At 33.4% G+C, this 72089-nt stretch overlaps 2 protein-coding genes across 2 annotated transcripts; both read right to left on the minus strand.

Annotated features, from left to right (window-relative positions):
• Positions 1-34810: 34810 nt before the first annotated feature.
• On the minus strand, positions 34811-37708 carry LOC147389122 (shikimate O-hydroxycinnamoyltransferase-like). The gene is made up of 3 exons (XM_086419231.1): positions 37541-37708; positions 35967-36387; positions 34811-35870 (listed from the first exon to the last, which is right to left on the minus strand). Exons 2-3 carry the CDS (start codon positions 36372-36374, stop codon positions 34983-34985), a joined length of 1296 nt encoding a protein of 431 aa, XP_086275357.1. The 5' UTR covers positions 36375-36387; positions 37541-37708; the 3' UTR covers positions 34811-34982.
• A 10633-nt stretch (positions 37709-48341) lies between these two features.
• LOC147389123 (Low temperature and salt responsive protein family) lies at positions 48342-48966 on the minus strand. The gene is made up of 2 exons (XM_086418754.1): positions 48796-48966; positions 48342-48670 (listed from the first exon to the last, which is right to left on the minus strand). Exons 1-2 carry the CDS (start codon positions 48883-48885, stop codon positions 48539-48541), a joined length of 222 nt encoding a protein of 73 aa, XP_086274880.1. The 5' UTR covers positions 48886-48966; the 3' UTR covers positions 48342-48538.
• Between the last annotated feature and the right edge of the window lie 23123 nt (positions 48967-72089).

A 72089-nucleotide genomic window follows, 5' to 3' on the forward strand; every position in this document is an offset into this window, starting at 1 on the left:
AAAACGATCCAGGACTTTGATAAATAGTAGAATAATCAATCGAAGTCCCAGATTGGGCTCTGCTCCCATGACGGACAAGACTTAGATAAATAATAAAAAAATCGATCGAAATCCTAAATCAGACTTGGATCCTAAAACGATCCAAGACATTGATAAATGATCGAATATCTGATCAAAGTGCCAGATCAAGCTTGGCTCCCATGATGGGCCAAGGCTTAGATAAATAATAGAGGAACCAATCAAAATCCCAGATCGGGATCGAAGCCTAAAATGATCAAAGACTTTGATAGATAATTCGACCGAAATCTCAGATTGGGCTTGAATCCCATAATGATTCAAAACTTTGATAAATAGTAGAATAACCAATCGAAGTCCCAAATCAGGCTTGAATCCCACAAACAGTGCCAAATTGTAGATGCAAATTTTCGCTCTACCTTGCGATTCATGATGCAACCTTGTGATCCCCTCTTCTCGTTCTCCTAGGTGTACTTGCAACAACCCCACTCGACGTCCAAGTCAGAGATTTAGTATAAAAAAATAGTAAAGTTTGGAGGGGGGGAACTCATACCTTTTAGTTCTTTTATCCATCTATATATAGAAAAGAAATCCTAGGTTCCCTTTAGATCCCATTACCAATTTTACCCTTCTCCAACTTAGAAGGAGATTCTGGGACATATCTAGTAAAAAAATTCAGTACTCTCCGCCGAGCTTACCCTTGTATATCCATACCAAACTCAAATCCCTAGGTGCCACGTGTAGCCCCTTGATTCCTAGCGAGAAATATCCTCCACAATTTCTAACCATTGGATTTAAGTAAGTTTTTTAATTAAGCTTTATGGGTCTGTTCATAAAGCCAATGAGAGAAGAACTGCTTTAAATAACTGCCACTAATCATCATTAAAGCTGATTTTTTAGATGGGTTGGGAAAACTTTCAAGGATTTGTGGTCCCAAAAGTTGTAAATCATGATTTGTAATGGAGCCATAGAGCTGTTTAGCAACCCACCTGTAAGTCTGCAAGGATACAGTCTTTAATTACTTTGGGATGAGTCCACTCTTTACTTTGCAAGAATAAACCAGAACATATGATTATTTTTAATTTTTTATAAGCAAGGAAATTCAGAACATGTGATATGTGAAGCAATCAAATCCACTTTGTCATCAAAATTGCATATTTTCATTAAGATAATATTTTGCAACTTTTTTACAAAACTCTAATTTTTTTTTTTTTTATGATTTTATTCCCTCTCACTCATTCCTTTCCCACTCTGTCAGCCATAAACAATCAAAGAGACCCCACACTTTTATACTTGAATGACGATCAAATACTTCATGGTATTGAGTAGCTACCCAACTCTGGTTTGATAAGAGCGTCTATGTGCATCCATTCTTGCAGCACACATTAAATTGGGACTCTTGGATTGACTGAGAATTAGAGTTCTAGAGATATAGGGACTTGCTATATATTTCTTTTAGAGTTTGAAGCAATAACTCAACCTAAATAAAAAAGAGGTTGAAGACATATGAGAGATGTACAAAATTTCTCAAGATTTGTCAAGGCTCTCCTGACTAAGCTTATCTGGTATTCTTTGTGTTTCTATTTTGTACCTTGAGGGATATAAGGCGTATGTGGATATCATAGTAATCACTCTAGTAGCATTGATGTGGACGAGTTTTTGAGACTAGGCTTGCCTGGTATTCTTTTTCTTTCTATTTATTACCTTAAGTGATGTAAGGCATAAGTGGATATGATAGTGATCACTCTAGTAGCATTGGTGCGTGACAAGTTTTTGAGTCTTTCTTCTTTTAGTGATCAGTAACAATGTGACATGACTCCGGTTCTACTATTCTGTTGTGCATAATAGGTATAACTCAATTTACAACGTCGTTAACCCGTAAATGATTGACTCACCTTTACCTGAGGTGCGCCCCAATGAGCAGATATGCGATTTGTAGAATTCAAATATTTGATCATAAGCTTTTGAAAAGACCCATGGATTTCTCAAAAATAAAAAAATAAAAAAAGAACCAGGGATTGGTTCAAAGCCGTTTGAGAAAATTTGGTCGAATCCAATAGCTAAAAATAAAATCACAAATCATTCATTCAAGCTTTCTGTTGTATAGGACCACTGAAGAATGGACTAAACATTAATAGGTTAAGGTGCCTAAGATAGATTGTGTCATGTTTTACATGGTTTGAAATCTCTTTCGAGACCAAATGACTCGCTCAAGTCATCTCGATATCATTGATGAGCGAACAGATATTCAATGTAAATTATCCTGCATGATGTCTTGCTTGACAACCAAGACGACTAATGCGATATTTTAAAAATATCAGCAGATTCACTCAAATTTGAATATATATTGTCTAAATAAAAATATGATCTTCTGATTGATCTACTAATCCATCTTATTTTATAAAAAAAATTAACATTATAATTATTGACACAAATATATTTTCTTAATAAAAATTGCATGCCGAGTAAAATGATTTATCTCGTCTGTGACAATATGATTCAGATGAGTCAACTATCAGTTTATTTATCTTCTTGAAACACATCATGCCTTTCTTCATCCAACTCCAACATTCTTGCCCCATCAAAGCATCAAACCTGCCCTATAAAATCCCCCTGATCATGTTTAAAACATCACCAGAGCTACCTTCTTTTTTTTTTTTGGCTAAGCAATCCCCATAGCCATCTTTGTCCTTCCTGTACCTAAAAGAAATGAAGACAAAGCTGCTTGTCTTGTTGTTCTTCATCCTATGCACTCCAGCTCTTTCAAAGTTGTCCTTTGAAAGTCCCTTCACCTGCAAATCCGGAGGTTTCAAGCTGCCTAAACACCTTCTAGAAGGAAAACAACTTAAGGGTGGGTTCTTCTTTATCTCTGCATTCTACATATCATAGAAAATTTAAATCACCCATACATTCTTAATTAGTTAACCTATGTTTCTTTTCTTCCTTACAATCGTGATCATGTTTTTAAAAATCATTCGAGGTCTAGATGACTTGCCCAAATCATCTGGGTATCATTTGTGAATGAAACAACATGCCAAAACTGGTATTTAGTTTCTTATTCTTATCAATCTTTTTTTTTTTTTTTTCTGTTCACAGATATGAAATGGGCTTAAAATCATCTGAACCAAGATGACTCACCCGGGTCATCTTGTAATCGTTCGTGATGCAAAACCTGAATTTAAAATCATGATTTTGATAAATATCTTGAGTCTAGTAGATTACTGATCACTAGGCATAGACTGAACACTAGGTATATATAGTTCACTGGAAAAGTATTCATCCATCAATATTTTGGGATGTATATACATACTGTAATTTATAGGCTAATGGTAAGTGAAATAAAATAGTGAAACTAGGGTTTCAGGTTCTAGAGCCGTGAGAGAGATATAGGAAGATGCCAGGATGTAATTTCTTCATAAAAGTTTGTGAATCTCTCTCATCTAATCCATAGACAACATAGGTACTACCGAAACATGTTAATCATACATGTTCTCTTAATTTTCATTATCTTTCAATTTTTTTCTTCTGAGGGCTAACGTACACACTTATGGAATTTTACAGATTTGAATAAGATGATTCCAGTAAATGAAGAATGTGGAGATTATGAAGAACTCAAGCATGTGAGGAGAGGGAAAAAAGGGAAAGGAGGTTCTGGTGGAGACGTTGGCAAACGCCCTCAAAATAAGGACAACAGTGGTGCATCCTCTTTACTTACTCTACCTTCTTCACTCATTTCATTTACAATGGTGCAAGTTAGCATTGGGTTACTCCTTGCTTTTCTCTACTTAATTAATGCTTGGGCTGACTACCGATAATAAAAAGTTTGAGAGCAACTTTTGGTAGTTAAATCCTAATGTTGGTATTGTAATTAATCAATTATCAATCAACTTTTGTAGTTAAAATCTGGTTTGATTGTGCCAGAGTTTTATAAACTGGTAAGGTTTGTGGATATTATCATGTTAATACTATTTTTACAGTTCAAAATCTTCATCATCTATATGGAAAAAGAGGTTATATGGACAGCAAGACAGTATGGAGCCTAAATAGTTGTACCTCATTTGGGCCAAGTGCATGGCACATTGGTCCAAATGACATATCATCCCTCTAGGGTTCATGGTTTAGATTAGATTTAAAATAAATTAAAAATAAATAAATAATGAAATTGGCTTTTCTTAATGATAAAAAGGCTTCAAATTAGAAGACCATTGAACTCCTGAATTTAACATGTGTATACCAACAATGAAAAAATGTCATTATTTTTTATTCTTTATCGAGTTCTTAAATTTTGTTTGCTCTATATGGATGTTTATGTGTGAAACATTCTTTGCTAATTTAATGTTTATTACAACTTTACATTTATGCTTCTTCATTAGATTATTACAATGGTCCTCGTAGTTCTTCCCAGTTAGGGGAAGTAAGGGTTTGGCATTGCACGTCATGATCAAGTAATGACACTTTTGTAAGCCTATTTTAACGTTTCTTTTTTTTTTTTTTTTCGGTTTGATTGGTAAGCTGGGTTGAGGGACCCCTATTAAACATTAAACACTACTAACAATTGTAATCGAGGAGAAGGAGCCGTCAATATTGATTTTCATTGTTCCCTCTTCTGAGGGATGATCATCCATTTCTGCTCACTTAAAGGTGTCTCTCAAGCTTTCCCCCACTTTTTTAATGACCTTCACTTTCAGCATTGCAATCGCCTCAGATGGCAGCATATGCAGATTTGGAAGTAAACTAAGTGACCCAACCAATCTATCATGCATAAGACTCTTTGAGATAGCTTATTTGTTAATAAGATCCATAATAGCTACCATATACATTCATTGTAGTATTGGAATCCAATGTCCTCCATGAATTCTCTCCAACGAACTCACTTCAGCATTTTGCTAGGTTGCGATCAAACTGATTCCAACTCGATTTCCATCTCTCAAAAGTATAGATGTGCGTTCTATCCATGGGCTTCTCCCTATGAGGGTAGAATCACCCTTACCCACTAAGATCCAAGTGAACTTCATTGTAAATTCCATAGCTTTTAGAATGCCTCTCCAAACCCAAGAGGCATTTTGGGGAGCTCGACAATGTCATAAATCCCCATCTCCAACATCTCTCTTTCACATCCACTGTGCCCACAAAAATTTATTTTCTACTGACATTCCAAAATATTTTTTCCATGCCCGCCATATTACTATCCCTCATTTAGATTTTAGGGTTCTTATTTGGGTTGTTCACCACTGTCTCTTTCAAGCAAAAATAATAAATAAATAAATAAACAACAACAGTTGAAGTCACTACCATCGGCACCATCAATAGAATATTCCCTGTACACCAAGGTTCCATCAACTCTCTCTCTCTCTCTCGCTTTCTATGTCAAACTTTCAAAGATTGATGCGCCATTTCAAAACTTTTTTGGAGTGTGGAGATAGAACACAAACTGAAGAAACAATGACTGCTTAGGTCGTCCTCTTTTTTATTTTTTTTCTTCTTGTTTTTAGGAGTCTGAGATTTTCGATCGTCGTCTTTTTCCCCAGATTTGTAGAGCCCAACCCAGCTCCTCTTTCTAATTCTTTCAGATTGTACGTTGTGAGAGACCCCAAACCCTCTTTTTAATTATTTTTTTTCAAAACTCAACCCCCCCTCCTTATGATCGGCTACTACCTCTTTTATGACGACCCTTATGAGAGACCAAGTTCTACTCTCTCTCTCTCCTTTTAAGTTTGATCTCCTATGATTTCCCCCTAAAATCTCTCACTGTTTTTTATCTTCTTTTTTCTTTTTTTTCAAACTCCTCCATCGTTTGATTCTGAAAGAGAACGATCTCAATCCCCAAAACTGCAAATTTAATCGGATAGGATCGGTGAAGTATTGGATTATATAAATATTTAATCAGATCGGATTAGGTTACAAATTTTACTAATCCTATCGGATCTGGATTATAAAATAAAAAATTTGGATTGGTATCCGTTTGATATTGATCCAGTACCGATCTGATCCATTTCCAACCCTAGCCAAGACCACAAAGCAATAGGAAAGCAAACATTATTGAACTAAATGAGTAGGGCAGTCTAAAGATAGACCACTCCACATGTTGTTCAGAAAAGATTAAATTTTTCTAGAACAATTAATTGAATATTGAACAATGCAGACCAATAAATTTGAAAACTGAAAACAGGCTTAACACCAATTTATAAGTTCAGAATGGCTTGTATAATATAAGAAGTGAGCTTTCCACCCTTCAAATCTTTTGTAAATCCGATCAATAAGGGATTGACACATTGAATGGGTAAGAAAAGATGAAAAAGGAGAACCAAGTACTTAATTGGACGAAAACAAAAATTTGATACTAAGAAACAGACATTTGGTGAAAATGATTTAGCACCTCATTAATAGCTTTAACCGAGTTGCTGTCATTTTGTTTGAAAAAAATATATATAACATCATCAACAAAGATTAAATGAGGCAACCCTTGAACACAATGAAGTTTTGGAATTTTTGATATTATTGGATTCAACTCTTTCTTGAAAAGGGCAAGTGAAACAAATAAGGCGATAAGGGGCTTCCTTGGCGAGACCCAGATTGCTATATAATTACCCATTAGACATTCTATTAATTAAAGTATATAAGAATCAGGCTATGGAAATACATTCCATAACAAGTTTTACCCACTCACTAGGACACCCTATTTTGATAAGGATTGACTCAAGAAAATACAAACTAACACAATCATAAGCCTTATGGATGTCGATTTTTACAGTAATAGATTGAGAACATTTGGGAAAATGGAAATTATGGATCATTTCATGGGCTAGGATGATATTATGCTGCACCTTTCTACCTTCAACAAAAGTTGATTGATAAGGATTAATAATTGAAGGAAGACACCAAGAAAGCCTATTTGGTAAAATTTTTGAAATTATTTGTAAATGGAATTATATAAGAAAATGGGCCTAAATTTTCTTTTGTCTTATGGCATTATCTTATTTTGGATCAGACAGATGAAGGCGGAATTTATCTCCTTTAACATGTTCTCATGTTAGAAAAATATAACAATGCATCACCAAAACTAGAAACAATGATGTCCCAGAAAAAATCTTACTAAGTTAGTAAGGAATCAAGATTAATTATGTGAAGATTTCTAGAGAGAGAAGCTCTGGCGACTTTGAGTTTCTAGTGAAAGAAAATCAAAATACTTGGATCGATCTACTCAGTGTTTTATCAATTTCGAGGTGGATTAATGATCTATTCATAGAGATTATAATATATCAACCTGCAACTATCCGCATATAGAACTTTGATTTCGATTCAGGTCCTTTTTTCTTTCCAATGGTTGAGTCCTTAGGAGATTTTGCTAGGAAAATATATATACATGGGAGGAGATTCCACACTAAAGAGAAGTCTCAAAGTAGTTCCAAATATTAGAGGTACACTCGAAATAGATGTTCCTGAAGAGTTTATCGTGGAGGAGATTGAGAGATGGGAAAACACCCTAGTTGGGTATGTTATTGGCAAAAGGCCTTATTTTGGTGGTCTTAAAAACGTAATGAATAGATTATGAAAAATAAATAGTACTGTTGAAATTATTTCCATGGATCATGGATTCTTCCTATTCAAATTTAACTAGGCTGAAGATTGTGAATGGGTTCTAAACTCCGTTGTTTGGTCCACTGGAATTCATCCATTGATTCTAAGGCGATGGAATCTAGACCTGAATTTCTCATCCAATCCAGTATGGATCAAATTACCGAAATTCCCTCTTCAATTCTAGGGAGCGAGTACTTTGGCTATGATAAAAAGTATACAATTGGTAGTCCATTGCACATGGATGACTACGAAAAGGATCAAGATTAGCATATACGAGGATATACATTGAAGTCGATTTGGATTGCGGGTTCCCTGAATTAATCAAATTGAACCAACATAATGGCAAAGATTTCTTGCAAACAATCTTCTAAGAATGGAAGTTGAAATCATGCAAGGCATGCCAATCCTTCAACCATAATCACAATAATTGTTCGAAAACTAAACATATTGTCAAGAAGGTGAAGCAAACATGGTTTACTAATCGTAATCAAGGGGTGGATCTAGCCACGGTTAATCCAACATATTATTTTCAATAAGAAGTTGTGGGATCGGCTAGCCATGGAAACAATAGTGGAGAAAATCTATAGTTAGCAATTATCACAGAAAAGGAAAGAGATCTGGAGCATAACAATGACAATGTGAATAATCCTTATGAGAGAGGCACTAATTGAAGAAAGTTTTCAAACAACTTCTAAATCTAAAGGGAAGAAATCTGCTACAAGGATTAATGCGAATATTTCTTCATCGCCACAATTAAAAAGGCCATTTATTGTCCCACTAGTTACAACTGTGAATTTGTTTCTTGCTCTGGCCATTGTAAATGATGGATTTGATCTGCAAAATGACTATAATGAGGAGAGTTCTGGTGTCATCAACGTTAGAAAGCCCTGTTAAATATATTCTATTTCAATCAAGAATAAAAAGAATAACAAAAATATTATGGTTATATATGATATCTTAACAAAATCTAGAGTGGTCCCACCTAGTGGGGACAAAAACTATTCGTTCCCAATGACAATTTGTTGTTGGAACAATAGAGGTAGGAATGATGTTAGGAAATGATGTGTTGTTAAATACCTCTTAATTTATGATAAGCTTAGTGTGATTGCAATTTGTGAGACGAAGGTAGAAGACTTTCGAGTGAACAAATTTAGAAAAGACCTTCAATGAAGTTGGGAGTTCATAGATAATTATAATTCAAGTAATTCAAGAAGAATATGGGTTTGTTGGACCCATTGAAATTCAACATTTCGAGATTATTTGAGTTTGATCAAATAACTCACTGTTCATGTGTTCATATTCATGATGGATGTAATTTTTTTTATTTTTTTTATGTGCTCTGCAAACTTTGCTAATGAAAGGAGAGTTTTATGGGATCATCTTCGACAAGTCTCAACTTCTATTCAAAAGTTGTAGATATTTTTGGGTGATTTCAACACAATTCATTTTAGAGATGAGAAGGTAGGCGGTCATCTTGCTCCTGAGAGAACTATGGAGAGCTTTAATGACTGTATCAGCAATTGTGGCTTGATGGGTATGGATACACAAGACTCTTTTCTTTCTTTGAGTAACAAATCAAAAGGAGAAAAAAGGATCATGAATAGGCTTGATAGAGCTCTTGTGAATGTTGATTAGGTGAAATTATGACCTAATGTTAAATTAAATTATTTTTCGACTGTGATTTCTGATCATTCTCCAATTAACTTTAATTTGGAGAGTTCAACTAGGGGGAAATTTTTTTCCAGATTTTTCAATGCTTGGATTGGGCAACCGAGGTTTAGAGAAGTTGTGGAAAGAGCGTATCGATGGTACTCCTTTATATATCCTTGCTAATACAATTTGCAATGTCAAAAAGGTAGTGAAACTGTGGAATACAAGTAGATTTGGTCATACTTCTAGCAGGAAAAAAAAGCTCAAGAGAAATTGAAGATTATTCAAAAAGATCTATTAAATTACTCATTTTCTAGAGAGGAAAGGATTGTTGTCAATGAGTTAAATAAAGAAATTTATTTGGAAGAATCGATCCCCAGACAGAAATCTAGGGTTCAATGGTTCAAAGAGGGTGATTAGAATACGAGATTTTTCTATGCATCTAAAACCTCTAACATTGCCCGCAATGGTATTTCAGAAATCTTAGATGAGTCAATTTTGACTATGAGAGGAGATAACAATACTGGCAATTTTGTAGTAAATTATTTCCAAAAGATTTTTTCTTTTTCTTCGCCAATTGCCCATCATTCCCTTTAAATATAAGCTGTCAGTTTCCCAATCTTCTTTTTCATCTATTCCTATTTCCAGGGAGGAGATGAAAAAGTGATCTTTGAATCCCCTCATAATAAAACCTCGGGGTATGTTTGTTAACACTTCTAAAGTTTGAAGTTTAAAGTCTGAAGTTTAGGTTCTTTTTTTTTTAAATCTAGAATCTAAAATCTAGTTCTAGAAAAATTGTTTGTTTGTCATTTTTAAAAGCTTCTGGTAAAAAATAGAATTTTAAAACATAATAGTTATTTAGACAATATTACCCTTTTGTAATTCTAATAAATTGTTAATCGAAAAGCATAGCATGTTATGCATAATGAAACCATCCATACATTTAATTTCGATTTCTAATAAATGAAACACCCCATTCAAATTAAATTCATACTTGAGAAATTATATTCTAATAAGGTAATACTCAAACAATAAACTATCATGCATTTTCTAGTTGATTACAATTTGATTACGCAAAGTGATCATAGCAATTGTTGCTTGTAGTGAGAATATTTCATTATAACATGGTGGATCTTCTAGCGGTTCAAAGTTTACTAAATGATTGTTTGGTTCATCCAAGACCAAGATGACAACCCTAATATTTTCAATCGTTTGTCCTTGAAAAATCCAAATTAGCAAAATCTAAACCCCATGCAATAAAAAAACCTTAAAGATTTTTAAATTACAAGCATATGATCGAAATTACATATATGAAATATATGATATTAGAATAAAAAGATATGTCCATTAATGGATGAAAATTGTAGATCAAAGATAGAGAGATATTTTACTGTGTTAATTTCAAAGTGAAAAATAGAGTTTTCGAACACGAAATAAGATAAATGAGAAAGACCTTGACAGCACTATTGTAGAGGATAGAGAGGTAGAAGAGAAAGGAGAGGTAGAAAAGTGAAAAATAAGGATTTTAAAATCTGTATAAAAAATGGATAAATGATAGAAATCAGTGTTTGGGGAGGGTATTTTAGAAATAAAAAATAAATCCAGAATTCCTGAACCAAAACTTTTGAATTTTGATTCTTAATTATAAAATCTAAATCGAAGCAAACTACAATAGAGCTTTTGAAATCTGAATTTTAAAAGTGGACCACCTCCATTCAGATTTCGAAATTGTTTACCAAACACACACTCAATCCCTAATTGGTTTAGAGCTATTTTTTTTTTTATTCACTTTTAGGATATTGTTGAATTGGATATTTGCAAAGCAATCCTTAAATTTTTCAAATATGGCAAAATTTTTAGGGAGGTTAACTCAACTCTAATAGTTTTAATCCTTAAGGAGCTAGATAAATTCGGACTTATTACACGATTTAACTATGAAAGAAGTAAGTAATGAATATTATTCTTTCTTATGCATTTGCATGTAAATCTCTTGTTTTATTTTTTATTTTTTGATATCATATTTACCAATATTTTGTGGGTTTATATGTTTTTGGGTCTTATTAGCTTCTAAGAGCACAAGTAAGTTTTAGAAAACTTTAGACATTGTGAACTGATGGTATAGTGGGTTACTAAAGTGTTTCGTTTGAATTATGAATCATATCTCCTCTTTCAACGTTGCAACAATGCTTATTTTCCACATTTACTCAACATTGGGTATCCATCAACATATGTTTAGACTTGGAATCTCACCTGTTCAACACTATGACCAAACTACCATACTTACACCCTAATATGCACAAACACAACTAAAGAATTATGTATAGGAGAAGTAAACTTACTTCTCATGATGTATCTGGGAAGTACATAGTTTATTTATTGTATGAACAAAATAACCTTCTAAGTTTATTTATTGTATTGATTTACAAGTTTATTTGTTCTACCTACCAGTTGAATTATATACATTCCTTTATACATACCAATCTTGCTATGATTTATTGATTGTTCATTATCTATTATTTTTTTAAATGAATATTTAAGTTATCAAATGCAGAGATAAAAAGTAACAAAACCAAAACAAATAGAGTCAAAAATTGATTTCACAAGATGGACACCCTATCTTCATAAGATTTAGGTTGATATCTGCGTAGAATTGGTTAAAAAGAAAAAAAGTCCTTGTACTTCATTGAATATATTGGGATAATCATCTACAATTAAGTAATTCCAGACAACGACGGGGATCAGTTACACTAAGAAGCAACATAAGAATTATTGGGATAAAAGTAAAGTTATGTGGGCTAGATGGATTAAGCTAAAAGCATGTAGTGGTGTGGGTTACGATGCTGTTAACAATAAGGTATAAACGAGTAATGACTGGCGGAACTCTTGGTTGAAGTTAATTTTCGATTAGATTATTATATAGGAAAGTCACATTTACCTATTCAAACCTATTGAAAAAGTTTATTTATTTTGTAGAAAAATAAAATTAATACACAATGGTGTTATGAGGGACTGGAACATATTGAAAAGTTAGACATATTATTTGGATGACCTATACTACTGGAGAGTATGTCATAAGTTCTTCTAATCCTTTATGCGCATCCATCCGTTGGGTCATCTAGAGTTGAAGAACATGAGCTTTAAGATGATAATGATGATGATGGTAGTGATGATGATGATCTTGCATTTGTTCAAGAAACGCAACCATTAGGTCCCTAACCACCTGTTAATATTTCTCCTAATATTGATGTTGATGGTGATGGTATCCCTACGTTTCTGCATTATCACGTGGGAGATCTAGAGATTTTCAATCCCAATTCAAACGATAAAAAATGACGAATGCAACTATGTTAGGACAACAGATTGATCGTTTAATTGAAGCAGTTTTATCGATGACGAGCGTGAGTAGTGCACCACCTCCACAACCACCTACACAAAATGGTAGCATTAGGAAGTGTATTGATTTATTGGATGCAACAACAGAAATCATCCCTAATAGTGATCGTTATCAGTTTGTACTAAAATTATTTAGTATGAAGAAGGAGTACAGTCAAATTTGGTGTATGTTGCGAAGCGATGAACTCCGTATTAGGTGGTTTGATGGCGAGATGGAGAATGCTCAAGTTAATCGTTCTAAGTAGTATTTGTGTAGTTTTTGATATGTATGTTTATTGTCATCTTTTATTAATGGTTATGACTATATCCCACCCCTATGGTACTATGTTATTAACAATATCTGTTTATTTTTGTATGCTTTGTGTGGATTGGATAATATGCCCATTATGTAGTGTGTTAAACATGTCTATTGTGTTATCTATGTCATTTGAGTGTTATGGTTTGGATTTATATAATTTATAATTGTGTATTTATAAAAACTTATGGATTCTAATGATGATATTTTCATGTACGATGATATGTCCAATAGCGATGAAATTCATGAAGAGAATATCGTAAATGATGATCTATCGTTAGATATTTTGGTAACAGGTGTCATTGTTACAATACAACAATACGCTAACACCTTTATCTATAGGGAACCATATAGGAATTATGTTTATATTGGAGCAGATTATGTGCGTCACATCATTGATGGACAAAGTAACTCGTGCAATGATTTATTAAGGATGGAACGACATATTTTCCTAAATTTGTGTTATATATTAAAAGGGAGGGATCTGTTAAAAGATGAAAAGAAGATCTCGGTCCAAGAATAAGTTGCAATGTTTGTTTATACCGTAGGTCACAATAAAAGGCATAGGATACTGAGGGCCAATTTAGGTATTCATTAGATACCATTAACAAATATTTTCACATAGTTCTAAGAGGTTTAATTGAAATTTCGAAGTTTTTTATCGTTTCTCCTAATCTCAACGAAGTCTCGATGCATATACAAACCAATGAAAAATACTGGCCACATTTCAAAGTATTTTCTCAATGATTTTCCTTTATTTACCATTATTTCTAATAATATCAAATATCGTTATTTATATTTGAAATATGTAAATATAAGGACTGTGTTGGGGTGATTGATGGGATACACATTAGTACACATATCTCGTTCGTGCATCAAAATAGATTTCGACGACACAAAAGCATAACACAAAATATTATAACTATTTGTACTTTTGATATGACATTTACACATGTCGTAGCTGGATAGGAGGGATCAACTAATGATTCTTGTGTGTGCCTCGACACTATTACGAAGTCATCGTTACAATTTTCACATCCTCCTCCAAGTTAGTTATTTTAAAATTAAGATAAAATGCAATATTAAAATGAAATTTTCATATCTTCGTTCTTAATAAATTATTTTCTTTTTTCAAGGTAAATATTATTTGGTCGACTCTGGATATCCATTGATAGAAGGATAACTTGTACCTTATCGGGATGTAACATATCATTTACAAGATTTTAGAAGAGAATCGAGGTCAAGAATAGATAAAAAATTATTTAACTATATGCATTCTTTACTTAAGAATGTCATTGAGCGATGTTTTTGAGTTTTAAAGGCAAAATGGCCAATTTTGTAGCAAATGCCACGTTACTAATTCGAATCACAACGAAATATTATATTGGTGTGTATGGCACTCCATAACTTTATAAGGAAGCATGAAATTATAGATGAAGAATTCTTACGTTTTGAAAAAAACAAATTGTAGAAAATGAAGGGGGTGCACCTGAACATAATAATAATGGTGAGCCTGTAGATTGTCAATCTCGTGTTACCATAGAGAGATAAGGATAGGAATAACTAATGCATTATATGTTATTTATAATAGAGTTTAAGAATTTCTTAATGAAAATTATATTTTTCTTTTTGTATGACATTGTAATACTTTTTATTTGATAAAATGTGATTTGTGTATAAGATGTAATGTGGATGTTGGAATGTGTATGGGATGTTATGTGAATGTTGGATTATGTGGGATATTATGTAGATATTGGATTGTGTATTATGCAGGTATTTTCTTTTTTAGAAATATTTCATATGTCCATTTTTAATAGGAGATGTTAAAATTTTGATAAAATTATAAAATTTACAAATTTTGTTAGTAAAAATAATTAATTTTATTATTTTTTAATATAAATTTATTATATATATAATGTAATTATATATTTATTAATGCATTCTGATCATTTTTTTATTACAGTGTTAATAGTAACATTTCTCTTTCATCAATGATGAAGTATGATGGTTTAAAACATGTTGATAAACGTATTATGTATTTTTTTAATGTTAATGTGTATGAGATATTGCATGGATGATAGATTATGTATTATGCAGGTATTTTTTTATCAGGAAAATTTCATATATCCATTTTTAAGAGGAGGTGCTGTCGAAATTTCAATAAAATTATAAACCTTATAAATTTATTTAAATTAAAAATAATTATTTTTATAATCATTTTATATAAATTATTTTATATATTATATATATATATATATATATATAGTGTAATATTATTTATTAAGATATTCTGATAAGTTTTTTATGCATTTTTGGTGCATTATCAATATTAAGAGTATTTTAGTCATTTTACCATAATCCAACAATAAAAAGCTATCAAACGAACAAGCATTTCTAGCTTCTGTGCTTCTGTAACGAACAAACTTCTATTGGAAGTGACTTTTTAGGTTCTGGGCTTCTGCTTCTTCCAAAAGCCAACTTTTGGAGCTGAAGCTGGAACTAACTTCTGTAAAGAACAGACCCTAACTCTCTAAATATCTAATAAACTAATCTTCTAAATGTCATTTCTAATTTCTAACCCAACTTTCCATACTTCATAACTTTCCATTAGTAATGAGATGCATACACCAAATAAGATTCAATGTCTCTCATGTTTCCTATTATGTTGCATCATTCTAGCACCCACCTACAATTGCACGGTTCTTTGAAAAAGGAATGTGAAATTGGTTTCATTGAACAACTGCCATTGATTTCATAAAGTGATATATTCATGGATGGCTGAAAATTCAATGGAGCTTTGTGGCATCACCACCTTTTTGTGAATTCCATCACTATTGTATCCCATTTGTTTCTAAGTCGGAACTGATGGCTCACTACATCAAGTCTTTCATGATTCTCCTAGAAGTATACAAAGTAGAATCATGTGGCTTATATAGAATAACTGTCGTTGAAGAAATTTTAGATAAAAAATGAAAGCAAAGACGTGAAACATGAGTGAATGGACAAAAGAGGTTTGTAGAGATATAGAGGCAGTTGTAATTTTTATTGAAGAAAATAAAAACAATAGTGACAGGAAAAACAATTCAGGTCCAGAAATTGTGGTAGTACCACCGTCAAAAAACAAAGTATCACTATCTAACTCTTAGTAGATACTTCCTAGAAATCAAACTTTATTTTAACTTCTTAGATGATTCAATAACTCTTGGTGGGTTTATGTTTAAAAATTAAGAGAGGCAAACATAGAAGAAACCATACTTAAATGACTTTCCTAGTTTAGTAATCTTAATTTAGAATACTAACTCTCTAACTATCCAATAATAATATTCTAAATATTTTTCTAATCTATAAACTACCTTCCATACATCATAAATTTCCATTGTTGATAAGAGATACACCAAACATGATTCTGTTTGCGTAGACCTCATGTACCATATTATATTACACATTATCTTCATCATAGGATCGATTTTCGTCATAATTTTCTGCATCAAAATTGTGTGTGTGTGTGTGTGTGTGTGTGTGTGTGTGTGTGGTGTGTGTTTCTAAATATAACTCCCTCCAAACTTCGTATTTTGCTATAAACTTTGTGTTCTTTGGCTAAACACCTATTTTCCTTCAACTCACTTTCATTTAGTCATTATGAAAATCCAAGGTAAGGTAATCAATCCTTGTAAACTAGCTTCTTTTGGTGTATAGATGGTTAAGAGCGAAAGGATTCAGCAAATGAATTTCTATATTTCTTCAAGATAGTGATGGGATAATAATTTTCTTTGCTCCAATATTCATTGGCAACTTTCCCTACGGGGTAAATAATCAACATGGAAAGCATGGCATGCCCTTTATTTATTTTTACATTGCATGTAAATCCTTCAAGTATTGTTATTAAGATGTAGCTTATACTAGCTTTGATATTCAATAACAATTGGCATCAATGTAGGAGGCAGGAGGTCATATTAGCATGAAAAGCATATTGATTAGGACCTCTTGCCAAGAGCACTTAATTTAAATTCAATGGAAATCAATGTTCTGTTGTGAATTTGGAGATTCTTATTTATACGATAATTAAGAAAATAGCAAAGAAAATTAAGAAGCAAATCAAAGAACACCAAGATTTACGTAATTCGGCAATGATGCCTACATCCACAAACAGATCCAATCTTCTTCACTAAAAAATCAAAGAAGAAAAATACAAGAAATAACCACTCAAGATTTTAACTCAAAACCCAAGCCTTTAAACCCTTGTACACCTCTCTCGCTTTCTCTCTCAAACCCTAGAAGAATTAACTTAGCGTAGAATACAACTCAATACTCAAATAAATAAAGGGGAATACTAAAGATCTACTAGGATTCTAATTAGAAATGGAGTGGAGTTTTAAACCCAATAGGATAATGGTTAGTTACCACTATCCTAATATAACTAGAAAACCACTTCCACAAGAAACCTAATCCTTATAAAACTCCCAAAAATAGAATACAAAATAAGACTAAACAATCTCCACCTTGACTTGAATTCTATCACATCGAAGATGTGAGATAATAACCTATCAAATGTGCATGTCACGCTATCTTGGCCTAAATACCAAAATCACCTTGGAGATAAACCACACATCTCTACCACAATGAACTTTGCATCACCTATATCTAGGATGTAACTCCACCTCAAATCTGAATCAACCCGAATCAGTCATCTATTTGCTATCACCGCACCAACCATTGGCCTTTTAAACCACCAACTACACACACTATTGAATCATCATTGATCCACCCTGACTGGATCACCCAACCAATACACATGTGTAGTTGCCCCAAGCTGACTACCTAGTCAACTCTAGAGAGGGACTTGGAGTTTGTCTCTCAAACCATAGGAACTTCTTCACATTCATCTATAATTTGAAAACTCAAATCCATCTCTACCCTATCTGCGAAAGAGACTCTTCATAGACATCTACTACTCTACATACCTCATTTCCAACCACCCGTTGTGGTCTTGAAAATACCATGTATTACTGTATTTCCCACTAGACAATACAGCTCACCATATTTTTTTTCCTCTTATTAGGACCATACAACCATGTGTAATTTTCATAACTTTACCTCCAACTGAATACCCACAATCCATGGAGTCCAACCTACCACGTGATATAACTCTTCCACATCTTTGAGACAAAAGCCACACCATCCAAAGTACATATCACTTTATCAAACATTTTTACCTTTACCGTACCAACTTCTGTGACATATCAAATTGATACATCACCCAAGAAAACCACACTTGTTTTCTTTTCTTGAAACTTATGAAAATTTTCTTTTCTAGAGCATATGTGAACAGAACAACTTGAATTTAATACCCACTCATTATCAAAGAAAGTTTACTTGCCTTTTGAGACTGTGATAACATCTTTGTAGTAATCTTTATGTCGATCTTCACTTCCCACTGCAATATTCGTCCTACCAGAACTATTCCTATCTTCTTTCTATTTATTTTCTGCACGAGCTAGATAATCATTCTTGATGTGATTATATTCTTTGCAATAGTAACATTATATGATACCCTTTTCCTTCAATTTGGATCTATTCCTATTATTTTCAAATCTTCTATCTGAAGTCCTTCGTTGCTGATTCCCTCCACAAACAATCAACCCCTGACTATTACTTTCAAGATTAGGCCTCCTTCTAACATCATTAAATAGGAATGTTGTTTTGACTTCTTCCAACTTCACCATATCTTTCTTGTACAGAAGCATTGTTACCAACTTGTTGTAAGAATCTGAAAGTGATATAAAAAGCATAAGAACCTTGTCTTTATTATCTAAACTAACATCAACTTTGTGGAGTTGATCCAAGATTTGATTGAACACATTCATGTGCTCCAAGAGATTCACAACCTTTGCCATCTTCAAGGCATATAATTGTCTTGTCAATAATAACTTGTTACTCAAGCTCTTACCCATGTAAAGGTTTTCCAACTTCTCCCAAAGTTTTGGTGTGGATTCTTCTTCCATAACGTTAAATAAAACATTATCAGCAAAACAAAGACGAAACTTACTAACCGTTCTCGCCTCGATGTCTTCCCAATCTGCATCTATCTTCTTCTCTCGTTTACTGGACTTCCTTTTTAATGCCCTAGCCAGGTCTTGTTGAACCAAGACATCCTTCATCCTTCTTTTTCACAAATTAAAACTACCACTTTCATAAACTATTTCTACCTCAAACTTCATATTCAAACTTTTCACTGCCATCATATTAAATTCTAGTTTTGTGGTGCATTTCTCCACAAAAAGTCAAAAGAAAAAAATCTCCAAAATATATAGTCGATCTCTCCATACAAACCTAATTGCTCTAATACCAATTTTTTTGAATTTGGAGATTCCTATTTAATACGATTATGAAGAAATAGCAAAAAAAAAAATTAAGAAGCAAACCAAATAACACCAAGATTTACGTGGTTCGACAACGATGCCTACGTCCATAGACAAAGACAAACCCAATCTTCTTCATTGAGAAATTAATGGAGAACAATAAAAAAAAATGACCACTTAAGATTTTAATCCAAAACCCACGCCCTTAAACCCTTGGACACCTAAAAGTGCCTTGACATTTTTTTACTGATAAAATAAAAAGTATTTAGTGATTATTGGGGGATTTTTTGAGAATGGAGAGTCACCACCAAGTTTAGGTCTAGGAACCAAAATAACTTCAAATATATCAAGAGTGGTCCACAGGTAAGGGGTCGAGTTATGGGATTTGGGAGGTGTTAGGCACCGAACTTGCCCGATCAAGATGATCGATCTCTACTACGATCCAAAACTATCATATGGTTAAGAGAAAAAAAATGGGGTAAAAATAAAGTCTTATGGTCAAATTAAAATAATAACTAACATAAACATCAAGGTCTAAAATCAAATGGGGTGGGCCCGATCATCTTCATCTTATGCCGAATTGACCAATCAAATCCTATGGCATAGATTCTTCAAAAATTATAATTTACACCGCGTAAATTTCTCTAAATTTGTATGTCAAGAGATATTAGGAAAAGCCTTAATTTCTAATCAAGATTGCAAGGACTTACGTGGCATAATACTAAGATCAAAGTGCATTCTACACTCACCAAAATTTAGTGAATCGACTCACCAATGTCATAAAGTGAAAAAAAATTTGTTGATTCACTAACTCACGAAAAATCTAAATTTTTTTATCGATCACCAACCCATAAAAAATCTGAATTTTAAAGTGATCACCAGTTCATAATTTCAATCAATTGATTTTCCATATTTGCAAAAACAAAAAATTAAATTTCAATAGGTTTCTTAACCCAAAATTCTAATGGACCTACTTGATTCCCAAACAAAGCATTTTTTCTTATGTATGCCACGTAACTCCCAAGCATTCAATTCGATTATTTGCAAATCGTTTAATGAAGTATGATCATATTTAAAGAATTCAATCAAATATTGGATTCAAGAAATCCATGAAATCATGATCGCGTACGCCCGAAAATCTGCACAAGAAAATATATCGATCAATATCAAAGAGGATTGAAGGTTGATTTACAATCTCACCTTATTTTGAATAAGAATAACTAAATCATTGTTGATAGATTCTTAGAAGAATCAATGAAAATGATCGTTACTGTGATGCCTTTAGAATTATTGGAGTCAAGTTTCAATCTTCCAATTGCAACTAAAAATGCGAGGAAAAATTGATTTGAAATGAGAGAGAGAGAGAGCTTTGGATAGAACTAACCTTCAAAAGGACTTAATGGTAAGAGAGAAGAGAGAGGGATAGGATTGAGGTCGTGACTGTTACACGTTATTGGGGAAGTCTGTAAAGAAGATGTTTGTGGCTGTTATGTATTAGAGGCTTTTAAGTTGAATTTAAGTTAATGGGTCCCCAAATCGTGTAACACGTACAAAGAAAAAAATTTCCAATTTCACTTTTTGAAGATCACATTATATTTTTAGTTTATTTTACTTATTTGTTTGCTAAGTTCTTAAAGCATTTGTGGGGTCCATGAGGATTGCTTTCTCAAAGGACTTTCTTTCCAAATTTCATTTTTCCTTTTGATCGAACTAACTCTAACATGTGGATATTAGGAACATTGGGTAATGATCCCACGAATCTTGCCTTTTTGGTAAGACCCCTTTGATTGGTAAAAACCGTCCATGACTATAGAGTTAAGTTCAATCGAGAATTCAGTTTAATGATTGGTCAATGGTTCTCAAGATTGATAGAAAATAAATTCCACTTGATTAGAATTCACGATGATTTTAAGGTTAACCAAAATTTTCAATTGGTTATGATTGGTTTAAAGATTTTGCAACAGATCATGAATTGGGTTGATCAAATTGAATTATATTTATTGATATTATATTTCAATTTGCAATAAGTTTGATTGGTTTAAATTTAATTTCACGATTGGATGATTTTAAATTTCTTTGATTTGCGGATAATAAATCCTAGCAATTACTATTGGCACCCCACCTCCATTTAATTCAATTTTTTCACTTCATTTCTCAAAATTAAAGTGCAGTAAGTATAAATAAATAAAAAACTTAAATCTTGAGTGGCAAGGATCCAATACCCACTTTCAGATTTTAATTTTTTAAGGTTTGAATTTAAATTTTTAATTTTTCTGAGTTAGGATTAAAATTTTAATTTTGACTTTGAATTACAATTTTTATTTTTTTTATTTTTTATTGTGATTAAATTTTATCATTTCATTCGATCAAGGGTTGTCATTCTAAGTGATAAAATTTGTCATTTATTTGGCGATAGGTGTCATTCCACGTAGTGAAAATCGTCATTTTATATTAAAAATTCCATTATCCTGAGCATTAGAGGTCTTTAAACTTGCACAAATATTATCGAAAGATTTTGATTTTCCTATTGATAGTTTTTAAGTATAGCTCGAATATTAAGGGTATTTTGATCAATTTATCAATTTGTGTGAATTTCAATTTGAGATTTCTTTCAATTTCAATGTGATTATTTCTAAGTCTTGAGATCTCATTTTCTTAGTATTACGAGGTCTCTAAGTTATCGATATGCCTGGTGGTCCTAAAAGTACATATTAAATCAAGTGTAAAGGTGATAGCGATCCTAAGTCAAACATGCCAAGAAAAGAAGATGATGGAATCACAAAGATTGGAGAAAATTGGAAAAGCATCTCTCACAAACTTTCAACTTCTTTGCATATTCTGCCCTCATCATTAGGAATCCACAGCAACTGAATGACGAATTGTCTAATCAGACGAATGCAAAATGGGGTCTCTACCAATACTTCTTTTTGATAAAGGGTGTAAACAAACTAGATGACAAATCCACTTTGATAGATAGTACGACATTCGAATGTCAAATTAATGACAGTTCATTTTATAGTCTTATTCGACAATACATCAGGGCATACAGATTTTTGAGGATAAAACTCTCCCCTGACTAAATAGTGATAGGTCCTTGAGGGTGAGTTCTCACTGACAATGAAGGTGTCAGATCCTTGAATTTTGAAAATTCTCCTTGACTAATGAAAATGCAATGAATGTGCACATGTGTGTGCTAATGTGATGCTTCTGAAGCCTTTAATTAGATCTTTGAGAATAAATTCTCTTTGATTTAAAAAGTGTCAGGTGCAAGATATCTTTTCTATCTGACTAAAATGATGAAAAACGATGTGCACATACGTAATGAAACCAATTATATGATATTGAATTTAGATTTGTTGAAGTCCCAATATTGTTGTTCTATGAAATAGTTGGAGTCATGGTATTATCAGACTTAGATTAATTGAAATCTTATATTGGAGTTGTAATTTTATTAAATTTTGGTTAATGGGAACCTCAATGTTATTGGGTTCAAGATTGGAGTCTAAGTACTATCAGACTCAAATTAGTTCAAGCCTTGGTATTTTCGAACTCAAAGAAATTAGATTCTCAGTATCGTCGAACTTGAGGTGATACAATCACAATATTTTGGAGTCAGATTGAAGCCTCAGTATTTTTTAGCTTAAGAAATAGTGAGAGCCTCGGTATTTTCGAGCTCAAGGTGATGGAGTCTCAGTATTGTTGGACTCAAGATTGAATCTTCGATATTTTTGGGCTTGCGAAATGGTTAGAGTACCATTATTTTCGGGCTCAAGGTGGTAGAGTCACGGTATTTTCGAACTCGAAATTTGAAGCCTCGGTATTTTCAGGCTTGAGAGATGGTTAGAGCTCAGAATTTTTAGGCTTGAGGTGGTAAAGTCATGGTATTTTCAGACTTAGGATTGAAGTCTCAGTATTTTCGTGCTTGCAAAATGGTTGGGGCCTCGATATTTTTGGGCTTGAGGTGATGGAGTCGCAGTATTGTCAGACTCAAAATTGATAGTTTGAGCCTCTATTATCGATTTATTATGCATCTAGACTCATGACTAGCATTGGATTCCACCAGTCTTTTAGATTTTTGGGGAAATAATTTTTTTTTATCATGTGTTTAAGAATGATTTTTTTTTAATCATGGTGATTTTCAAACATGCATTAGTTGAGGGTTGAATTCTAACCAGAGCTTGACTATGAAATTGATGAAGTGCATTGCACTTAAAAAAGTGATCGAGAGACTATAAACTCTGGCAAACGGCAAACAAAAGAATCAATATTCCTTTAAATTTTTGAGATTCTAAAGATCATATATTAAGAGGGATTTCAATGCCACAACAACTTTTAATAACTGCATCCATTGGTATGCTCTTGATACAATATAAAAAAAAGTTAAAATTAGATTTGGCCCGGCCCACAACTGATCCAAATGTAGGTGGGCCAATTATAAGTGGATTGGACTTAGACTAAGGTTTTATTTCTTAAACCCAGCCCAAGATTTAGAAGAGTGGGGTTCGGACCAAAAAATTTAACCTTAAAAAGCCCAACCCATTTAAAACACCATCCATTGACCACCCTAGCTGTTTGCATTTGGCTTTACGAGCGTTGAGGTCTTTCACGTGTGATTTTGAAGATTGCTAGGTGGAATTAGAGGTCACTTAGGGTTTTCACGGAAGGAAGGGGTTGATATTCAATGTGGTAGAATCAGGGTTTGGTGGGTCCACGAAAAAAGAAGTGTACGGTCGATGAAAGGTGCGATGGTTGGATGAAGGACACATGCCATTTATTGATGAAGTGGAGGCCTAAGACTCGGTCTGCCACGTGGTGCTGCATACCAACTCCTAGTGAAAATCCACCGCACGTCGAAATGAGTCACCTATATTTATAATTAACCAATAAATTTGATAAAAGTAATGATAAAATGACTCCGTCACATGACATACTCAATCAAGTGTGAAAACCGTAGATCTGTACTCCTCTAGATACACAAATGCACATCCCCATTAAAAGGGCAGTTGTGTATCTTAAAAAGTACAAATCTACAATTCAAGCACTTGAATCACGTCAGAGAGTCAATTGAGTATGTCAAGGAAGTCATTTTGTAACGATTCATTTGATAAGAGAGATTCTCTTGCCACAACTTTTTTAATAACAGCACCCCAATTCATATGTATATCACCAAGTAATATTATCACACATCTTGGGGTGCTGTTAGTAAAAGTTAGAGTGATAATAGAGTTTTTGATATGGATTAAAAATAAAACAAAAAATAAGTATTTCTTAGTTGAAGTTGCAATCTTTAAGCACAATCTTTATATTTTATTTTGAGTTATAATTAAGAGGAATTATTTTTAAGTGACGTAAAAGTCGTACTAAAGTGATCTGCAACTAATCGTTCTCTTTTCAAAACCATTAACAGACTTTGAATGTATATTTGGCTCAGTCATCCATTCCATTCTGACTTGTTCAAAAGTCAAATCAGACTCAATGTTTTAAAACTATTGTTGGAACCCCGAAGACCAGCCATATCCTGTATCAGATTATATTAGAATAACTAGACGTAACCTTGCACCCAAACCCCCCCAACTACCATTTTTTTTTATTCTAGAATCATTTTCCACCAACTACCAAAGAAATATTAAAGGTGGGTTAGTTAGTCTTCTACAAGTTTCATTCATATTTAATCTTATAGGTTTTGGATAAAAGATGCAGTTTTGGTATAATCGGTTTCCACAGTCAATAATATTCAACGTTAAATGTTTGGAACTAATAATATCTGGGCATTTAAACAAATATTATTTGACAAATATTTTGATGGTTCATTAACTTAAAAAATAGGGAAAATTACTTAAAGGACTCTCATGGAGGGATTTTTTCTTAAATAGTCCTTAAGTTTTCACAGTTAGCTGAACAAGCATTTAATAAATTTTTCTTTCTAAATGATAACTGAACCTCATCTCAATTTTATAAGGTATTTGGAATACCCAAATTATCTTTTTCTCATCTTCTTCATGTAATTATGTTTTCAAATGACAATTGCAATCATTTCTATGATCTTTGATCATGAATGATGAATGGAGAATGATATTTTCTTAATTTTCAACATTTAGATGTATTTTTTTTATTTTGATGATTTACTAAAGGAAAATTAAAGAACAAAGATGAGATAACTCGATCAAGTTCAAGACTAACAAAGTATTGAAATTGGAAAAATGAAAAATCCAATTTGCATTACAGCATCGAGTTCATCACTTTTTATTTAATTACCATCGAGTTCAACAATAATTAAATAAAAAGTGGTGAACTCGACACTTACTAAAAAACTGGTGAACGCAACACTAAATTAAAAACTAGTGAACTCGACGTTGTAATCCAAATCAGATTTTTCATTTTTTTTTCCAATTTCGATATTTAGTTAATCTCCTCGAAATACTTAAAAATGTATCAATTATGATTTCAAATCAAAAGTTATAATGCAATCATAAAAAAAATTTTGAATCTCAACTTTGTTCTTCAATTTTCTTTTAATAAATCATTGGAAAAAATATACATCTTGATGTTCAAAATTAAAAGAATATCATTCGCCATTTGTCATTAATAATCAAAGATCGTTAGAAATAATCACAATCGTCATTGAAAACCCTAATTATGTGAAGAAGATGATAAACTTGTAATTTTGATATTTCAAATACCTTACCCAGCAGGTGAGATGGGGTCCAGGGATCATTCAGAAAGAAAAAGTTTACTAAATATCTTATTTAGTTGACCCTAAAAACTTAAGGATTATTTAGAAAGAAATTATTCAATGAGAGTCCTTTAAATAATTTTCCCTAACAAATAAGAGTGATTTAGACATTCTCCAACCCCATTATCTTTCAAATTGATGACATGCCTCGCTTAACTTTTATCTTCTCTTATACTTTAATGTAAAATGACCTCATCTTCAACTCTAGTAAATATATTACAAAAAAATAAAAATAAAAATCCTTTGATAACTTTCCCATAAATAGTCAAGTTCTAGACCTCTATAACATATTTCTTTTGATCTATTCAACTTTATTTTTAATCTAACATTTTTTTACATTATTGTAAAGTTAAAAATGAGGATAAAAATTTTGCCCCGACAAATAGAGGATGACTGATTTTAAGGGGAAACAAAACAAAAGCAATGGTTAGAAGTTGAAGATGAAGACATTTTGGTCATTTTCTATTAATCTATAAAGAAAACGAGCCCAAGAAAAGCATGTGATCACTTTGAAAATATAGAGGCATGGCAATTATTTTTTTTTTAAATGTGGAGTGTACCTAAATCACCCTAAAAATAATATAATAATATTTAATATTTTTTTACTTTGGTCAAAGACTCGTAACAAACTTTTTTAAAAAGAATAAATTTTAAATCACTCAGAGTTGGAAGGATTTGCTGAACCATTTACAAATACCAATAAACTTGACTGAACCAAGTCAACTCAACCTAATTATATTTAGAGGTATGCCGAGTCAACTAAAAAAACACAATGTCAACTTGGAAACTAGGCCAAGTCATCTCAAAAATGCACTGAGTTATTCGGTTATAAATTATTATTTTTTGAGTAATGAGTTTTTTTCTCTTCCACATGACATAACCCAAAATACTCTCTTGACGTGGCATGTGTTATAATCATAAATATTTTTGCCTAGGGATACACAACTGCACAGTGTGTATCCCAAGTAAAAAATATATGGTTCTAGCACATGCCACATCAAGAGAGTATTTTGAGTATATCTCGTAGGGAAGTCAGATTATCAGGATTCTTATTTTTTTTTTGTGGAGGATAAAAATAAATATTTTTTATTAGTTTAAAAATATTTATAAATTCAACAACTTTTATTTGACTCATTAAAATCGACTCACAAGCTCTTGACATGACTCCACTCTATGGATAACTCGATAAGCTCAGAGTAATTTAAAGCCAACTGACTCAATCAAGTTTTAAAAATATTTAAAATACTCATCAAATTCGTTTGTGTTCTACTTGCCATTCATCTCTATTTCAGGCCCATTAACCTTGACCTATATACACAAAAAAGTAGAGTGATTGGTGATTTCTAACCATTGTATCTAACCGTAGCTGTTCAACTAATTAAACACAATCTTTATATTTTTTTTTTTTGAGTTGAACTTAAGAGGATTTTTTTAAGTGATGTAAAAGTCGTACTAAAGTGATCTGCAACTAATCGTTCTCTTTTAAAAACCATTAACAGACTTTGAATAAATATTTGGCTGAGTCAACCATTCCATTCTGACTTGTTCAAGTCAAATCAGACTCAATGTTTTAAAACTATTGTTGGAACCCCGAAGACCAGCAATATCCTGTATCAGATTAGATTAGAATAACTAGACGTAACCTTGCATCCAAACCCCCAACTACCAATTTTTTTTTTATTCTGAGTCATTTTCCATGAACTCCCACCCCAACTACCTAAGAAAAAATATAAAAGTTGATTATTTAGTTTGCTACAAGTTTCATTCATATTGGCCTTTAATTCCCACCCATAATTCTAGGTTTTGGTATAGTTGGTTTCGACAATTAATAATATATTCGATGTTAAATGTTTGGAACTAATAATATCTGTGCATTTAAACAAATATTTTGATTGTTCAACTTAAAAAATAAGAGTGATTTTTAGACACCCTCCAACCCCATTATGTTTTCAAATCGGTGACATGCCTTGTTGACTTAGATCTTCTCCTGTAGTTTAATGTAAAATGGCCTAAATGCCATCATCAACTTCAACTTTAGTAAATAAATATAAATAAATAATAAAAATCCTTGATTGCTCTCCCATACATAGTCAAGTTCTCAAACTCCATGACATATTTCTTTTGATCTGTTCAACTTTTTCTTCAATCTATCATTTTATAACAATATTGTAAGGTAAAAACGAGGGTAAAACATTTATCCCGCAAATAGAAGATGACTGATTTTTAGAGAGAAAAAAAAAAACCAATGGTTAGAAGTTGAAACGAGTGTATTCTATCAAAGAAAACAAGCTCAAGAAAAGTCCGTTATCACTTTGACAATATATGGGTATTCTCAAGTGTTTTAAAAAAATGTGGAGTGTACCTAAATCAACATAAAAATATTTTATATTTTTTAAACTTTCGTTAAAGACTCATTGCGACATTTTTAAAAAGAATAAATTTAGGGAGAATGACTCTGAAGGGCTCTTTATTGAAAGTATGTACCGAATAGTCCTCTAGTAAATAATACAAGCAATTTAAGTCCCACTTAATAAAATATTAGTCTATTAAAAATATTTTGAAGATATTTTTAAAAAAAATACATGAAATATCCTTTAAACAACTTTACAAAATATTTGATCTAAAAGTATAGAGAGTCAAATAATAAATTTGACAACATTATATTATTATTAATATTTTTGAGAAAAATAAAAAATAAATATTTTATTTTGACTCATTTGAGTTGACTTGCTAATTTTTAAATTGAATTAATTCGATGAACATACAAGTCGAGTTTTAAAATTATGATTTAATTATTTATATATTTTAATAAATCTAATATACATAGATCAAATCAGTTTGATAATGATCATACGCATCTCCATCATCGTCATTGGTGCAGTCATCATCATTCTATGTGATTCAAAGATTAAAAGTTTTAGTAAAAGAAATAATTTTTTTTAAGAAATGGCCATAGTTAATGGGCATGTCATTAGTTATAAAATATAGGAGTAACTCAAATATTCTCAAATAAACATGTTTCGTTAAACTTAAAAAATTATTGAAAGGTTAATTATGGTATTGTTACTTCAAAAATCTTTTTTAGACTAATATTTGTTAAATTGGGTAAGCAGTCAATATTTTTTTAGAAGGCACTTTTGATATATATTTTCAAAAAATGGGTCTTTGCAATCATTGTCCCTAAATTTTAAGTCACTCAGAGTTAGAAGGATTTGCAAAACCATTTTTGATTTCCAGTTTCCTACAAGAAACTTGACTGAATCGAGTCAACTCAACCTAATTATATTTTGTTAGAAAAATGTGGGATCTATCCCAATATTTGAATGGAAGTGGAAGTGGAAGTAAAAGTGGTTAATTTTAAAGTTGTGGTCTAAATGTTTTAGTCTCATCAACTGTTAGTACATTGCAGGGGTAAATCAATGATTGAGTCCAATCGGTATTTCTAACTTATTTAGTGTTTTGTTATTTTATTTAAATTTCTTTCTATTTATCTTTGATAATCTGACTACACATAATTAACATAATTAAAGGTATGCCAAAACTTGATTGAAACAAGTCTCTGAGTCAACTGCAAAAATCACCATGTCAACTTGGAAACTCGGCCAAGTCATCTCAAAAATGCACCAAGCAAGATAATTAAAAGTTCAATCGAGTTATTTGATTATAAATTATTATTATTATTATTATTTTGTGGAAGATAAAAATAAATATTTTTATTAATTTTAAAATAATAAAAATATTTACAAATTCAAAAAAATTTATTTGACTCATCCAAATCGACTCACAAGTTCTTGACATGACTTGACTCTATGGATAGAGGATTCCAATTTTAAAACAATGGTATCATCATAGTTCTAAACCAATTTGATCAAGTTGAAGAAAATTTTGTAAGAGGTTATGATGCATCATATTATGATCAATGAGATATATTGTATCATTATCAATGCATCTCATCACAAAAGTAAGGTAGTGATGAAAGACAATATATGTAGCATATCAATTAAGATATTCTATATTATGAACATTAATAAAGTAGAATATTTATATATTATGCTAGTTTTCATATCTTGATTGATATAATCTCTATAAATATTCTGTTAGGGTTCATATAATATTCATCCAAGAAATTCTCAATAAAATTCAGATTTGTTCAATTTTTTCTCTGAATCACTTAACTCAGCCAACTTTTAATATGATTCAGCAAATTTCCAACTTAAATCAGTATGTTTGACTCCTTTTGACTTTGTCGACAAAATCACTTTGAAATTTACTCAAGTTGAACAAACTCGGTCAAGTTCAGAGTAATTTAAAGGTGACTCAATCAAGTTTTAAAAATATTTAAAATACACTAAATTAGGCATCTATCAAATTCCTTTATGTTCTACTTCCATGCATCTCTATTTCAGCCCATTGACCCATAGTCACAAAGTCGGAGTATGGATTTAAATCGGCAAGGGAAAACTTCGGAAAAAAACATTAAAAATGGAAAAGAAAAATAGGAAAAAAACGGGGAAAAAATTATAAAAATAAAGATAAAAAAATATATTAAAAATTATGAAAAGATATAAATCTAATGAAAATTCATAAAATCAAGTTATTATCATCGAATCCCATATTTCTACATTTATAAATTACCAAATTCTATTATGCATCAAATTTCACATTTAGAAAAAGAGAGAAAATGTTTAAAATTTTATCCCTATGAAAAAAAATGATAAAAAGGCATGATTTTTTATCGTTTTAATCGTTAGGGATGCAAGTTGCATTTTAAACTTGAATTTTTCAAAAAATCGCCAATTTTTGTTACTGTGCATTTACCTATATACACAAAAAACTAGAGTGATTAGTGATTTGTGACCATTGTATCTAAATATCACCAATTAAGGAGAATGTTAGTACATAATCTCACGCAATTTTCATTGTAGGTAGGCAAGGTATAGCTACCCAATTGCCATATATGACGTGCAAAGAACGATGAAACAGGTAGCCACCCAATTTGCCCAAGAGTCTAGGTCCACATCAGAAGGTTTGGCATTTTAAATGAGAAATATAGGTTTCCTAGGAATCAGTTTTCAACATAGTAACTCAACTCCACTCGAATGTCCAACGAGTTGAGTCTAGTAAAAACTCTTTAATTTTATTTATTTATTTATTTTTATTATTATTATTTTTTCTTTTGTGGCTTCATCTTCGAGAAAAAAAAAATTAATAATTTACCAATATGTTAGAAGGATATTTTGAAACTGTATAAAATTCATTTTAATCTCATGTTAGAAGGATTCTTTCAACAAAAAGAATGATACTTTTAGTAGTATAAATATGAAAATTACTATTTTAATAAAATAAAATATTTTCAAAAATGATAAATTACCATTTTTTAAAATAAGATGTATAGTTTACCGATTTGGTAAATGATCAATATGTCGTCCATTATTTAATAAATTTGCTCAAAAAAAAAAGGTGAATGTGAGTTCAATGTGATTTGAAGGATCAAAATCTGACCAACTTAGTTAAGTTGATTCCTTCAATAAATAAATAAATATATATATATGTATGGGTCCCGTTCCCCACCCTATGCTTTACCCTACACTTTAACAAACGTGTTTTGTCTTACATTGGTTAGAAGTTTTGGAATAGGCTGATTTTTTGTGAGGATGATCTCTGTGGTGAGGAGATCATCCTCACTAAAAATCAACCCATTCCAAAACTTCTAACCCCATAAAAAATGATTTACAAAAAATGAACGGTCCACGATTTTTCAACTTGTAAACATAGGGTTAAAATTTTCGAAATAGGCTGATTTTTGGTGATGACGATCTTTTAATCATAGAGATCATCCTCACCAAAAATCAGCCCATTCCAAAACTTCTAACCCATGTAGGACAAAACATGTTTGTTAAAGTGTGAGGTAAAGTTTAGGGTGTTGAACATTTCTATATATATATATGGGAAATGTTCAGCACCCTAAGTTTTACCACACACTTTAACAAACGCGTTTTGTCCTACATGGGTTAGAAGTTTCGGAATGAGCTGATTTTTGGTGAGGATGATCTCTATGATTAGAAGATCATCCTCCCCAAAAATCAGCCCATTCCGAAATGTTTAGCCCCATGTTTACACGTTGAAAAATCGTGGACCGTCCAATTTTTGAAACCATTTTTGATAGGGTTAGAAGTTTTGGAATGAGCTTATTTTTGGTGAGGATGATCTCCTCACCATAGAGATCATCCTCACCAAAAATCAGCCTATTCCAAAACTTCTAACCCATGTAAGACAAAACACGTTTGTTAAAGTGTGTGGTAAAGCTTAGGGTGCTGAACGGGACCCTATATATATATATATGGGGGCGGTTCAAGGGCCATATGTAAAAACATATGAAAAAACATATGAAAAAACAATGGTTTTTCAAAATATGGGTTAGAGGTTTTGGATTGAGCCGATTTTTTGCAAGGATGGTCACTATGATGAGAAGATCATCCTCACAAAAAATCAGCTTAATCAGAAACTTCTAAAATCATCAAAAGTGATTTACAAATTATTGATAAAAATTGGCAAAATTTTGACGGTCCACATTCTAAATCACTTTTAATGGGGTTAGAAGTTCCAGATTTAAATGATTTTTTTTTTTCCAGATGATCTTCCCATCTTAGATATCATCCTCACAAAAATTTAGCTCAATCTGAAATTTCTAACCCATATTTTGAAAATTTATAAATGTTACATTGTTTTTACATATGTCCCTTGAACCTGACCCTCTATATATATATATATATATATGAACAGCGTTCCTAAGACTCATATTGGGACTCACATTGCGACACACCGTTTTGTCTTATATGGGCAAAAATATTTGAAATGGGCTGATTTTTTTGTGAGGATGATCTCTATGGTGAGGAGATCATCCTTGCCAAAAATCAGCTCATTATGAAACTTCTAGACCGTCCAATTTTTGTAAATCAATTTTGATGGGGTTAGAAGTTTTGGAATGGGATGATTTTTTGCCAGGATGATCCCCTCATCACAGAGATCATCCTCACAAAAAATCAGCTCATTCCAAACATTTTTGCCCATATAAGACAAAACGGTGTGTCGCAATGTGAGTCTCAATATGAGTCTTAGGAACGTGACCCTATATATATATATATATATGGGTAGCGTTCAATGGCTAACTTTTTGACAAAACATTTTTCAAAACATGAGTTAGAAGTTTTGGAATGGGCTGATTTTTGGTAATGATGATCTCCTCACCGTAGAGGTCATCCTTACCAAAAATCAACCCATTCCAAAATCTCTAACTCATATATTTGGAAAATGTTTTGCCAAAAAGTTTGTCAAAAAGTTAGCCATTGAGCCGGACCATATATATGGGAGCGGTTCGGCAGCCTTAAAGTTTTCCAAGTTTTGTGCCAAACATTTTTTGTGAATCACTTTTGATGTGGTTAGAAGTTTTGGAATAGGCTGATTTTTTGTGAGGATGATCTCTACGGTGAAGAGATCATCCTCACAAAAAATCAGCTCATTTTGAAACTTCTGACCCTAGTTTACAAGTTGAATAATCGTGGACCGTCTAATTTTTGTAAATCATTTTTGATGGGGTTAGAAGTTTTAGAATAGGCTGATTTTTGGTGAGGATGATCTCCTCATCATAGAGATCATCCTCATAAAAAATCAGCTCATTCCAAAGCTTCTAACCCATATTTTGAAAAATGTTTGGCACCAAACTTGGCAAACTTTAGGGCTGCTGAACCGTCCCCTATATATATATATACATGAAAAAAAACCTTGTGAGTTGATTTGGATAAGTCAAATAAAAAATTATTGAATTTATGAGTATTTAAATAAAAACAAAAATCAAGTTTTAGTTCTCCACAAAAATATACATTTAACCATATAATTGGTGAAGTTGTAACACGAGTCGGTGCGTTTTCAATTTGTCTCCACAAAGTTAACTATTAGTCAAATTAATGCCTAACCAATTTATCTTCCTTTCCCCACCAACCAACATTCAAAAGCCTCTTTTATATATGTTCCTTACATGAAACAAAACTACTAAGCTTTACCATTACAAGACAAACTGAGAAGAAAATCTCCATTATTAATAAGGGAACCCTTTCTAAAAGATGATAATGGCCAATTTTTTCCAAGTTAGTGGCCCTTTTTTTCTTGTGGGCCAAATAAATCCTGAATGATATTTTCAAGGGTCAATTCAAAGGGAGATCTTTCCATATCGACTTAATAATATGGAAAGAATCATCATAGGTTTCCTAGGAATTAGTGTTGGGTTTTGTGGAACTTAGTTATATTCGATCCAGTTAACGATCCGACCTGAATAATGTTTGTGTGATATTTTGATGAGAGATTTTCTGAGACTTAGTTCATGGCTCGCTCATGGACAAGTCTCCTGGGGGTAACGTCGCCAAAAAAAATTTGTGGGCCCATTTTATAATCCATTGTAAATCCTTTGCACAGAATATAAAAACTATTGTTGGTGATTAAGATTTTTTAAGGTCTCGATTATCATTTTTGGGATTAGAACCGCATTTTGTAATTCTTCACGATGATAATGGAATCCCTGTAACTTCGTGAATATAGGCAAATTGCCGAATCGCGTAAACATTGTCTTGTGCGTGTAATTACTCTTTTTTTTCGACGTGTATTTTTGTTCTATTTTTATTTCTCACAAGTTGGGAATTTCGTGTTGAATTCCTTATAATTAGCTCTCTCATAGAATCTCTAGGGCTTATCGTCCCATCTCCAACCATTGATTTATTTGACACTCTAGCGAAATCAAGGTAAAACATTAAAACTCATTCCAAAATAATAATTAACAGTAAAGTCCTTATTGAGAACACAAATGTACTTCAACTTTGAAAAATAAAATGCTCCAAACATTTGAAATATCGTCCCACTTAAAAGTGTTTTTTTTTTTATGAACGAAATATCGACCGATACAATTTATCTAAAAATCGTATAAGAACTTCTGGAACAGTTTCATGTGTTCTGCTTGCAACGAAATGGCCAAAGACAAGCTCCCATCATTTATCGGACTAGGTAACATAAACGCAAGCCCTTCGAAAGCAATTCCACCTGGCCCCATAAATATCGGTCTTCCCCACCCGAAATCTGCGTCATATATCGGTAACCGCGACCAACTCGTAATCCCGATATTTGGACATCTAAAACTGTGGGCCCCACGAACAAGAGCTGTCAAATCGGGCTGAAGTTCCAAATAATCGAGAGCGGATCTCAAATACTCGTCGTCCATTCGAACCAACGCATCGTGAATTTTCCCCGCGGCGTACGTTAGTGGCTTTGAGTTTAGATCTCCTGCTACAGCAATTGGCGTAGCAGTGAATATGACGTTGCCGAAGTAAGAAGGAGGAAGTGGTGGGCAAAGTCTAGACCGTCCATCTGTCGCGATGAACATCTTTGATTCTTGATCAGATGGGAGACCACGTGCCTTGCACGCAGAGCGCCACACGTGTCCAGAAAGCATCTCGTAAGAGCTGTAACTGATTACGTTGTTTCCTTCTTTGGACTTGGATTTGGCTTTAAGAGTATTAAGGTTGTCACGTGTGATTTTGAAGATCGCTACTTCGGTGGAAGAATCAGAGGACACGTGGGTTTTCATAGAAGGAGGGGGTTGATATTCAATATGATGGAAAGCGGGGTTTGGTGGGTCCCGCGCTCGAAGTAGTGTACGGTCGATGAAAAGTTGGATGGTTGGATCAAGACCACGTGCCATGTCAGACCATGTGTTGATGAAGTAGAGACCTGACGCTCCATCTGCCACGTGGTGTTGCATACCAACTCCTAGTGAGACTCCACCGCACTTGAAATGAGTCACCTATATTTGAATTTGACAAATCAGTCAAGGGAGGTAAACCTAATATCACCAATTTTGAAGGTGTATTATTAAAATAAAAGAGGGAAAAAAGTGTACCTGTAACACGAGTAGAGGGTAAGAAGATACATGACCAGAATAATCGACAGTTGGAATCAACTGCCTCAGTTCCAAAGTAGGTGCGAAGTCTCCAAAATCATCAATAACGGACACCGTATTGGCCTCAACAAATAAAACACCCTCTCCGTTACAATCAATTTCAATCCTACCATCTTCATCTCTCTTCAATCTACCGGCCATTGGATAGAAAGGGACAAGAGCTTTACTTAAAGCTTCTTTAAGAACACGAGAGTCGAAGAAATTGGAGGAACCGTTTGGCCTGTAGAAGTAAACACTTGGTGTGTGGATTCTTGGTACGACCAAGTCAACGTTTGAATTCCATAGACTCCGTTTTGGAGTATCGTCTGCCGGGCGTACCATAGTCGATTCCTTCACGTTGATTATCATGTTTGCCAAACTTCTGCAACAACAATCATGAATTGGGTTATTATTAAGTTTAGAAATATTAAGTTTTACTTATAACACACCAATCTAGAAATAAACAATTTATTTTGATTCCAAAACGATTGATTGGTGTGTTATTAGTAAACAAACCATAGATCAAGGAACAGAGGTAACTCGGATGAGTTTCTGATTTGACTAGGTGTCCGATTTGAATTGAAACTTGTACCCTAATAACTTGCACTGCTTCTGGACGACTCCAGCGCGCATGAACTAACCACCACCCCACACGATGTCTGAAAACTTTGTTAATATATTGAGAGATTCTAGGAATTCCCCCATTTACTAATCGCTAGATGACGAGTATGAATCTCAAGGAACTTTCTGTTTTTCTGACGTGGTTCACTTATTATTTATATTTATATTTATTTAATAAAAATAAAAAAAGGACTTTTTTAACCTCAACCAGATCTCCTAGAGATCTGTATAATTTTCTAGGGAATGGTAGATTCATTTCTAGGGATTCAATTTTCTTGGGAATCCTAGCATCTCAACCGTAGACAGTAGAGTGTGGAATTAATGATTTTATTTATGTTATTAATCAGTCAAAATTTTGGAAATAAAATTTTACATATTATATGATCAATATTTGTGGGACTTTCCTACTTCATTAATATTAATATTAATATTAATATGACCGCAAGTACCAATGAGGAAAAAATAAAAACAAAAAATTTCCTAAAATTCAGTGCCAATCTCTTAGGGCTTAGGGCTTAGGGATACATATTTTCTTGGGAATCCCTAAACATTCAAACGCGTACGTTGATATGAATAACGCTGGGAGTGACATCTCACATTTCTGACGTGGAGGTGTGCACATAACCATAGATTATTTTTTAAGTCGTATCTCGAGGAAACAGTCTAATGGTTATCACACCAACGTCGTCAACGCAGTCGCCCCCAGGATTTTCCTTTCCTTTCCTTTCCTTTACATATTTGTTGAGCTTTAGGTCAAATTTAAAATGAAATTTGAGATCCTTATTTTCAATTTCACCACACCAAAGAGCGATATTTTATCCGGGAAAAAAGAAAAAAAAAATTCATAAATAAACTCATAAAATCATAGGAGTTAACCCTCTTTTTTTTTAAAAAAAAACAAGCAATAAAATTACCTATCGTAATAACAAATCCACGATCAACCCTTCAAAGCCGAAAACTTGCAGACAAACCACCCGTACTGCTAACCCAGAAAGGGAAAATAATATGTGGTGGAGGAGAAAAGAAAAGGTTGGAGAGGCAGAGAGATGTTGGTAGGCTTTTGGTTTTGGTTTTGGTTGGCAAAATACATTATATATAAAAGGAAGGAAGGAAGGAAGGAAATAAATAATAAATAAATAAATAAATAAATCAAGGAAGGAAAGTGATGATAATAGCTCAATTTACCTACCGCGCCCTCCCTCTCTGACGTGGATGACACACCGAACCACTACTAGGCAGGCGTTAGAGAAAAGCAAAGCCTTGAACGAGTATTGTCGTTTATTTTCTATTTTGTACGCTTTTGTCGGACGACATATTGTCCGACCGCGACTTTGTTAGATGCCACTTATACAAAATTCTTTCTTTAGTATTAGTCCTAGTCCCTAGTCTTAAAACCGACTACTCGACTCGGATGAGTCAAATAAAAGTATTAATTTATTAATTTTTGTGAGTACTATTCTCTTTATTTTGCTCCCTACTTTTCCAATTTCCAACCATGGTTTAAAAACTTGTTTAACGTCTTGTCTCCTTCATGAATCAGATCGAGTCGTCTCAGATAAATTTTTTGAGTTGTCTCATTCAACAATGAGAAAAATGAATCATAATTTTAAATCTCTCCCGATACGTTTGACTTGTCTATTTGTTGGTGGACGTTACCAAAATGTATCAAGTGAGAATATTTTAAATCATGTTTCCAACTAATTGAAATCTCAAATTATATTACATTGTTTGTCATGAATACGTTCAAATAATCAAGTTAGTCACCAATTCTGAAATGTCTAAGCGAGATTCAATTAAGGTTGCATACTCATACTTTTTGTGTATCCTTGTATGGTTGAATCGTGATAATATGACACCCCCTCTCTCTCCCCCACTTCTTCTCTAACACACAACCCAATCACATAACCATAGATCATTTGTCTCAAGGTACACAAGAATTTTTTTTTTTTTTTTTTTATGCATATCTCGAGACAAATAATTATGATTATGTGATGGGGGCATGCGTTAGAGGAGGCATTAGAAAATCATTACTTTTTATGATTTTGTTAACATGCCCGTTTAGTACAGTTAAAATGCAATAAATACACCTTGAAAATAAGCATCTAATTATTTTGGTAATAAATTAAATTTGAAGACGTTTTTTATATGTAAAATTAAATTTCTCAAGTGTATTTAATGCAATTTAATGTGTGGCCTCAGTACACGTGATAGCAAAAACCAACCTTTATAAATTTCTAACCTCCCAAATTTAATGCATGATGATGTCCTTATCCTAGCACTTTTAAAGTATAACAAGATTTATCGACTTTGATAAATCATGTTCATTGTTCATTTTAGTAAACACATTTTCCTTACTAACATAATAAGATTTTAAGTCTTACTAGAGTCATCAGCCATCCTACTCAAAAGCCCTCTAAATTTCATAAAAAAAACGTGAATCCAAACACAAAACAAAATTCTTTTGAATTTGTCAAAGATTTTGAAAATAAACAGCTACCCAACTTCCACATAACTTACAAAATTAAAATTAAAATTAAAATCATATTTTTGAATGTCATAAGGTGAGGTCAAAGACCCTTAACAAGGGCGAAATCCTTATTCTGTAGAGTGTTTTTTTTTTTTTTTTTTTTTGTTAAATGTAGGTTCCCTCTGTCGGACCAATCTGGTTCAGCTCAGATGCACAATAGCGTACATGACTCATTTATTAAACAAAACAAATGAAATTTGTCAAAAATAAGAAGAAGAAAGAGAAAGTCACAACAAAGTTGGTGAGCCGGTCACCAAGAGCGCTGATTCTCTGTCTCTCTCTCTTGTATACTGTATACGTGTGAGTTTAGTCTCACTTCTCACCAACCCTTATCCAGTAAAAACTAGAATAAGAGTGGGTCCCACCATTACCATTTGGACTTCACCAAACATCGCGTTTGTAAGTATGTATAAATTGTTAATCAATCAATCGCCCCCCCGTTGTTGGTCAGGATTCCTTCACCATGTATGTGCATTATATGACGTAGGAATGACGTAAGCAACCAGATATATGATGTAATGACATATGACAACAGCACCACTGTCTCTGTCTGTCAGCTAGAGAATTTCTCCCTAGATTCAAAAATTGCCCTCCCTAGATTTGCCCTCCCTCCATGTATGTGTGTGGATTAATTACTTGTGAATATAAGAATTTTAAAATATATATATATATATATAAAATTCCCTTTTAACAAAAAATTTGAACTCTTTAACATCCATTTTATCAAGTATTAATCTGAAAATGATTTTTAACCCTAAAATGATCCAACTACCTTTTCAATGATTTTTGGAGTTTAAAGAAATATATTTATTTGAGATTATGTTTTAAAATTAATGACATACCCATACCCCTTGATTATGAATTTTTTTTTATAAAATAATGAAAAAAAATTGAATCTAAATGAGAAAAAGAAATTTTTTTATTTTTTATTTTCTCTTCCCAAAACGATAAATCTTTAACTTGCACAGATGATGGTGATGATGATGAGTATGATCGTTATCATCATCAAACTGATTTGATCTATTTATATTATATTTATTAAAATATATAAATAATTAAAACATAATTTTAAAAATCGACTTGAATGTTCATCAAATTAATTCAAGTCAAAAATTAGCAAAACTACTTAAATAGGCCTAATAAAATTATATTGAATTTATGAATATTTTTTAATAAATAAAAATATATAATTTTTATTTGTCACATAAATATTAATAATCAATAAATTGATCAAGTTTTTTATTTGACTTGGTAAATTTTTAGATCAAATCACTTTGTAAAGTTGTTATAAGGGTATTTCAAGTGTTTTTCTTAAAAAAATCTTCAAAAGATCTTTAATAGGTTAATATTTTATAAAGTAGAATTTAAATAACCTATATTTTTTACTAGGGAACTATTCAATACATATTTTCTATAAAGAGGCCTTTACCATCATTGTCCTTAAAATCTTTTGGGAGCAAATTAGTTACAGATCACCTTTGCAGTCCTCACTAAAAATATCTCCATTGCAATTCATTTGTATGATTGCACTCCCAAAGAATGGAAAAACCTAGCACCCATTCACTCAATAAAAGATAGTGAAATGGAGCTGGAGAGAGTTAGAGGAGAAATTTAGAGTGGGTGAGGTAAGAAACACAGTAAAGAGGAGATGGAGAAACTAAGAATCTGTTTGGATACACAAAAAAAAAAAAAAAAAAAAAAAAAAAAAGTAACTTTCTTACGTTTAAAAATTAAAAAAAGTTAAAAAATCTGATTGGATTCATTTTAGAAAATTATTTTGAAAAAATAAAAATTCCTAACTTTTTAAAAAGTAAAAAAAAAAAAACTATTTTTAACTTTCTAAAAAGTTATTTTCTCTCAAAACTACTTCCTAATTTCTATCTAAATGGGCTCTAAGAGAGAGAGAGAGTTCTTGAAATAGAGTGTGATGAGTAGAGATTTTAAAAATTAAAAAAATTGGGTGCAACCTTCGCAAGGTGATGTACAATAATCGTCCCAAATCTTTTTCTTCTCTATCCTTTAAGATATGGATATTGATTGTGTCCAAAATTATAAAAGAAAAAAAAGAGGATAATTACATGTCAAGATAAAGGATAATCCCCGTTGAGTAGGAAAGAAGATCATTGACTAATTCTTTCCTAAGTTAACGAAGAATTCTAGATTTACATGGATTGAAGAGCCAGAGTCTAATAACCTAATCTCTTTGGAATATCTTAAAAACGAAAGTGAATTTTTCCTATTACTCCCCGTAACACTTTTTCACCGTGGATAAAATGTCATGATGCTGCGAAGGGGAAAAAAAAAACACCACATTCATCAACTATTGTTAGGAACATAAATAAAACAATCTCATAACCTCAAAACTATTGTAAATCAGGCCTCTCTATGCCTGTTCCACAACTGACATAGAGAGGTCTTCATTATAAACAATCGGAGAAAAAGATTCATACTAAAATTTCTCAATTACAAGTGCACACACTTGCAAGGACCCAATCTGAAAAGCCAACTAAAATAAAAGACTCAAAAACACATAGAAACACTCTAAAACCATTTACACGAATGACAAACGTAAGAATAACTCCAACCCTCATTTTGACGACTTCCAACCAACCCCGTCATCTTCAAATTATCCAAAACACCACATCCACTCACTCAACAAATAAAAAAAAAATAAAAAAATAAAAATAAAGGAGAATATAATAGATAGAATGCAAAAAAAAAATGATATTTAAAACATGTTACAAGAAAAAATGTCAAAATTGACATTTAAGGGATATAATAGAGATATTTAAAAATGATGGTGATGGGGGCTTCAAAAATTCTCTTTCGAAGAAATCTTCATTGAAGCCCAGTTGGAGTTGCTTTAAGCAAAATTAGATCACTTGAATCAAGGAGGAGACTTAGCTCAACCGAAAGAAGACAAAATATTCTCCAGACTCAATTAGAAAACTTGATAACAAATTTTAGCCTATGGACGCACCTCCGTATTACTTTTAATTGGTGAGTCTTCAATCTCTTAAGTGATGTCAAACTCACGCTTTGACAATTTTGTGAGCAGACATCATTTACGTAAGTGAAAACTTATGCTTTAGCCATTATTGCTCCCACTCAATCCCCTATAAATGTATTGCGACATGAACAAAAATGAACGATAACGATTCAGACCAACTTTGGCCCACAACTTATATATTGACTAATGCAAACCTATAAGCATAGGTTGATGGATCTTAAAATCCCGGAACATTTCATTTTTGCCTCATTTGCACTAAAAATTTATGGCAGGGTGTATCAACTTTTTTGAGTCACCATCATTCATGTGCTCAAAGGGTTTGAATGGTCATCCAAATCAGTATTTTATTTTTATTTTATTTTAAACACTACCCTGTCAAGTGTCAGGTAAAGACAACAGTTTCCCTCAATTCTTATGCCCTGAAGTGGTGCATGGAGAAAAACACGTGCAATCGATTACAGATTTTCAACAGATTCATTTTACTAAGGGATAGTAGGAATATCTTCCCATCTCAATATTGAGTTGGATTTTTTTTTTTTTGACAAAGTTCGGCTCACCTTGGTAAAACATATAGAATAGTTAACTGAAAAGGAGAAAAGATTATGTGGTAAGTCTAAAGTGTTCGCAATATCTCAAACTGAGAATCAACTCAAAGAACAAGAAAGGAGCGAAATTTAGAACAATCAGCTATAACGAGAGAGGACCGAGGCTAACAACAGTGGAAGAAGATTAGACAGATAAGTCAATGTGCCAATATGACAACGAACTACTTCCAGATACAAAAGAATTCATGACTTTCAAGCTTAGGGGTCGTGAATCAATCTTACCTCCATTACCCACACCATGTGGGGGCCGACTCCCAAGAAATGCAACTAACCCACGCAGCCAACTGAACATGGAAAAAACTTTGAAGCGGTCGTCCCTGCTTCAAAATTTTGGTAGAACCCTCTCCATGGGATTACACATGGTATCTCCAAGGAGGTATTCTCAAATATTAACGACAAAGTAGGGCATGAAAGAAAAGGCTACGTGTCATGTTGAGAGGAGGGTTCATCCAAAATTTTGAAGCGGCCTGGCCACTTCAAAGTTGGACTCACTTTACATACTTGAGGCTTATTGGCTAACAAAATTGTTATTTATGAGATAGGAAGGGCAAGGCCGATCAGGTCTATTCCTTAGGGAACGGCGGTCAGGTAGTATTTCTCCCTGATGAGATGGTTTGATGTACTATGCGGTCCAATGCAGTGGAAGGAAGATCAACTCATAATCGTCTATATATTGTTTGATCCTACTTTTATTCCAATATATCAAGCCTATCAATCTCTTGGACTTGATCCGGATCTCAAGGACAAAAATCTACACAGCCCCTAAGTTTGTAGGCCTAGGGAGACACCTAAGAGTGATCTCCATTGAAGAACATGTCCATCATGTGTGTTGATACAACCACTGTAAATAACAGACTCAGCTAATCAAGTTATGACTCTAACAAGTCAATCCAGGATTGCCTCGTAACCACGATCAGATTGATAGCTTAGATCATCCCTATCGTATTATATCTCTAAATAAAATCGAATGACAAAAGAGGACTCAAACCCACACCGTATTAGGCATCCAAGCCGCTGATTTACTTGATAGTAACAGCTGACTCTGCATCTATGTGTGTCATCAACCATATCAAACTGTAAATGCTACTTCCTTTTGGCATAAGCCCATCTTACCATATTTCCAAGTAAAATAGAATGGTAAAACACGATTTATGTAACCTCCTACACTGAAAATTAAATGGGTGAGCAATGAAATTCTCCTACCAACCATGGTTTGCAAACTTATGTTGATATATCGAGAGATATTACTCAGAGAGAAAAGGAAAGAAGAGGAGGTAAATCAACCAACCTACAAGAACAAAAACAAAAACAAAAGCTAAATGAAGAGGTAGATATTGCATCCCATCTAAATAGGAAATCATCAAAGAAAAGCCCCTAAATTCCAAGAACGTCTTAGCCCCCCAAAAAAATAAGAGATCCTCAATATTTATTATAATTTCTTGCATCAATTGCTCCTTTCCTTGGAATAAACAGTTGTTCCGTTCTTTTCAGATTCCCTAACAGACAGAAAATGAAATAATCGATCACAACATCCTTTCCTCAGGCATTAGATATTTAATTTTCCATCTATGAAAGAGAGACAAAATGAAATTTGGGAAGCAACACAACACATGAAACAGTAATAGAAAGTAAGACCAAATCTCATTGGCAATACAACTATAGATAAAAAAGATGATTTATTGATTCCCCACTCTCATTGCAAAGACAATAGAAGTTAACCGAGATTATTCCCTTAACCATCACTTGATCAACGGTTAGGATCTTGTTTAGAGATGCTCGGCAAATGAAGAAAGAGGCCTTCAAAGGAACTTTCATTTCCCAAATCGACTTTTCAGAATAGGAAGATGGAACAAGTCGATTCCCAACTTCTGCCAATATCCATTAATGCTTGCAGGAATACTGTGTTCTTTCTTTTCTCTACCATTTTTTTTCCTTTTTACTTAACAAGGAACTCATGATACTTGAGTCTAAGCCACTCTGGCTGACCCTTAAGTTAGCTGATTTTCTATCGGATGGCAATGCTTGCCAGCCCATTCTTAGATTAAGACCAGGGTTCTTTCTCCACTAGTCCACTCTGGCTGACCCTTAAGTTAGCTGATTTTCTATCGGATGGCAATGCTTGTCAGCCCATTCTTAGATTAAGACCAGGGTTCTTTCTCTACAAGGACAGACCAAATTTAAAACCATCATAATTTGTCAGCCCATTCTTAGATTAAGACCAGGGTTCTTTCTCTACAAGGACAGACCAAATTTAAAACCATCATAACTTGTCAGCCCATTCTTAGATTATGAAATGTTTCATGTCAAGATATCGCAGCTTTCAGACAATGTTTAACTATCAATCTAACCTATTTATCTCAAGGAAATATTTTACTTGGTTTGCTAAAAATCCCAAAGAAAAGGCTGCAACATGGCGAAAGGAGTACCCAATAGCCCAAAATTTAATCCCAATTAGATGTTTTTCTTACCTTTGGATATTTCTATCAATCAATCCATAATGAGGTTATCTTCTCGTAGCAATTTTAAAATAGAAACTGAACAAGCAACCAAAGTCCACACGGTTTTCCTCTTGTGACAAGGATGAAAGAATCATTTAAGTTACTCGGGATCCATTAATGAAGTACAGTTCTAGCTTAGCAAAAGCTCTTTCTATCATCGAAAAATTAAAGGGACTTTGGAATTGAAGATATACTGAGCTGTGATTAACAGGGATTCGAGTATCCACAACCCATTAGTTTGCTGTTTCCGCAAATCAAGAGCTGCATGACTACTTTCTAAAATCATATTAAAAAAAAGTTTAAAGAATCTCATCCCACATGCAGCGGGTCAACTGCACAGATCTGCTTGCTATAGGAGACTCTCTCAAATCATGGAAAATGTTGAAATCATCTCATTTCCACTTTCAGGAAATCAAAAGCTACAATTTATACTATTCCCAAGGGGAATGGATGGATCTACTTTGAGATCACATGCCTTGAATTACTATTGCGCATTTGCGCCTGCTTCCACCAGCATCAATACAACCAAATTGCATATTTCTTTCTTCAGAAACACAAAACCCCCCTATCAACAACCAAAGAAACTCGATTCTTCTATCCAAAGGACAAGAAGAGTATTACCACCTAACAATTATGTCTTATCTTTGTTGCTTTAACATCCGTTACCCCACCAACGGGTCTTGAAAGAAATCAAAGACCTAGCTCCTATGGATTTTGGATGTCTCAGAAAATCAGATCTTATTTGAAGTAGCGTTTCCCCGCTGAATGGGAGGAACCTAGACGGGGAACATAGCAATTTCTAATCCCGTATTAGACTCATGTCCATGCCATAGAAAGATCTAATATCTGGCTCTATGGAAGGCTGATACAGTGGGATAATTACATATTTTGTATCATAGAACAGTCTTTCACAGACTTGATTAATGTATTTTGAAAAAAAGGATTAAACCTTCAGCACAAGGAAAACACAAATAATTGATGGTAAATATCATTATGTTCTCATAGATAACAGCTTTGTGTTCTTTGTACAGAGATCAAAAATGACGTTCTGTCTTTCAAGAATTTCAGTGAGAACTACAAATACCACAACTCATTCCCACTACAAAACAGACTCTTGAAGACAAAGATAAAACATCAGCTAAGACAATTAACTGAATTTCTCTCTTCTTTCTCTAATGTTCTGATTTTCTACCTCAGTTTTAAGTTATATTTCAACTAACCCAATAGATGTTCAGTCGGTTGGTGACAGCCTGTCTGGTTCACACATGCTCCTGAAGATTTGATGCTTCTAACCAGTTTGGTGCACATGCAAGTGAAGATCTTTCCTTCTAACTTAGCATGCATGCCCATGCAGACCTCTAATTCTCTTGATTCGTCACATGGCATGTGCACGTGGTTTTTGACACATGGATTTGAGGTGCACATGGACTTAGAATGCACGCAGGCTTGAGTTCTTTGATGGCATACTCGATGACGATTTTATCAGTCTTTCAGTATAAGAGGCTCCTGTGATTACAGTATTCGGGTTGCGATTGCTCTACATGCTGAGGACATGATCGCCTAAGGTATTGTAATCGCTCTATGTGGCCATGATCGCTTTGCTTGACTAATGTCATGACTATTCAGTGTTAATTCATGCCATCTTGGCTATTGTGCTTCTTGTCAGATTGGATATCAATTGTGCTACTTTTGATCTATAACAAGTACAAACAACTTAAAGATATCTAAAAGCCTGACCAAGCCAAAATCTCCAACCAATGGGACTTGTTTCTTTCCTCCCTTTATTGCTTTGAAATATCCTCATTTTATAGGTCTTAATATCCCATACCTGGCTTCCTTCTTTTGACTATTAACTAAATCTTTTCTTCAATTTTATTTTTTTTATTTAAAAAAATTCACAACTCTATGCATCAGGGTCATTAAAGAATTCAACAGAAACATCAGAAATGGATCCCATGGATTATCCAAAGCACAATAAGAGTAATATCAAAACCAAGTTGTCTTTTTTTGTTTTATTGCATTAGTATTATCTTTTAATAGGTTTTAATATCCTTTGCCCAAGAATCATGTCTTGAAAGATCACAAAGGAAACATCATAAATGGCTCCTATGGATTTTGGATGTATAAGAAATACAGATCATATTTACAGTACAACAAACATATCCGAAAGCTTGATCAGGTTAAAAGAAAATATATTAAGCTGGACTCTACCACATAACATCCATGTTGATCGGAGAAAGAAAATGGATCATCTTAGACGCAAGTCGGCATGAATCAAAGTAAATCTCAATACTTCAGAAGGGCAAATATTGGCATTCTTTATTGATAAGTGGGACTAAGCTTCCAAAAGTCAAATTACTCTCAATTATTACACAAAATAAAGGGTCTTGATAGGATTTTTTGGAAGACTGCAATACCATATTGGTTAGCTTCATATCACTGACCAATTATGTAGCATCCTCATCCCAAATGAAGTCTTGCACCTCAAATTTCTTATTCGTGGAAATCAAAAAAATTAATCCTTACTTTGAATTTTCTCTTGATTCAAACTAAATCCCTTAACCACAACTTGACAGTGTGGAAACATTTGCCTTTTCTAGCTTGGTCATGTTCTGATCTATACTCAAGACTTAAAAAATGTCATAATGAAACTGGAAAGACACTAAACAGATTGCCAGAACGGATCTTGATCTGGTTTTCAAACCCAGTTTTTCGTGTCATCTCTAACAAACCACACCTTTCCAAACCAGCTTAAATAGATTTGATAAAAATATATTTATAGTTATAAATAAATAAAAAATTCTATTAAAAACTTGACCTATAGATGCTCAATTACAAAATCTCACTTTATATAGATCACAAACATATAAATTCTTAAAAATCAAATATACTTATAAACAAACAACTCTACCAAAACATTTGAAAATCGTGAAGTGTCATTGAAATGGCTGAATTACAGTGCCCTAATACCTCCGAGACCAAGATGACTTACTCGATCCATCTCAGTTCCATCTGAGATTTAAAACTAGAATCCTTACTTATTAAAAATTATAATGCCACACAAACCATTCTACATCTCAGTAATTGGATCCATAGATAATAACTTAACACATTCACATATACATACCTTATATCGAAATCATAGAGATCTAAATCCATAAACATAAGCAAACAACACAACGACGAAACATAGTTGATTCAAGAACATTTGGAAACTTAATAATTCAGAAACATAGATAGAGAGAGAGAAAAACATGGATAGATCGAAAAGGCTAAGCGTTGATAGGGCGCCAGTAATCTGGTGGATAGCGATCGTTATTGACAGCGACGATGACATAGATGGCGTAGATTATACCTGGAATGTAACCTAATATGGTCAAAATCAAGCAAATCAAGAACTCCACCTGAAACAAAGATCAATAATTATAATTATAATTAGGTTAATTAAAAGAAGATTTTTTTGATCAGTAATTAGAAGAAGATCGATCGAAATTGAGAGAAATCGAGAGATGAAGGAAGAGAAGCTTACGCTGCAACAACCATGCCTGAGGCAAACCCCTAGTGGAGGTAGTAAGATTGCTATCAGGATCTCACAGCACATCGCTGCCCCACCCGCCATTAGTTCTCACAGCAGAAACAACAGAATTCGCAGAAATAATTGAAATCCAGAATTTAGGTCGAGCAGACGACACCGAAGGTATGTACCGACTATAAATAATCAATGGAATTTTCTGTTTACCTCCTTTATAAATCAAGTATATTATCAATAACTCCCTGGGTATGAGAAACTTCAAATTGTCCTTCCATGTGCCTTGTCGTGAAGCAGTTTAGATGTACCGACTATAAATAATCAATGGAATTTTCTGTTTACCTCCTTTATAAATCAAGTATATTATCAATAACTCCCTGGATTTGAGAAACTTCAAATTGTCCTTCCATGCGCCTTGTCGTGAAGCAGTTTAGATGTATCGGGTAACGTGAAAACATGATTTGCACGTCATTGCCCATCATGCTGCTTTTGATGATTGGGGAACACATTCGTTAGCTAAGCTAGGGGCGTTTGTTTGATGCTTAGTTCAACACTTAACGTTAACGTAATTCAATTTCAGTGATTAGCGCATTTTTTTTTAAAAAAAATTCAATGAATATTACTAAAAAATATGTCAAAATTTTAAGTAAAATTTTATCACTTAATGTTGATCTCTATTTGCACTCAGCATCGTTAAAAGTATGGACGGACAAGTATGCCTTTTTTTAATTTTAAATATTTACACTCAATATCCTTTTAACCTAAATCCCAATCTCTGCGAGAGTTCATTGCTGAAAGAGCATCCTATCTCTGAAGAAGAGTAGCACATTGTCGAACGAGCTTTATCGTTGAAAGAAATTCATCGTCGAACGAGCTTCATCGAAAATCACCGAACGATACTTTCGAAAATCCAGGTTTTGAGTTTTTCTCTACTGTAATATTTTACATTTCAGTTTTAATCTCCTTAATCCTAACAAGTTGACACCTTCACACATATTAGAGATATGTATTCAAAGAGAAGGCCTTAAACATATTGTTGTTATGTTTCCTCAGTTAGGTTTTTCCCTTTTCTTTCCAGACTTTGGCTTCTAATGAACATCTCCACTTTATAGGACACCTGATTGACTGACCAACAACCTAGTTTATGTAACGGACTTGAATCCTTATAGGCTCACCAGTCCATGGATCCAAAATTAGTGATCGATACCAAGATCAACACTATTTAGTAAGGGAAACAATCTGTACCATCTCATTGTTTTGGATTTTCAGCAAAAAACAAAATCAAGTATCCATAAAAAAAAATAAAAAGATAGTAAATTCTAAGGTTGAACAAGGTACATAGTGGGATAGAGGGAATGTGACCCACCACAAAGGTCTTCTTGGTCAAAATTTTGATCCTATCAGATGATTGTAAACATTGATCTACACATTTTACATGATGGTTCAACATAATTCAAATTTAAGTAACAATTTTCTTATTTATATTTGTATTGTGTTTGGATGTTCTGTTCTAATACATAGTGTGCTTTATTACTCTTAAACATTGATTTACACATTTTACATAATGGTTCAACATAGTGTGGGACTCATACATTTTGGAAGATGTTAATGACAATAGTAGTTCACAAGTTCAAATTTAAATAACAATTTTCTTATTGATATTTGTACTATGTTTGGGTGTTCTATTCTTATGCATAGTGTGCTTTATTACTCTTATGGACAAGAGTCCAATTTCAAATTTTCAATTTGGGTTTCCACATTCGTATTCTATGAGACTGATGAGTGCTTTTAGGAAGAAGGTGTTGAAGTTTTTGTTGGTGCTAACTAATTAGATCAGCAACTGTTATTTTCGTTGTTCAAAATCTTTACCCAAAACTCGAATATGATTATACATTAGCCAGAGAAAAACCACAGCTTTATTTAATTATGCAATTGAAGGTCCAATTATATCATCAACCATTACTAGTCTGTTATACATAGTTGCTTTTTTTCTGCTACAGCCTTGAAAGGTACTTGATGATTCATAAACAATAGTTCTTATTATACCAATAAGCAAAAGCCATGGTACTAGCCTACTGATCAATGTTTGACATGTTTGGAACCTTATATACTCTCGTTTGGAACCAAATGCAGTGACTTGCTAAAGAAAACAAAAGAATCCACCCCTTTCATGTAGCTAAAAGACTTCTCATCTATAAGGACAACTATATTTCTTTGCCACAAACTCTTTAGTTAGAATTTTTTTTTTTTTTTTTTGGAAAGTTACTAGTTAGAAATTAAGTTTGGGAAACATGGAAAAATTGCATGCCACTTGGGGGATCAATCTTGAGTCTTAAGAACATTGTTGAGCCCCATATCAGTTAATGGTCAGCACATGTTTTGATAATTGGGAAAAGTGTTAGCTGAGGTCATCTTCATCTTGATGCTTAATTAATCATAGAACATAGAAAAGATTGATGCTTAAATGAATCAGGTTGGACTTGAGTTATTAAGTTATCTAGGAATTTCTTGAATATGTTCGAGGTACCTTCTTTTGGGATGATTTTGATCAGTTGAAGCTTTTTTATTTTTTTATTTTTTGATAGGCATTAAAGCTTTTTTTTCCCTCGTTAATTTGAGTTTTTATAGTTCTTTATTTTTTTATTTGTTGATAGTTCTTTTATACTTAATCATAGCACTTTGAGATAAAATATTACTATGTTCAAAGGAATCCCTTTCTAACAATGATAACACATTCTTATCTGCACGATAAAAATATCTACTTCTTATCTATAACTAATATCTCCAATATGTTGAAAAATCTCATGTTCTGTTCTGATTTCTAAAATGTGTTACATGATATCAATATGTTGATGAAATACTTAATATTTTTGTTTCATAAAAATTATGGAGATAAGATTTTTTTTTTAAATTCTGCTTTTGTTAGCTATAACCCAAGAAGCTACCACAGGCTTTGCGGAGATAGGGAATGTGCCTTCAACAGTTGAAGTATGGGCCAATGTGCCTTAACCTGAGGAGCTTATTTGGTTGAATTTGGGCTGTAAATGAGTAAGAGGTGTTTTGTACCTCTTAAATATTTTTGCAGGTATTTTCTTGCATTGCAAGTTCTGCCGATTAGGATTTAGGAGTAGATATTGGATATCATATATTACACGTCTCTAGTCTTCAACCCTTCAAGAGGTTTAAATTTGACTTGAGGACATTTTACTATTGATAGTTATAGTTGAAGGTTTGAACAAAGAACACAAGTCATAGCTTTAAATTTAGGTGGGTTTTATTAGTCCATGATAAATCTTGATATTAGTGCCATTGACAAGTAAATGAAATGAAAAAACTTGAATCAGAACGAGGTAAATTATTGCAAGTTGAAATCCCTAAAAATGTACATTTGGAAGCCAAAATTAGGTGGATTGCAATAGTAAGGGTATGAAGTCATTTGCCTTATGGAAGATATAGTTGTAGATAAATTTGAATGACAAAAAATTATTCATGTTTGAACCTCCCAATGTTTGGCATAAGGTGTAGATGATGACAATTGTGCTGTGTACATACTTTCTTGGTGCACAGTAACACCTATGAGACCAACACTTTAGAGGGTCTAATTTGAATCTGTTCAGCTAAATTGGCATGGTTTGATGGTTGTAATCATGTTATGTATAAACTTTTGAACTTATCTAGTTGTTAAAAGACAGCTTGTGAAGGTATTACAGATGACCATTTTGAACTAATTTTTTAGCATTGGATGACATTATTGGACATATCAGCATCCCAACTTGATTATGTTCATTGTTATTTAAGTGAAAAAGCAATCTAGTGTGATAATCATGTGCTTCACCTAATAGTTTTTGTTAGATGTTGATATGCATATTTTGACTTTCCATCTTTTCGTTAAGTAGATTCTCCAACCATCTCTTTAAGATTTTCAAGTATATTTGTTTCAAATCTTCTATACCAATTGTCATGCCTTTTATAATGATTGGATATGTAATGTTTTTTATTAGGGTATGTAGTATTCTTTATCAGGGTATATTTGTTTCATATCTTCTATGCCTTTTATATTTGTTTCCGGTATATAGTATTCTTTAATTATTTGTGCCTTAGTTACTAACAGGATAATTTTATTTTTTTAATCAAACATTTGAAATATTTGTTATTGATTAGATATGCCTCCTAAAGAAAAAAGAGCAAATTAGACAACGGACAACTAAAGAAATGTGAAACGCTTTGAAACTTTCTTTTGTTGGTAGCTCAACAATAGGTTGCACGTATTGACGCTTTATATAAGAAAGCTCCTAATAACACCATGGTCAAGAATTTTAGGAAAATGTTTCAAATGATACGCAATCTGAGAACTGCTAAAAATGTTATGCTAGATGAGCACCAAATCTTTATAGTCTTGATATCTTTGTCTGATTCTTGGGAACAAATAAAGCTTAATATAATGCACAATGAGAGTATTATCAACTTCTCTCAATTGTCGTGACATCTTGAATTAGAAGTTAACCGTCAGTCTATGAGGACTAATAGTGTCGCTTTCACTACTGAACCTGATAAGTACGGGAACTTCTGATCCAAGCACAAGCCAATGAAAAGAACTCAGACTAATGATCTTGGGCCTAAAAAGAACCAGAATTTCAAACATTGTAGAGGAAAATATGGTGGAAAAAAAAGATAAATTAAAGATGGCATGCCACAATTGTAAGAAACTGAGCCACTTCACTCGTGAATGCACTGAGTTAAAAAAAGTAAAAACCAACTCTGATACCTTATTTCATTTTTTTTGTTTATATAAAGGTGTTTGTTGCTGATTCTTGTGATCTTGATTACATTGTAGATTCCAGAACAACCAAACATATAACAAGAAATATAGTAGGGTTCGTAGAGTTTCGTCGAGTCTCACATGATAGCATGAAGATATTCATGGGAAATAATTCTAGTGAAGATGTAGTGGGAGTGGGAATATATCAACTACGGATGCGCACAAGAAGCATATTGTTACTCTACGATGTTCTTTATACACCAGGAGTTCGATGTAATTTACTTTCAGTTGCATCGCTATTAGATTTATGTTTTAATTTTCATTTTTCGTCAAAGACAATTAGCATTTCTTTGAACTCGATTGTTTATGAATATGCTTTTATTTCAAATGATTTGTTTAAATTAGATGTTAATTATAGTAATTTAAATCCTAATGCTTATTCGATTTTCAATAATGTTATTTTCTAATTCTGTGAAATGGCATGTTAGATTAAGCTATATTGGACAAGATAGGAAGAAAAACTAACGAATGATGAGTTATTAAGTTCATTTTCAAAAATCGATCTTCTGGCTTGTAAACATTGTTTAGCCGAAAAGTCAAGTAGAAAAATAATACGTGTGTCAATTCCCTTACAGTTAATCCATTTTGACATTTGCGACCCACTTAATATAAGGACACGCCATGGAACAACCTATTTCATCACATTCATTGATGATTATTTATGATTTGGATACATTTATTTGATTTCACATAAATCTGAAGCATCAGATTGCTTTAAGAAATTTATGTTGGAAGTTGAAAATTAGTTGGAGAAGAAAATTAAGACTCTCAAAACTAATCGATGACGTACATTTTTATCAGAGACTATAAAGAGGTTTTGTGAAGAAAAAAATATCCGTAAGCAATTAACAATTTCTTTTACTTTGCAACATAATGGTGTAGTAGAAAGGATATACCCAAATAGAGGGTATTGACTATGATGAGACTCTCTCACCAGTAGTGAGATTCACACCCATTTGCCTCATTTTAGCCATTGTCGCATATTTAGACTTAGAATTTTTCTAGATAGGCGTTAAAATGGCATTTCTCAATGGAGATTTCGATCAGGAGATCTATATAGATCGACCTATAGGCTTCAAAATAGAAGGACATGAGTGTAAAGTCTACAGGATTAAAAAGTTCATCTATAGTTTGAAGCAATGGTACTTCCAATTTCATTGAACCATTACTTCAAATGGGTTTATGATGATGGAAAAGGACCATTGTGTGTACGTTAAATAGAATGAAAGAGTTTATTAATGATATTTTTATATGTTGATGATATTCTGTTGGCTGAAAATGATATGAAAGTGCTAGTCAAATGGTTATCAAATTATATCCACATATTTATAAAACACGATGTGCTGCACATAAAGTACAATTTCTTCTTAAAAATATATACAAGAAAATTAAATGGGTACAGAGAATTTTTTATAATGCCAAAGAAATAGTGGATTACATGTACAAGTATACCACAATCTTAACATTGATAAAAAAAATATGACAAATGAAAAGGAGTTGAAAAAGTCTTATAAGACTATATTTGCATATCATTTTTTGATACTTAAGTCGATTTTAGAAGTTGAAAATGGATTGCACGAAATGATTGCATCATCTGAGTGGAAAAGCATAAAATATTCTACTTCTGAGATTGCAAAAAAAATAATAAATACAATTCAAGAAACTATATTTTATAATATGGAAGTGAAGTAATTTTATAAATTGTAGACACCCCATTTTCGCACTTGCTTGATTAATCAACTCGTCAACCCGATTGCGATGATTCCCAATGATGGATGAATATTCCAATATTTTTTATTTGTTATTAGATATATTTTAGAAATTCAGATGAGGTATTTCAAGCAAGAAAAACTTTAAAACCCATGCTATGCTAGGAAAATATGACAAAAAACGTCGAAAATCAACCTTTCAACTCAAAAGCCCTCTTTGGGATTAAACTGGTTGCTTTTAACTTCAAATATTTGGGTTGGAATCTCAAATTATCACTTGGAATACTTATACAGTAAATCAAATCAAGTCACCACGTACCGTCTGATTGAGTACGCTCAAGAAATATATAGGTGCACTTGAGCAAAGGTGGCCTAATAAATTGCATTGCACGTAGTAAACTTAGAGTTTAGGAGCCTTCCTATAGGTCACAACCCGAACTGACTATGGGTGTTCCTAGATTGCTATATTTAATCCAATCAAAAGGTAAGTGGGTGGACTGGTCCATGCCACTCCAATCAAACCCATAATACTAGTCTAACCCAATAGACTTAATTGATGAGATAGGCCGATCAATATCAAGTTAAACCAATTAGCCCAATTGGTAAATGGATCTTATGGATCAACACATGGATCGGTTGAACTAATTGGCTTCAAAATATTGAATGAAGTGATTCAAGTAGAACATTCAGATCCATTGGATCAAACTAGTCCAAACTCAATTGGGAACATAATCCCAATCACCTTGTATTAGTCAATTTAATCCAATGGACTAAATATCTCATATTTAACAAGATCGGGATCAATGAAAAATCATATTTAGGGATATACCAATTAACACGATTTGGATCTTACTATTGGAAGATTGTACAACCCTTAATTATGATTTGTAATTTTCTAAGATTTTTGATTAATTATCAAATCCTCTTCATATAATATTTCTTGATCAAAATGTTTCACCGGTTAGAGATTTTGAATCTAAGGGTTAATTTAACCAATATTATCAAGGGGAACCTTTATTTCTAATTGTTAAAAACCTACACTCGAGTCCACAAACAATAATCTACCTTTGATGGGGTTTCAGGATACCATAGCGCCCAAACTTAAGTGTCCATTACCTAGTTGGAGTCGAGAGTCAGGTCGGTTAGGGCGAACATCAGCACCAAGTGAACCGTCAGAAATGGCCTCTAAATTTGAACTTGTAGAGATCCGTAAGATTTTGGCAATCTTTGCCATACATATAAATGGTATAAAAGGCAAGGTGGAAGCTTTAAAATATATTTTAGAATCAATGGGCAATTCGTTTGACGATCCAAAGGGAAATAAGACAGAAAAAAGTGTAACAAGACACACAAGAGGTCTTTGAACTCGAGGAGGATGAATAACCTGTCAATGAAAATCATGTGTTAGTCAACAAGATGTTTCAACTAGAGTCAGCCTTGAAAAGTATAAAGGGCATTGATGAAATTGCAGCTAGCATTGAAGCTCTAAATCTTATCCCTAGGATTCATTTGTCGAAAAAGTTTGTAATGCTTGAAATGGACAAGCTCAGTGGAGTGGGTTGTGCAAGAACACACCTCAAGGTATATGTCACTAACATGCGCACCATAGGTCTCAGCGATGAACAAATGACATTACTATTTCAGCAAACTCTATTAGGATTAGCTCTACAATGACTGATATCTCAAAAGTTACCTACAATAAGGACATGGAAAAATATGTCAAAGTTGTTCTGGCACCAGTACAAATACAGTACCAAGATTGAAACGTCTCGAAGGGATTTGGAGTCTACTAAGTAAAAAAATAGGAAAACATTTACTAATTTCATCAATCGTTGGAGGGCCAAGATTGCACAAATGTGGGATAGACCTTCAAAAAAATAACAAATAGTTATTATCTTAAAAATCATTTTGCAAGAGTATGTTTGACATCTAGTGTCCCAATACCTTCTTACATTCGAGTCTCTATTGCAAGTCGGTAGCCAACTGGAAAATGCCTTCGCTTCCAAGGCTCTTTCCAATCCTTCTAACGATAAGCTCAAAAAGCCCTTCACCAATTTCAAACCAAGCATTGATCACACCTATGCAGCCAGTACATCTACTATATCCATCCAATCTACTACCTTGTCTATTAATCAAGTTAACCCTAGTCAACTTCGACCACGTAAGAAATTCATCAATCTTGGGATGTCTTTGAACATTATCTTTTAGAAACTTTAAGTAAATGTCTCATTGCACCTTTCCAACCTCGACCTTTACCAAACCCGCTCCCCATTTCTCACAATCCCAACCTATTTTGTGAGTTTCACCAAAATCCTGATCATTCTACTGATCGTTGTGTCGCCTTTCGTTACATAGTTCAATATCTCATTGATACCAAAAAAGTTACTGTCCTTGCCCCTGAGCAACCAAATGTTACCATCAACCTTCTACCCACTTACCAACCTCCTCAGACTTTGAACATGGTATCCATCACTCACCTTTCGTTTGACCCAGCCCTTCTCATCTGCTTAGTCAATCATAAGCCTTCCAGCCCTCCTCTTACTAGAGTGACGGTCCCTAATGAGGTTCTCACCACCAGATGTAGCCTTGGTCAAGGAAGAAGAAGTAAGTCTGAATAAGGCAAAGAATTTGAAGAAGAAGACTTAGTTCTACTACTTGTAAACAATATCCCAAGTTCTCAGTCTATAATCAAGCCCGTTGTGGGTAATCGTCTCTAGTTTTTTATGAGTCTTAAGTCCAATTCTTTTTTTATTTTCAATTTAGCAATCAAGTTTTTTAATCCTTTTTGAGTTAAGTTAGTTTGTCAAGTCTGCAATGACATAAGTTGCCTATATGAATTCAATTGAATAAAGGAAATTTCTGAATACCTTGAGCGCATTAACGAATTAATTATTAAACTGGCTACAACGAGAAATTCCCCTAATAAGGAATCCCATCTTGAATGAGATGATAAATGTTTTACTCGACTTCTAATCGAGGAAGCGAAGGTCATTGACCTCGGAACAAAAAATAATTCCCAAGAAATTTAGAGTAGAACTAACTTATCCCCAAAGGAACACAAAGAGATGATGAATTTATTAAGAAATTTCAAAAGACTTGCTTGCGTGGTCCTATGAGGATATGTTGGTTAAGCTTGGGTGTTGTTCAACACGAAATGTATACTCGTCCAACAAAAACACCACATGTACAAACCAGAATGGACTCACATAATTAGAAGAGAGGTTACAAAATATATCGACACTAAACATCTCAATATAATAGAGCTCCCAATATAAATTATTATTCTCAGACCAATGGAGCAGTTAAAATGGCTAACAAAGATCTTGAAATTATCATCATAAAAGAGGTGTCGGTCACACTAAGATTGGTCTAAAAAATTAACTTTCTCACCCTTAGTATGTCAAACTTCGACTCGATCTTCTATGGAAACTATAATGCTCGTTGTTATGTAACATAATAAGAAAGTCAATTGTTATAAATAGATTAGATTCGTCAACAGTTTGAAAAACTAAACCTGATTGAAAAAAAACTACTTAGAACTTTGTACCACATGCAAGCTTATCAGAGAAGAGTTGCTCGCACATTTGACAAGAAGGTTAAAATTCGCTACTTACAAGTCGGAGATTTGGTATTTAAAGAATCGAGCACTAGTTTTTAATCTTAGAAGGAAATTCAAACCTAATTGGGAATGGCATTTCCTCATCAAAGAAATACTACTTGGAAAAGCTGTCAGACTTCAAGATCATGATGGAATTGAACTACCAAAATCAACAAACCTTGACCAGATCAAGTGGTACTACATTTAAGTAGGCCATCTTTGGCTGAATCAATTTTCTTGCTACCCAGTTCAACGTCTCCCTTCTCAGTCCTTTGCAATCATTTAAAAAATAATAATAAAAAAATAAAGAGAAATGCCTTATTTTTTCTCAATTCGATCACCTAACCTAGGAGAGGGAATGATTTGAACTATGTTTTGGTCTGATCCCAAACATTTGGGGTACGTAGGCAACCTGAAAAGTTACTTCAGGCCTAACCATGTCAAATAAAAAAATATATATATTCCCCTAAAAAGAAGAAATATTGTCAAAATGGGGAATAAAATTCAAATAAAAAGAAAATAATTTAAAAGAAATGCTACACAAATGCATTTGAGTTTTTGAGTTTCAAAATTCCTTTCTTTTTATGCCCAGTCCTAAGGTTACCCATGAAAGTCTTTCTACATACTGTACGAAAAAGTCAAGGAAAGTAGCAAAGCATGATTAGACAATAACTCCAGAAGTTCAAAAGGGAAGAAAAAGAAAAAATGGGGCATGTTAGCTTGAAAATCCGAAAGGGCAACTTAGGTAAAAATTAGGGTAAACTCGCAAGGTTGAAAATCTGAAAAGATAACCTTAGCAACAATTATAGCAAAGAAAAAATGCCTGCTAGGTTGAAAATTCGAAAAGACGACTTAGGCAAAAATTAAGACAATCTTGCAAGGTTAAAAATCTGAAAAGATGGCCTTGACAACAATCAGAGTAAAGAAAAGAGAAAAAATTCTAAACTCGCTAGATCGAAAACCTGAAAATGTAATTTAGGCAAAAGCTAGATGGCCTTGACAACAATCAGAGTAAAGAAAAGAGAAAAAATTCTAAACTCGCTAGATCGAAAACCTGAAAATGTAATTTAGGCAAAAGCTAGAGCATACTTGCTAGATTGAAAATCTGAAAAGGCAATCTAGGCAAAAGTTAAAGCAACCAAAAAATAAAAGAAAATCTCCATTGAGTTGAAAAGCTAAAAGGAGATCCAAGCCGAAATATCAAAAGTTCGAAATGATCAAGTTTCAATACCCAGTTTGAACCAAATATAGACTCAGTGGATACATGTATCTCGTCTATGATTAATCTGAAGAGTTTCATGTCCCTAAGCAAACCGACGGGGAGAAAAAATAGATTCTATGATGAATTTCAGAAAGAAATATTTTTTTTAAATTTCTTTGAGCCTGACTCAAAACCTTCAATATAAAAAGTCAAAATTAAAAGTTAAACTTTTATTGCGTTTGCGGTAGTCAAAGATTTCAAACTTTCATAACAATGACACTTCTTTTTTCTAAGAGTACAGTTTCCCCCCTTACACTAGGGGCATTCGTTTTCAAACTATGTTCAATTATCCCTAGTGCAATATTTTTTGTCAAACTAGGGGCATTTTGTGCTGAAGGCTGATCAATTTCAACCCTAAAAGATAAGTTTAACTTTGAATTAAAGCTTACCCTCTTGATAACAATTTTGAAAACTCTTGAGATTTAAAGTAAGTTAAAATGTTAACCTAACTTTCATAAAATCCAACTCTTTATTTTTTAAAGGAAAAAATCAAATGCGATGTTAATCACCTATTTATTCCTCAAAAAATTAGTTCATTACTCTTTCACCCCGAGTAGGTAGAGTAGGACTCCTAAAAAATTAGTTCATTACTTTTTCACCTAGAGTAGGTAAAGTAGGTCAAAAAAAATAAGTTCATTACTTTTTCACCCAAGGTAGGTAGAGTATGACTCACAGAAAATAAGTTCATTACTCTTTCACCCAGAGTAGGTAGAGTATGATTCCTAGAAAATTAGTTCATTATTTTTTCACCTAGAGTAGGTAGAGTAAGACTCCTCAAAAAATTAGTTCATTACTCTTTCACCCAGAGTAGGTTTAGTAGGACTTCTCAAAAAATTAGTTTATTACTCTTTCATCCTAAGTAAGTAGCGTATGACTCCTAGAAAATTAGTTTATTACTCTTTCACCCCAAGTAGGTAAAGTAGAACTCCCAAAAGTAAGTTCATTACTCTTTCACCCAGGCTAGGTAAAGTAGGACTCCCAGAAAATAAGTTCATTACTCTTACACCCTGAGTAGATAGAGTAGGACTCAAAGAAAATTAGTTTATTACTTTTTCACCCCAAGTAGGTAAAGTAAGACTCCTAGAAAATAAGTTTATTACTCTTTCACCCAGGGTAGGTAGAGTACGACTCCTAGAAAATAAGGTCATTATTTTTTCACTTAAGGTTGGTAGAGTAGGACTCCTAGAAAATTAGTTCATTACTCTTTCACCTCGAGTAAGTAGAGTAGGACTCCTAGAAAATAAGTTCATTACTCCTTTACCTATGGTAGGTAGAGTAGGATATTCAACTTTTGCTCAAATTTTTCTCATACATTATTCAAAATTTTCTTTGTTTAAACTCAAATTTTTTCCCACGTTTTGCCAAGATTTCATGTTTTTCTCAATCATCTTACTCAGTTTTTTTTCATGAACGTGCAAAATGGAGGTGTACTATTTCAAAATCATCATTACACTATTGTGCACACGTGCACATTCATGACATTTGCATTAGTTAGGAAAAATTTTCTAAAATTCAAGGATCTAACACCGTTAGTGAGGGCTCACGCTCGAGGACCTGACAACTTTTTATTTCGGGGAGAATCTTACCCTCAAACATCCGAACGCCTTGACAAATTGTTAAATCATCTGCAAAATGAATTGCACTAGCTTTCGTATTCAAATATCATACTATCTACCAAATTAGATTTGCTATCTACTTTGCTTCAACCCTCTGCCAAAGAGGGACATCTATAAACACCCCATTTTTGGACTCACCTGATTAATCAACTCATCAATCCGATTGCGACAGATACCAATAATAGATGAATATTCCAATATTTTTTATTTATTACTAGATATGTTTTAAAAAATCGGATGAAGTATTTCAACCAAGCAAATCTTTAGAAATCATGACCTAAAACATCAAAAATCAACCTTTCAATTCAAAAGTCCTCTTTGAGGGTAAAATGATAATTTTTGAAATTCTCAAAATAAAAAATCTAAAACATTAATTAACGTAAAGTGAAATCTTACTAAATTGAATTAAATTTTAAATAAATAAAACCAATTAATTAAACCCACAGATCAATTTTTAAGTGGTAGCCCACTTACTTAAGTGGGGCCTACATAATATTTATTAAAAGACCCCTCCATCCAAGGGTCCCAAAGAATTAAAAATATAATTAGAGAGTTCTCCAAAATCTTAAAAATCTTCAGTGTACGTAAGAATTAAAATCCTAATTGAACAACTTATCCTTATCTTAAAGAAATTTAATCAAACACTAACTCTTCCAAAAAGCTCTATAAAAAGGAACCTCTACAACCTAAACTCGCAAGTCAAGAAAATTCCTAGGAAAGAGAGACCAAAAACTCTCTCCAATCTTCCCAAAATCCTAGATCTGAAGTCCCAACTTAACACCTAAATCCCATTTTTTACTAAAACAAAACCCAGAAATTCTCAAAAAATACCCAAAAACCTTCAAGACACCCAGAACATTCAAAAAAATATTCAGAATCTAAGAGGAGAATATCTCATCTCGAATATTGGAAGCAGATCTAGTAATTGAGACAAAAGTAAGAAGACTCACACTAGGAATGCTCTCTATCAGTTCTGAGGAAATCGACCGTTGCAATCAATTAAGTATTTATTTTATTTTATTTTATATGTCATTTTTAGCAATTTAAAACTTTTTGAAAAAAGTAGAGACCGGCGTTTGTTAGACGAGATTGGTGCCTAACACCTTCCAATCCCGTAACATAATCCCTAGATTCATTTCTTTTCGTAGATCAGTATTTTATCTATTTAGAATCAATCTTTCGATTCCTAAACTATAAAACTAGGTGACGACTCCCAAATATAAAAAAAATAGATCTGCACACGTGGATTAAGGGAGCTTTCATAGACACCCCATATTTGCATTTGCCTAATTCGACATTTCATCCATCGATTGTAATGAAATCCTAATGATAAGGGTAAATAACTCGAAAGCTTGTGGCGCCCCGCCGAACACTAACACAAATCCCTATGTCAGATCTCAAGGTACTAGGTGGCACCTCGAAATTTCGGCATAGTCTCCTCTGTTTATGTTAGCATTCCAAGGTGTTCAACCTGCTCCTGATAAACGACATACAATTCTGCATACATATACAAAATATAATACTAGCGGAAGCTTATATATGTCTAATAACATACGAAAGATCAGAGTGCGAAAGAAAAAGTTCATACACACGATTATACAGGAATTCCTCACTCTAACAAAATTCCTAACGCTCAAAATCAAAATCTATATAGTACTCTCAGACAAATCGACACCACTAGGGGTAATAACCCCAATACTCACCAGGTAACGGACTCTGGTCGTCTATCTGACCTACCAGATATTCCTCACTCATGTTCTACACCTGCTTCGCCAAGCTCCGGATCTGAAACTAAAAAAATGGAGAAGGAAAGGGTGAGTAACAATGGTTACCCAGTAAGGAAGCAACAATTTCTGTCAATAACCTCTCCTAATATGAATGAATAAACATACTGAATCATTTTAAAATAAACAAAATTTTACAGAAGAAAACTACGATTAACTGGTACATATAGCAGGGATGAGCAACTAAACATTTTAAAACTCACATTACATCGATCAGCAGTACTCACTATAACATTCTCTTTTTATACAAATCTAATTGATCAAATGGAAACAATAAACATGCATTTCATTTTATATATCAAAATAAAAAACAGATACATAATACACAATGGTGGAGTATTGGAATTAGAGAGTTGGGATTCACGACTGGATCGCTCCCAGTCGGGACATAATGTTACAATTCCTTTCTGACTTTTAGTTCCTGATTTTGTGGCTGGTCGCTGTTTACCAAGCTTGGTTGACCATTTATCCGGCTCAGGCTGGCCGTTTGACGTGACCGTAAGCAATGGGTCTCTTTTCGATGTGTCAGAACGTTCGACTACTATAGATTGTTAGTGATCACTGACTTGTGGTGCCCCGCCGAACGCTAACACAAATCCCCATGTCAGATTTCAAGGTACGAGGTGGCACCTCGAAATTTCGGCATGGTCTCCTTTGTTTATGTTAGCATTCCAAGGCGATTCAACCTGCACCTGATAAACGACATACAATCCTGCATATAACAAACAAAATATAATACTAGCAGAAGCCAATATACGTCTAATAATGTTCGATAGATCAGAGTGCGGAAGAAGAAAAATTATATACAAGATTATACAAAATTCCTCACTCTAACAGAATTCCTAACGCTCAAGATAGAATCCATAAGACTACTTGGAGAAATTGACACCACTAGGGGGTATAGTCCTAGTACTTACCAGGTGACGGACTCTAGTTGTCTATCTGACCAACCAGATGATCCTCATTCGTTTTCTACACTTGTTTCGCCAAGCTTTAGATCTGAAACTAAAAAAATGGAGAAGGAAATGGTGAGTAACAATGGTTACCCAGTAGGGAAACAAACAATTTCTGCCAATAACCCCTCCTAACATGAACGAATAAGCATATTGAATCATTTTAAAATAATCAAAGTTTTGTAGAAGAAATTACGATTAACTGGTACATATAGCCAGGGATGAGCAACTAAACGTTTTAAAACTCACATTACATCAATCAGCATTACTCACTATAACATTTTCTTTTTATACAAATCTAATTGATCAAATGGAACATTAAACGTGCATTTCATTTTATATATCCAAATAAGCAACAAATACATAATACACAATAGTGGAGTATTGGAATTAGAGAGTTGGGATTCACGACTGGATCGCTCCCAGTCGAGACATGATGTTACAATTCTTCTCTGGTTTTTAGTTCCTGATTTTGTGGCCTGTCGCTGCACTTACCACGTTTGGTTGACCATTTATCCAGCTCAGGCTGGCCGTTTGACGTGACCGTAAGCAATGGGTCTCTTTTCGATGTGTCAGAACGTTCGACTACTATAGATTGTTAGTGATCACTGACTAATCATCTTCGTCTATGCCTATCAGGCGTGCATGTGATTCCCAAATATACAAACCATTTGTATACGACCACCTTTACATTACAAGTTCACTGGTAAAGATAGAGATGAATAAACCCGGATTCCAGTTGTGACTCCACTCTCATAAGCGTCCCATACCACGTATGAGCTTGGTGGTCCCTACCGTACATCCCAGGATAGTACACCACTACGGATGATATGACGCACTATCCCTTCAGGCAGTCACAAACTCTTTAACAACTCACAAAATAGGTACATATATATATTATTTTCATTTGAAAATAAAAGAGAAATTAACAATACAAGGTTGATAATAGATATCCAGATTCCTACCATGCAAGTGTGGCCACCCGACCTAAAAATAAATAACATAACGGAGCGCCTCGCGCTAACAGAAATTTAAATAAACATGCAACCAACAATATTATCCCTGGATGTCTGTTCACCAACCTGTACACAACACAACAACATAAAATGCAGACATCACCCCTCGGGTATGACTCTGACATTTTACAGTTTCATACCCTTTTTCTCTTTTTCCGATTTTTACCGTTTTCAATCTCTTCAATAAAATATCCACTTTCTGATATTCATCAACTCAATATGAGTTCATTGAATATTAAATTATATTTTCCAATTATAGAATTTATTTCTATCAATAATATTAAAAAATACAAATTTCATATCAAAATGGGGTCCGAGCAGTGCACAAGACCCAATTTATGGAAATAACCTGTTAAAATACTCTACCCACGTATAATTTGTTAAAAATACAATTAAACATATCAAACATGCAACTTATGGCGTGAATTTTTAAATAACAAAAGAATTCTATATTTTGAAAATATATCCAAAACTTTTTCGATAAAATCGTAAATGTAATTTTCACAATCTATGATTACTAATAGAAATTGAGAGTTCCTTACAATCTTCAGGCGAAACGATCGAAGCACGGACACGAAAATCAAGGCGATTGGCACGAAAATCGAGATGGACCGAACTTCGAAATGGCTGATTTTTGAAATCGGCCCAGTGGTTTCAAAGATCTCGATATACTCGTCTCTTCTCCCTTCTACGGTGAAAGACGGTTTGACCCCGAAACCGATGAAAATCGAGGTCGAAGTTACGAAATCTCCGTATAAAAATACGGCTGATTTTTGAATATACGGGGTGAAAAAGACGAGAAAACGGAAGGAATTTGGGTGGGTTATGTAGAGAATGAGGCTGTGGACATTTCTCTCTTCTACGTCGGAAGACGGTTTGACCCAGAAACAGACGAAATCTGAGGTCAAAGTTTCGAAATTTTCGTATCCAAATACGGCTGATTTTTGACGATATTGGATGAAAAAGAAATTGAAATGGAAAGAGGTTGGGTGGGTTTTGTAGAGAACGTAGCTGCGGACCTTTTTTTCTTCTGCGGCGATCGTCGAAAGTAGACCGTTTGCGAAAGATCTGAAGTAGAAAATCGGAGGAAAAACAATTTTTTTTTTCGTATATGTCTCGGCTGTAATGACGCATTGGGGAAGATGAGTTATATAAAAAAAATAAATTTTATTTATATAAAAGTTGGGACGAAATCGATATTTCGCCTATTGTTTTGATCGATGATAACTTGATCATCCGGACTCAAAAACTGACAAATGAATACTCTATTTCGCCTAATTTTTCGTTCCGGATCTAATGGTGTAGTCAATTTCTACAAATTCTATCTCTAGCAAAAATTTACATTTTTGGTCTGAGGTGACCCCTAAACTTGATGTCGTTTTCGTTTTTGACGATAATCCGACTTCCTGGTCTCCAAAAATGACAAATAAATAGTCCATATTCAATAATTTTTCGTTACGAACCCAATGGTATAATCGAATCTTACTAATTCTTTCTCTAACAAAAAGTCACTATTTTAGACTAGTCCGACCCGATAATCGAGGATTTTGCAATTTTTATATTCGGACTTGCACTTGAGCGTGCTTACAGGCTAAACTATGTTTTTCGATCATTTTGAATCTAATGGTGAGGTCAGATTCCATTAAAAATGATCAGAACAAGGTCCTACAGTTTTACCCTAAGTCCCACTTTCAAGATTTTCTTAAAATTTCACTATTTATTTTTTCTCGAGATACGAATTAAAAGTTTGGGGTGTTACATTCTGCCCCCCTTAATAAAAATTTCGTCCTCGAAATTGAAATCATACATTATTGAGCTTTGTCGCGATTCCATTAACACGACATATATAAGAAACAACACTTATTTTTGATTACCATCTATTGTTAGTCCCAAACCAATCTGATTTATAACTCGTAGACTTATGTCTCCCATATTCCGTCAACCCAACACATTTATTAATTAATCACTCTATTTCAAACTCATACTCCAACTAATCCATTATTTGTATAACAATAAGATAATAATCAATTCACCTTGTATCACTTTCTTGCTAATATCTATCAACAACAATTCCTTCAAATCTTCTCTATTCTTTATATTTACTTCTTTCATCAATTACACCGTCTATCATGTTTTACTCATACTTACCCTGATTATTACTCCTCATTACATAGACTTACCGCAAACACATTACTACTATTTGCACACTATTTAATACTCCTTAATAAAATAATATACAACCTTTACACTTATTATATCCCTACTATAATACAAATATCTACTAACATTAAATTCACAAACTGCATTAAAATCTCTATTCCCCATACACCAATATCTTTATATTCAATGCAGTATTCTATTTCTACTTACCGTGACATCTTCACATAATTTTCATAATTTAAAACCTTAATCAAGAGGGTAAATCTTACATCAATTAAATTGTTTTGCAACTAACCACGTGTGAAGGGCCTGACAAATACTTTTTCAACATGGACACGTGGAACATCCGGTGAACTTGCTCAAAATCTGTTCAATTATTTTAAACGATCCCATAAGCTGCAAGTCACATGCTTTCTTTCTCTACTCCCAAAATTACAGTATTGACCAGTTACTGTTTAAATATCATTGTAATATCAATTAATCCTTATTCATGTAACTTTATATTTTGCCTAAATCAGACATATTTCCACTTATCATTCAATATTGACAGTACCACAATTAACTTTTACAAATCTAACAACTATCTCTCATTACTTTCAGTTCATAAGTAATATTGCTATCTTACCTTCTTCATTTATTTCTCACAATTCTATTAAGTCACCATTAATGCAACCTTGTTACCAAATCATTCCTTATCGCATTTTACATTGACTTACCTTGCTTTCAAAACTACCTTTTCTATCTAACTCTTTCCTATTATAATTCTAATCATTTTAACGTTATTTTTAACTTATTCAATTGCCAAATCCAACATGTTACACTATTCATAAATCTACCCCTTACCTTTCCTAATAAAATTCATCATTCACACGTCGAGTTTACCTCAAAATACTCCTTCATTTTGATCACCTACCAAATTTCAGTTTTAGATTGCACACCTATACTCTGTAGGTTCTTATCTAATCTTTCTAACCAACAAATATTTTTAGCATTTATGCATACAAACCCAACACCATAATATTACCATGTTATAGATGTACTCATCCCCACAACACATATTTCCCCGTGTAATGTTCTTTTCTATCCTACTCTACTGTGCATATCTCGTCAGCATTCTTTGTCTCCTAGTACTCAACAACCTTTTGTCAATCATAGTCTTCTCGTGGCATAAACAGTTTTATTACTCGGCCTATCTCGAAAATTTCTAACTTTCGTAAGTGTGCATAATCTTATCAGAAGCATATGATCTAAACGAAACAACATTGAATAGAAGTCTAATTTTCTAACATCATAATTAGAAATCGTACCTTCCAAAATTTTGTCAGAGACAGGTACTTTCTCCTAGGTCACAACCCTTGCTCGCGACTGTGATAGAAGGCACTCTCTCCTAATATGTCCCACCTGACCACATGCGTAGCATGTCAACGATCCTGTCTTCGTAGATCTCTGTGAAGTGAGCAGTAGGTGGATTGGGGTCTGTAGGCTCTGAACCTGTCTTGTTGATTCCTTTGGCCCTATTGGCATCATTGGAGTCTCAATTGTTATATGGCTAGGTGATGAAGAAACCCTATAACTCGATAGTAGAGTAGGAGCTCGGTACTGCGGATATGTGGGTTCAGAGGCACTTGGTCTTGCATACACCGGTCTCTTGGCTGGATCTGATCTAGAAGGAAGAGACGTCTGGGATTGACTAATATGTCCCCGAGATATCTATAATTCCATTCCTTCTCGCTTTCGACCGCTAATTCGGTCTGATTGCGGTGGCATAAGTTTTTCATCAATCTTGTTAAAATCTAGTAGCCTTATTGTTCCTTGAGTTGGCCCATTTAACATTTTTTTTAGCTACGGATCTTTAATCGGTTGACGTCGACCGGAACATTGCTCCCCTCTATGTCCTAATTTACCACATTCGTAACATGCCACTACTCTTTCTTTTGACTGATTTAATATTATATGTTGTTGTTTCTTGTAAAACTCTTCCATCTCTTGAGCAGATATTTCTATAGTCTCGCTTCTTATGCATGGTTGTTTTCCCCGTGACTTTGCTAGTTTCGTAATTGTTTGCCTCTTATTAGATTCTAACTGTCTTTCTTCAAATAGGCTTTGAGGCGATAATTGCAATATCCCTACTTCTTCTCGCAGTCCTCCCTGTGTTGGGATGTTTACCCTCGAATCCTTTTGGGATTTATCCTTAAGATGGTGGTCGAGCTTTTCATCTATCCTCTCTAATCTCTTTGTCAGTTGACCCACCATAATCATTTGAGCCTCAAACATCTCCAATTGTCTCATTTCCATACGAGTCTGCCTTTGGGATAACTCCGAGATTGCTTCTATCAACTGTTCTAACTTAGTGAGTTTACTTGACCCAGATAAGTCTTCCCCATCAGTTTGACTCCTTGTCATGGGTCCAGTTGCACCAATATTTCCTAACCTGTAAGTTCAGAAATCTTCACTTTATCAGAAGCAAAGCACTTCTCCGAACCACACCAACATCATTCTCATAGAAGTATTAACTACTAGTATAAAAGAATCTAGTAATGAATACCATTTTTATTACTAACAGAATGAACCTATAATTTTATTCTACGCATGCTAAGCTCTAAGGATTTCTAGACACAGAAGAGCTCGCAATCCCAGTACGGAATTACTGAAGAGCTCGGATACCGAATTCTTAGTGACACTCTATGATTGTCGATCTAATATCTATGGTATCAACAAATTCTCTAAAACATAGCAGATCTGTATCCCATACGGATCTAATGCTATGCTCTGATACCATCTGTGGCGCCCCGCCGAATACTAACACAAATCCCTATGTCAGATCTCGAGGTACTAGGTGGCTGAAAGCGCCCTCGATCCGCGGGGTACGCGGATCCGCTTTTGACCCTTGAGGTTTGGGAGTCGCCACCTAGTTATTACGGTCTAGGAACCAAATTGACCCTACAATGGATAAAAAGAACTAATCTACTATAGAAATCTGAATCCGGGGATCATGTTACGGGGTTGGAAGGTGTTAGGCACCAACCCCGCCCGGCCAATGCCGGTCTCTACTTATCCCAAATAGATCTACATTGCTAATGATAAAACCTAGATAAAAATAATAAAAAAAACCTTACCTTCGATCTGCAAAAGCACTATTCCCTCAGATCTGAAAAACAGTTCCTTGTACCGTACTTCCTTGCTTCGTTTTGTCTCCGGATCTGATTTCTGATCTCCGATGCAAGGTGTCTCCTTCTTGGATCTGAATGCTTTGAATTTGTGGTGGATTTTTGGGATGTTTTTGGGAGGTTTTTGGGTGTTTTTTAGGCTAAAATAGGAGTAGGGGTGTTAGGGAAGGAGTTGGGGCTCCAAAATTAGGGTTTTAGAGAGGGTATGGAGGCTTCTTCACCTACTTTTCCTAGGGTTTTTTCTTTGATACGAAAATAGGGTGTGGAGGCTCCTATTTATAAAGTTTTTAGAAGCATTTAGGGTTTGATTAGGGTTTCTTTTTAGGGTTTCAATTAGGGTTTTGACTTAGTCTTTAGGGTTTTAGGGTTTTGACTTTAGTCTTATGAGATTGACTTGATTAGTTTTAGATTAGGGTTTGGATTTAGGGTTTTGACCTTAGTCTTATGAGATTGACTTGATTAGTTTAGATTAGGGTTTTGATTTAGGGTTTTGACCTTAGTCTTATGAGATTGACTCGATTAGTACCTTGACTTCAGTCTTGCTTGATTGACTTTAATTTTGACTTCAGTCTCACTTGATTGACTTTAATACCTTGACTTCAGTCTTGCTTGATTTACTTTTAATTTTGACTTCAGTCTCACTTGATTGACTTTAATACCTTGACTTCAGTCTTGCTTGATTTACTTTTAATTTTTGGAGAACCCCCTTCTATTATATCTTTAATTCTTTGAACCCCCAAATGGAGGGGTCCTTAAAGAAATATCCCACGAACCCTCAACAATTTTGCCTGAGAGTCCAATTAATCGATTTTTTAGGTTCAACTTTTTAAATTAATTTCATTAATGTTTCACTTTAATTATTAATATTTTATTTATTAATTTCGAATTTTTTAATTATGAAAATTGTGAAATTACCGTTTTGCCCTCGGAGAGGATTTTTTACGTTTTAAGTCGTTTTTCAATGTTCCAGGATGTTTTGGAATCAGTTTTTCATAAGGAATTCAATGGGAATGTTGGTTTTTGTCATTTATGAAGTTTTTTATATGAAATGATCGTGAACTTTATGAGGGGTATTTTCGTAATTTTGTCAAATTTTGTGAAAATTGGCGAAGTGATTTACTTGGTTTCGATTTGTTGTTTTATGTGTTCGAGAGAGTTTTCCTAAGCGTAACGTAGGCTCTAGGGTTGTTTTGAGGTTAGGGGTATTTTGG

This window comes from Akebia trifoliata, chromosome 12 (assembly GCF_017979445.1).
Source record: "Akebia trifoliata isolate Shusen 1 chromosome 12, ASM1797944v1, whole genome shotgun sequence".
Classification (NCBI taxonomy): Eukaryota; Viridiplantae; Streptophyta; class Magnoliopsida; order Ranunculales; family Lardizabalaceae; genus Akebia; species Akebia trifoliata.

Coding starts and splice junctions, on each gene's coding strand:
- LOC147389122 (XM_086419231.1), bottom strand. CDS start 36,374: ATGATAATCAACGTGAAGGAATCGACTATGGTACGCCCGGCAGACGAT. Junction 35,871..35,966: donor ACCCTCTACTCGTGTTACAG/GTACACTTTTTT, acceptor ATTCAAATATAG/GTGACTCATTTCAAGTGCGG.
- LOC147389123 (XM_086418754.1), bottom strand. CDS start 48,885: ATGGCGGGTGGGGCAGCGATGTGCTGTGAGATCCTGATAGCAATCTTA. Junction 48,671..48,795: donor TCAGGCATGGTTGTTGCAGC/GTAAGCTTCTCT, acceptor TCTTTGTTTCAG/GTGGAGTTCTTGATTTGCTT.